The sequence below is a fragment of the Phascolarctos cinereus genome, unplaced genomic scaffold, assembly GCF_003287225.1.
Source record: "Phascolarctos cinereus isolate Bilbo 61053 unplaced genomic scaffold, phaCin_HiC Scaffold_726;HRSCAF=1367, whole genome shotgun sequence".
Classification (NCBI taxonomy): domain Eukaryota; kingdom Metazoa; phylum Chordata; class Mammalia; order Diprotodontia; family Phascolarctidae; genus Phascolarctos; species Phascolarctos cinereus.
This window is the reverse complement of record NW_027556098.1, coordinates 401,821,289-401,893,377: the sequence shown is the minus strand read 5'-3', so window position 1 is coordinate 401,893,377 and position 72,089 is coordinate 401,821,289. Positions and strand designations below refer to the sequence as shown.

The window sequence follows — 72,089 nt, the reverse complement described above, 5'->3', positions numbered from 1 at the left end:
GGCTAGGCAATGGGGTTCAGTGACTTGCCCACAGTCACATAGCTACTAAGTGTTATGTGTCTGAGGCCAGATTTGAGCTTAGGTCCTCCTGAATCCAGAGCCAGCGCTCTATCCACTCTGCCACCTAGCTGTCCCCCACTCCCAGCCATTTTAAAGTAGATGCCTTCTGATAGAGTGTGGGGCTTGAAGCAAGGCAAGATCCAAATTCAAATCCTGCCTCAGACACTTTACCAGCGGTGTGGCCCTTGGCAATTTACATAACCTGTCTCAGCCTCAGTTTTGTCTTCTGTAAAATGGGGATAACAGTAATGTACCTACTATAAACAAGTCACAGCCTCAGTTTCCTAATCTGTAAAATGGAGGTAATAACAGCACCTAACTCACAGGGTTGTGGTTGTGAGGAGCAAATAAGATAATATTTGTAAAGCACTTAGCACAGTGCCTGGCACATAGTAAAATGCTGTATAAAGTTTATTATTATTATTATTATTATTATTATTATTATTATTATTATTATTATTGTTATTACTACTACTACTACTATTATTATTTAGGGTTGTTATGAAGAGCAAACATTATATAAAGTGTTTTGTAAACCCTGAAGTGCTATGCAATGTTAGTTGTTGTTGTTATACAGGATTGATGTGAGAATCAAATAATATGTAATAATGTGTAAAGTGTTTTACAAACCCTGAAGTGCTATCTAGGGGCACTAGGTGGCACCATAGTGCGTAGAGCACTGGACCTGGAGTCAGGAAGACTCATCTTCCTGAGTTCAAATGTGACCTCAGATACTTACTAGCTGTGTGACCCTGGGCAAGTCACTTTACCCTGTTTGCCTCAGTTTCCTCATCTGGAAAATTTGTTGGAGAAGGAAATGGCAAACTGCTCTGGTATCTCTGCCAAGAAAACCCCAAATGGGCACACAAGTCGGACACAACTAAAAATGACTGAACAACAATAACAAAGGCTTTGTATTATTATTATTATTATTATTATTGTTATTATATAGGATTGAAGTATGAATCAAATAACACGCAAAATGTTTAGAACCTCTAAGTGCTGTGTAAATGTTAGCTATCATTATTAGCATACAACCACCATTGTCTCCTTCTATACCCTGCAAGCTCCTGGATGGGGTGGGGTAGTATTTCATTTGTCTTTGTATTTCTAACGCAGTGCCTGGCGCATAGCTGCTGCTTAGTCCTAGGAACGTAGATTAAAACTTGGAAGGAATCTTAGACCATTGAATCCACCGCTCTTATTTTACAGATCTCTGCATCTCAAAGGGGTTAAGTGCCTTGCCCGGGGTCACAAAGCCTATTGACTATCTAGGGCAGGACCTGAACCTAGGTTGTCCTGACTGCAAATTGTGTCATTTGCTAATTTAAAAAAAATTAGATATATGATTTTGAACAAGTAATTTTGCCTTTTGATCTTCAGTTAACTAGTAATATGGGGAAGGAACCACAGTATTTTATGTGTTCAGGGGTGAGGGCTAAATCAGGTAAAGTTAAACCAATGACTCTGACTTCAATTCCTTAGAAAATTCTAGAACAGATCATTAAAGAGGTCAAAGAACCTCTAGAAAAGGAAATGGTGATTACAAAGGGCCAGCCGGGCTTCATCAAGAACAGTCCACATCAGGTTTAATTGATTTCCTTCTTTGATTAGGGTTACTAACTAGTAGCTAAAGGAGAATGCCAGTACTGGCTACAATTTACCTAATTTTTAGCAAAGCTTTGGACAAAGTATAACATAATATTTTTGAGAAGACGATAGAGAGACGTGGAACAGAAGATAATATAATTTGACAGATTCAGAAGTGGTTTGATGAACAGACTCGGAGAAATTGTTGGTGATTCCATGTCAACTTGCCAGGGAGGTTCCAGTGGAGAACCAGTCTCCAGGGACCTGTGCTGTTTAATATTTTTATCACTGACTTAGATAAAGGCACAGATGGCAGCTTCATCAGATCTGCAGATGACACTGAACTGTCAGCTAACACACTGGACAATGGAGTCAAGATCCAAAAAGCGCTAGACACACTAAAGCATTGCGTTCTATCTAACAAGGTGAAATTCAGTAGGGATAAATGTTTACCCATTGGATACATGAAATAAACTTCACAACTACAAGATATGGAAGGTACGGTTAAACAGAATTTGGTCTGAAAAAGATCTGGGGGTCTTAGTGTCCATATAATCCCTAATAGAATGTAAGTTCCTTGAGGACAGGAAGTTTATTTTTATCTTTTGGACTTTTTTATATCCCCAGTGCCTGACACATAGGAAGCACTTAATAAATGCTTGTTAAATGTAGACTGAATTATGAGGCAATGTGGTCCACTGGAAAGAGCTTCAAATTCTGATTTTGTATGATGTTAGTCAAGTCACTTAACTGTTGGCCCTCAGTCTCCTCAGCTATAAGGGGCTAGATTACATGGCCACTAAGGTCCCTTCCAGTCTGACATCTATCATCTTATGAGCTTTAATACGTTGCTGGGGTCTCTGAGAACATAGAAGAGGCAAGGGCCTAGGGCCAGTACCTCAAAGAACAAAACCTCCCCAGGCTATCTTCACTGGCTCCAGGAGGCATCTGGTGAGACTGTCAATTACAGGAACCAAAGGCCCCTCCCAGAGTCCCCCATGCCTGGACTCGAGGCTGGTGTTTGCTCCAGCTGGGGGACATTTCCCACAAGTTGAGAACATTTCCCAAGACCCCCTCCAATTGGTCCCCACCACTCACGATATGTTTCACACACACCAGACACAGTTTACACTCCATCAGACTAACACAATCACTGCCCAGCTGGGCCTGGCCTGACTCAGGGGCTATGGCACCCTCTACATAAGCAAGCTGTGAAAGGGGCCGCCAGCCGGCCGGACTCCTCCAGCCTCTCGAGCTTTCAAAGCCAACAGAAGCAGCAGAAACTCACAGACGCTTGCCTCTCTCACTTTGCCCCTGGAAAAACATTTGGAGAGCATGGAAATAAGGGCCAGAAGGTTGTTTTCCTAATCGGATTCCCATCGCTGGGGCCTTTGGGTTCTGGACTGAGTTCAGAGCCTTGCTGCTCTCTGGAAGTCGTGGTGTTTATGGGAATATTATATCCTGCCCAGTCAAACCTGACAGTGTGAGTTGTTGATTCCATTACAGACAACAGGGATGCCATCGAGAGCGGACTTCCCCCTGCTGCCAGTGGAGATGGTGAAATCAGAGGCTGGCGCTGCCTTGAGTGGGGAGCTTTGGGTCCCAATTAGGGGAAGATCGGAATGGCTAAGGCTTTCAAAATTTGAGCTCATTAATCCACTGACTTTGGGGAAGCAGATTGGGAACTAGGAATTGAGCTTTGAACTTTTAGTTGTAGGCCCTGGGTCCAAATCCAGGATTTGCTACTTGCCTGTGGGACCAATCACTATGGCCCTAGTGTTTTCATCTGTAAAAGTGTTGAATCTTTGAAAAGATGGCCTTTAAGTTCCCTTTCACCTCTAGATATTAGACCCTATGACCTTTCTAGGCCTAGTTTCCTCATCTTTAAAATAATGATACCTAATATTTATATAGCTCCTACTCTGTGCTAGCTATTATGCTAAATGCTTTATTGATATCTCATTTGATCCTCACACGGACACAGTCATTATTCTTATCCCCATTTTATAGTTGGGAAAACTGAGGGGAAGCTACTTTCCTCGCACAGGTAGTAAATATCTGAGGCAGTATTTGAACTCGAGTCTTTCCTATTCCAGGGTCAGCACTATGCAACCTTAACTACCTCTAAATAAGGGGAAGTTGGTTGGACAAGATCAGCTTTCAGTATTTGTGGTTGACACCTACCTGGTCTTGAAGAAAACCAGCCTACCTCCTCACCCCCTTTCTCCCCGAAGCCAGACCACAATTTTTTTAAACATTAAGATTTATAATAATACTTTCCTCTCAAAGGGCCTGTGAGGTAGGGAGTACAAGTAGAATCTTAGATTTAGAACTGGAAAGTATTTTAGAAGGCACCTAGTTCAACTTTTTCATTTTACAGCTAAGGAAACTGAGTCCCAGGAAAGTGAAATGACTTGGAGGTAGAATCATAGGTCAAGGTCCATAGGTTGACAGCTGCAGATTTTGATTCCAAAGACCTGAGTTTGTATTCGATGACCTCTAGTGTCCCTCCCAGGTTTAAATCTACCAGCCTCCCTCTCCCTGGGACTCAGTTTCCTTTTCTGGAAAATGAGGGGGGCTGGACAAGATTGCCTTTTATAGTCCCTTCCAGTTCTGAATTTATGATCTTGGAGGCATTATCATTGTGACTTTGGGGGAGAAGGGAGTTTGCTGACAGGCCCGTGTGTTTCTCCAGTATGATTGTCCAAGAATCTCTCTAGCTGATGTAGGGGTGAGGGAGGCTGAGGGATTGGCCAGCAGGTCCAAGCTCGGTGCCAGCGAACAATCCTCAGTTCCTGGCCTGGAAGGTCTGACCAGTTAGCATGTGATTGCCTGAAATTTTACCACGACCCTGAGGGTATTTACCAAAAAGGGAACCTGGGAACAGTCAGAGAGCAAACAGCTGTCAGTGGACAAAGGGGCTTTGCAAGAAAGAACGGCCCAGCCTTCAGAGCAGAAGGCTGGAGTGAAAGACTTGGAAAACTCTGAATGGAAAAAAAGGGGGGGGGGATGAATTCAGTTTTCTTCTTATTGCCTTGAGGGTGAAGAGGAAGAAGGGAGGTTTTGTGCCTGGACTTCTTGTAGCTCTTTACACTTCCCCATCATCCCGTCCCCACCAGCAGAGAGCACCACCAACCCAGGTTTAGCTGGCTAAAGGGCGCTGACCTTGGTTGACCATGGATAGCTTTCTATTACAGAATGCTGAGAGGGGGTGGAGGCAGGGTTCTAGGAGGCGGGGGTTATGTACCTGCTTTGGCAGCAGCAGTGAGCAGAGGGGAGACAGAGGCAGAAGAGGGGAAGCCCAGATAGAGGAGCAGAAGAGGGAAAAACAGACTGGAAGGAAAAGGGGTGTGCTGGGGTGGCGGGGAGGAGGAGGTTGATAAAGGCCAGGAAGAAGGAGCTCTCTGAGCATTGAAAGGATGCTGTGCTTTTGAAGGGGTCCCCAGTGGGGATGTGGGTTAGGAGAGAAAGGCTAAGCCCTGGTGAGCATGTTATTGACACCTACTGTTCCACTTATATCTTTCCTTTGAGTTTAAAACACAATTACATGGTGATTTCAGGCTCCATTGTTCACCTGAAGACCCATTGGATCTGGTTTCCACACCTGTCTAAGACATTTGCCCATCCCCCCAGACTGGGCTCCAGCTGTTGGCTTCACTGGTGGTTGGTGGGTGGGGGTGGGGCTGATATTCATGAACCCATACACCCCTCCCCTCCATCTGCCCCCTTCTGCCCAGATAATGCTAAGGTGGCCTCTTTCTCTAGCCCCCTGAAATATCGTTCCTGGCCTATTATGGCTGGAATCTACTTAAGGTAAGCCTGTGGAGAACAGGGTCCAGTTTCCCTAGACTGGTGTGAGCCATTGTGTGAATGAATTCATGAGGTCCTAGAATTGAAACTGGAAAGGATTCATCCCTTGTTTTACAGAGGAGGAAACTGAGGCCTAGGAAGAGACAGTGGTTTGCAGTGGATAGAGCCTACCTACTAAGGTTGTTGTAAGGATCAAATAAGATAATATTTGTAAAATGCTTAGCATAGTGCCTGGTACACAGTAGGTGCTTTGTAAATGTTAGCTATTATTATTATTACCTGAAGTCATACAGTAATAAGTGATGGAGCTGGTACTTGAGCTCTGGTTCTCTGAGACAGCTAGGGGGTGCCCTATTGCATAAATTGTCGGTTCTGGAATCAGGAAGACACTTACTAGTTGGGTGACCCTGGGCAAGTCACTTAACCCTGTTTGCCTCAGTCTCCTCATCTGTAAAATGAACTGGACAAGGAAATGGTAAAGCATCCCAGTATTTCTGATAAGAAAACCCCAAATGGGATCATGAAGAATTGGGCACAATTGAAAACAACTGAAAACCTCTGACTGAATCAAGTGCTCTTTCCATGGCACCACTCTCCCGACATGTGTTAACTGCCCTCTGTGGACCAGGCATTGGGCTAGGCTTTAGAGATGTGATGATAAAAAAAGGAAATCATCTCTACCCTCAGGGAACTTACATCTAACTGGATTTACATGGACACAGATAAGTCAATACAAGACACATGTAAAGTCATTTCTAGTGGGGAAAGAATACTGGGAGAATCAGAAAAAGACTAGAGTGATGTAATGGGCAGGCTGATGTAATGGGAAGAATGGCTTCAGAGTCAGAGGATTTGCTACTTGCTATCTAAGTGACCTTGAACTAGTTACCTAAATTGTCTGTGCCTCAGTTTCCTCATCTGGAAAATAAGATAGGCTAGACCAGATGGCTTTGAAATTCCCTTCTGTTCTGTATCTGCAATCTCATGACTTGTACATGAGAAAGGATTTGAGCTGAGCCAGAAAGGGACTTCGAGATTCCAAGAGGCAGAGGAGAGATAGGAGAGCATCCCATGCTTGGGAGGACAGAGTGCACAAAGATAGGAAAGCAGGAGATAGAATGTAGCAGAGAAGAATCATTGAGTAAAACAGCTTGGACTGGTCTACAGAATGTGGACGGGGACATAACATGTAATCAGCCTGGAAAGATTGGTTGGAGCCAGAATGTGAAGGATTTAAAATAGGAAACAAGGAATATTTATATATGAGAGATATATATATATATATATACACACACACATATATATATGTATATGTATGTATGTATGTATGTATGTATGTATGTATGTATATAAAATTTATTTTTAGAAGTAATTGGGAACCACCAAAACTTCTTGAGGGAAGTGTCATGATCATACCTATGAATCCCATGTGTAATATTTCTTGGTCTCATTGATCTGTACTATTGAGAGCCAGGCAAGATCTGGAGATCAGTCAATCAATCCATAAGTATTGAGTAAGCACCTACTGAGCGCCAGGCACTGTGCTAAAGGGTGGAGAAGGTCCCTTCTCCTTCATGGAAAAAGGGCTGGTGAGATTCCACCTTGGCAAGCCCACCTGATTAAAGACTCCAACTCACCTAGAGGGGAGGGGGATGATGGAGAAATAGCTGTCAATCGACAGGCATTTACGAGGCACCTATTTTGTGGCAGGCCTTAAGGGCTAGAAACAAAAAGACAAAGTGAGATATTCAGGTTGTGAGGCAGCTAGGTGGTGCAGTGGATAGAGCACCAGCCCCGGCTTCAGGAGGACCTGAGCTCAACTCTGTTCTCAGGTCAGATACTTGACACTTACTAGCTGTGTGACCCTGGGCAAGTCACTTAACCCCATTGCCTAGCCCTCCCCAAAAAATATTCAGGTTGTACTACATCCACTTTGCCCAAATACCTGCTACATTCTGCCATGTTAAAACCAGGCAGTCTGAGTTCCACTCCTTTCACATCAGAAAGAGCAAACCTACCCTTTTCTGGGAGAAAAAATATTGCCTTTTAACAAATGGTGTCTATTATGAGAAAGAGGTGACTCTTAATAAAGGCTGCTGACTGGGCTTGTTGACTTGACTACAGTCCTCTACTACAACCTGACTCCCTCTGGAATTCTGTGTATTGTTGGAGACACCCCATTTTAGAGAAGACCCTGAGAATCAGGAGCACCCAGAGGGCTTAAAATATGTCTTACAGGAATTGGTTGGAGGAACATACAGCATAGGGAGAAGGCTCAGGAAGGATGTATTCGTGGTCTTTAAGAGAGTTTAAGTTTCGTAGACATGGCGTCAGCGGCCTAATCCCATGCCTGAAGCTTACAACTTATGAAAGTCACTAGGCTTTCTTGGGCCTCAGTTTCCTTATCTGTAAAATGAGAGTAGTTGGTCTAAACGGCCTTTGATGTCTCTTCCAGCTTTAGATATAGCTGTGCAAAGGATAGTCCGTTATTGTTTGTCTTTCATTTTTGAAGAGGACCACTGACATCACAGGGTGTTGTGTTGACTTGCACATGAATTGAATTGAAGTGAGACAGAGCTGCACAAAGCCATCGGTCTCACTCTCTCTTCCAGAGTCATTAAAGTCCAGTGGCAGGACAAAAGTCAAGACTGGTGATGGCCCAGGATACAGTGGGTGACCTTGGCATCTTTCCTGTCTACCCATGTATTGAGCACTCTGCAATGCCTGTTTCAGCCGCCCTCTTGGCTGTTGGAATAAGTTGTTCTCATCCACCCATTCCACCAGGGGAAGACTTCACATTCTTGGTGTAGACATCCTTCTAACTCACCGACAGGTTTGAGGCCTGTCAGTCACCCTCAATCTGGTTTAGCCCATCTGCCGAAACGATTTACCAGGGTACAGCCACTGCACATGCTACAGCTTCTTGGAGCCACCGGTAAAAGTTGGTTGCTGGTGGACACCACAGACTATGCTTGAATAGACAGCAAGCTGTCCATTGTCCAAACCATGAGACCCTCAGATTCTATCAAAGGTCTCCTTTCTGAAAGGGAAATCCCATTCAAAATAACCACAAAATGCCTAAGTCATTTGGGAGTATCCAACCAAAAAATACTCACCTCTTATGTAAATTAAATTGCAAAATGCTCCTTAATGAAATATCCACTAAGTTGGGCATGGTGGCCCAAGCCTTGATTCCCTGCTGCTGGGGGAGGCTGAGGCTGGTGGATTGCTGAAATTTTGAAGTTCTGAGCTGCAGTAGGGCTAAAGCTAACTGGGTGTCCTCATCACATCCGACACCAAGAGGATGAGCTCCCAGGAGTGGAGAGCCACCAGACTGTCTGTGGATAGGAGAAGCAGGCCAGGGAGGATAAACAGAGAGGTTTAAAATTTCTGTGCTACTCAGTATCATCATCAGACCCCTGAATAACCATGTGCATCTAGTCTGGGTGAGATATGGGAATCAAGACAGATAAGAGAAGGAAAAAAAGGAAATGAAAACATCATCATAAAAGAAGTAAAAATATCAAAAAGTAATAACAAAATTCATATAGCACCTACTATGTGCCAGGCTGTGTGCTAAGCACTTTACAAATATTACATGCACATATAATATTTATAAATATTATATAACATAATATTTACAAACGTTGTATGATACACATAATACTTACAAATGTATGATACATATAATATTTGCAAATGTTGTATGATACATATAATACCTACAAATGTTGTATGATACATGTAATATTTACAGATGTTGTATGATACATATAATACTTACAAATGTATGATACATATAATATTTACAAATGTATGATACATATAATACTTATAAATATTGTATGATACATATAATACTTATAAATGTTGTATGATACATATAATACCTACAAATGTATGATACATATAATACTTATAAATATTGTATGATACATATAATACTTATAAATGTTGTATGATACATATAATACCTACAAATGTATGATACATATAATACTTGCAAATGTATGATACATATAATACTTATAAATGTTGTATGATACATATTCTATAGTATAGATTGTATATTTTAATTATTATATATTACAAATATTTTGTCCTCAGCATAACCTTAGGAGGTAGGTGCTATTAGTATCTCCATTCTACAGGTGAGGAAACTGAGGTTAAATGACTGGTTCAGGATCATACAAATAGTATCTGAGCCATGATTTGAACTCATGTTTTCCTGACTCCAGGCCCAGGGCTCTAATTAATGTACCACTAGCTGCCCTATAGAAAAAAGAAAAGAAAGGAATGGAAAAGGAATGAAGAGAAGAGAAGAAATCAATAATCAACCAATAAGCATTTATTAAGTACCAGGCACTATGCTAAGTGCTGGAGATACAAAGAGAAGCAAAAGACAACCTCTGCCTCAAGGAGGTTACTACTTAATGGAGGGAGAGAACAACAGTATACAGAGCAAGCCATGTGACCCTATATGGGGCTTTCTTGGCAAAGGTTCTAGAAGGGTTGGCCATTCCCTTCTCCAGTGGATTAATGCAAACAGAGGTTAAGTGACTTTCCCAGGGTCACAAAGCTAGTGAGTATGTGAAGCTGGATTTGAATTCAGCTCTTCCTGATCCCAGACCCTTCATTTTATCCACTGAAACACCTAGCTGTTTCCATACAGGATAAATAGGAAATAATCAACAGAGGGAAGGCACTGGAATTAAGACGAGTTGGGGAAGTCTCCTTGTAGACGGTAAGATTGTAATTGGGACTCAAAGAAAGCCAGAGAAAGCAGTAGTCAGAGCAGAGGAGGAAATGTGGAAGACATGCAGAGAGAATGCCCAGAGCTGAGAGATGAAGGGTCTTAATCAGCAGATAGATCATAGAACAGCCAGATGACCAGAGTCATTGGATTGAAGAGTAAGTCAGGGACTGAGGGGTAAGAAGACTGGAAAGACAGAAGGGGCCAGGTTGTGAAGGGCTTGAATGCCAAACAGAGCATTTTGTACTTGCTCTTGGAGGTGATAGGGAGCCACTGGAGTTTACCAAGTAGGGGGTGACATGGTCAGATCTTCCCTTCAGGAAAACTACTTTGGTGGCCGAATGGAGGATGGATTGGAATGGAGAGAGACTTGAGGCAGGCAGAACCCCCAACAGCTATTTCAATAGTCTAGGTGTGAGGTGATGAAGGTCTGCACCAGAGTGGGGCAATGTCAGAGGACAGATGGGGGTGTATTTGAGAGATGCTGCAGAGACAAATAACAGGTTTGACAACAGCTTTTGCATGGGGGTGTGAGAAATAGGGAGGAGTCCAGGATGACTCCTGGGTTGTGAGCCTGAGGGACTGGGAGGATGGTGGTGCTTCTATAGTGACAGGGAAGGTGGAAGATGAGGAGGGTTTAGGGGAAAATACAACGAATTCTGTTCTGAATATATCAAGTTTCAGCTGTCCACTGGAGATCCAGTTTGAAATGTCTGAAAGGTGGTTAGAGATGTGAAAAAGAAGGTCGGCAGGGATTGGGGCAGAAAAGATAGATCTGAGAATCCTCAGCATAATGACAAATGGTAAATAAATCCATGTGAGCTGATGAGATCATCAAGTGAAGTAGTATAGAGGGAGAAGAAGAGAGACCCAGGACAGAGCCCTGAGGGACATCCTTCCTTAGAGGATGTGGTCTGGAAAAAGATCCAACAAACAAAAGGAAGAAGAGGAAAAGAAATTAAAAAAAATAGTTGGAAGAATATTCAGTGCTCATGGCTGGGCCATACCAATACAACCAAAGCTAATTTACGCTTTTAATGCTATAAGGGCTACATTATAGAGTCAGACAAAATAATAACAAAATTCATTTGGAAGAATGAAATATTCAGATTAGCAAGGAAAATAACAACAACAAAGACAGGAATGAAGGAGAGGGAAGATGGGACTTCCAGACGTCAAACTCTACTACAGAGCAGCAATTAGAAAAACCATTTGATATTGGTTCAAATGGGAAAATGTGTGATCTGTTTGTTCCTGAAGGGCACAACCAGGAGCAATGGCTAGCTGTTATACAGAGGCCACTTGAGGCTTAGTGTCATGAAAAGGCTGTCCCTTAGTGGAAAGGGCTGCCTGTGAAAGCAGTGGACCAATGGCCTTGAAGGTGTCCCAGCAGAAGCTGGATGACCCCTTTTTTGGGGATTCTTGCTCCTATCTGGTCTGGGCTAGGTGGCTTCTGGGTCCCTTCTGATTCAGAGATTCTGCAATTCTCTGAAAAGTTGCCATTTGGGCCAAAGGGAACAAAGCTGGTCCCCTGGACTCTGGTTTGGAACCCTGACCTTCATGCTTCAATCCCAAGGCTCTCCCCCTCCCTCCTTCATCTCCCACTGAGGAGTTGGTGGGGAGAAGAGGCATGAAAGGGGGGACCAGGGCCAGAGCATTGCATTGTGATGAAATTTATCCCATCAGATTCAGGCTCCTGAGAACCCTTCCTGTGCTCTCAACCCGTGATCTAACCTGACCTTAGACCTGGACTCTAAGACACTCCTTCTGTAGACCCAAGAGTTTTTGTTTGGCATTCTTGGGTTGGGTGAGAGAAGATGAGCTGTTAGAAGGAAGTTGGCCCCAAACAATCCCAGTGTCTGGCAGGGTGGGCTCTTTTTAAAAGCATCGTCGTCCAGGACTTTCATATCCTGATAGGGTTCAGAATTTTTTCTTTAAAAGCACACTGAACAATATGTACAGCTCCCATGATGTCCAAAGCTACCACAGGGATGTGCTGAGATCATTTGGTCTATGATTCAGCTATGCTTCCAGTGGTGGGGATCATCGAAGATGCAGACTGGATGGTTTATTTTATTTGATGTCTTCCCTACCCCCACTCAAACCCCTTTCAAGGAGTCTTCTAAGTAGCCTGCTATTCCTCTGCCTCCCTCATCTTTTTCTCCATTGGCCAAGATATCCCTGGGGCAAAGTCTACCCATGGGGAAAGCTACCCATTCAATCAACATGATAATCAAGAAATCTATATTGAGCACCTGATCTGCTATACCGTCCTCTGAGAGAGAAGCACCCTGGGGGAATGCAGAGATGGAGAAGGCATAGTTACAACACCCTCAGGAGTGGTCGGGTCTCAGAATGGGACACGGCCATAAAAAGATAATGAGCAATGATGAATGCCCATGGAGAGGCAGCTCATGGGTAAGTATCTTGGGAGTGTAGTGGTACCATTACAGCTCTGGTCAGAGGATCATAGAAAAAGATATGGAACTAGTATGGGGTAAAAAATATGTTGCCCCAAGGTGCTAACATCTGGGAGGGCACAATTCCCTCTTTCCCAATTCTCCTGAAATAACTTTAGCTAGGTGGCTCAGTGGATAGAGCACAAAGCCTGGGGTCAGGAAGACCTGAGTTCAAATCTAGCTGCAGGCACATACTAGTTGTATGACCCTGGGCAAGTCACTTCACCCAGTTGCCTCAGTTTCCTCATCTATAAAATGAGCTGCAGAAGGAAAAGGCAAACCACTCTGGCATACTTGCCAAGAAAACCCCGAATGGGGTCACAAGGAGTTGGATACAACTGAACGACAACAACAAAAAATCCAACCCTTGCATTTTATAGATGAGGAAAACTGAGGCCCACAGAAGTATGCTTTTGGAATTCAAACCCAGGTCTTCCATTTCTGAAGGCCATGGAAAGAGAAGACCTCACAAGAAAAGTTAGTCAGTTTCCCATCTACAAAATTTGAAGGTTGGTTAAGAAGACGTTCAATAAAATAATTTTCCACTCAGAAAAATTTCTGACTGATCAGTTAGGCACTGAGGTTTCTGGTAAGGGAGCCATGGGGAAGGATCCCTTTCACCTTCATCCCTGTGGTTTTTAGCCTGTGTTGTGACTCTCCAAGGTTTTCCTAGAAGCCTGGGACCCTTCAGACCTACCTCAGGGTTTGCTCTGGGCTGTCCTGTTCTGTTGAATCCGTGCTGTTCTTTCAGGGGCTGTCATGGGGTAGAGAGAAGACAGCTGGACTAAATCAGGAGAGCTTGGTATCCTGGTCTTATCTCTACCACTTCTAACTTCATCGCCTGGAGCCTCAGTTTCCTCATCTGTAAAATGAAGATAACCCTACTTGGGCGACCCTCTTAGCAGGAATTCTCTCATGGCACAAATAAACTAGGAGCACTTCAAGAGGTTTTCTCAGTCTCTGCACTTATAATCTCCCCCCAGGAAGGCTGTAATTTTATTTTGATGGGATAAAACAAAGGCTTTACTAATTGTATTGTATGCTTAGTGCCTATGTAGAATTTAGGGGCCCTGTTATTAACTTTTTGGGGGTAGACCCTAGATACATGCCATGCCTAAAATTTATCTTGGAGATTTTTCTAGATCTAGGTAGGGATGATGAGCCAAATAAGGAGAGACCCCTTCCCTTAGGGTAAACGTGTGTGTGTGTGTGTGTGTGTGTGTGTGTGTGTGTGTGTGTGTGTATACATCCAGAGTCCCTCTGCTGTGGTCCCTTGGACTATGGGATGCATCTTGGTATATACTGTAGAAAACTGAGCTTGATAAACCCCAACTTGTAAAAAAAAAAGTTCATGATAATAAAGTATTTTTTTAAGGAAGGGAGGAGAATGCAACAGAAATCTTAGAATAAATTACCATCAATCCCACATATTTATGTAAATTCCCAGGCTTCAGGCAAGGGAGCAGTGGGATAGGGTCCAGATCCCTTTCAGCTTTGTCCCAATAATTTTCAGCTTGTGTTGTGTATCCCAAAGTTTTTCACTGGAAAGGTGAAATCATTGGAAGGAAGAGTCGTGTACTGACTGGAATAGAAGGGCTGCTCTGGTGAGACCCTTTGCTGAAGGAATGGTCTTGGCCCTCCACTTCCTTCTATTTGAAGGTGGTGAGGATGGGGAAGAGGACTCTTCTCCTTCTGCTTTCTCCTGCCATACCTAACGGCTCCTCAACATGACCATTGGTTTCCCCCTTTTCTCAGGTCAGTCTGGGCAAGTCTCCCCAGGGTTTTCTAACCTTCTAATGGTGTCTGTCCAGTGTTAGATGAAGGCAAAGCAAAGACTTTGGAGTTAGAGAGTCACAGAATTTGGTAATGTGGGGGGAATCTCAGTGATCATCCAGTCCAACCTATAAGTCTTCTTCTGTGCCCCCACAAACTCTCCAAAGAACTTTTTTCTTCTTTTTTTCAATCTCTTCCAGGTCTCAACTTCACTTCTTACCAATTGCAACTCCTGGGCCAGACTAATTTACAATTTATTTTCTCCAGTTATACAAATGGGAGGTGCATGCATGCATGTATGTATGTATATATCTATATATGTGTGTGTATGTATCTATGAAGGCTTATATGTCTACATATATGCATGTATGTATATATGCATATATTATATATGAAATCACAGATAAAAATGATACACACATACATGTAAGCACATACATATGTGTGTGTATACACACACACACACACATATGCATGTGAGGGTATCCCAAAACTCAGTACACTTTTTAGCTATGAAAAGCTTAGAGATGCACTAAGACTTTTGGGATATCCCATAAATTTGTCTGGATCTGTGATTTCATCAATAGAGATTTCTCCCTAATGAAGAAAGCCCCATTCTCAATACTGGTGGGCACCTTCTTATCATCTTAGAGTTGGAGAGAATTTCTCAGTACCACTGAATCACTGACTGACCTGTACACAAGTGGTGTGTGTCCAAGGGCAAACCTGAGCCCAGCTCTTCCTGGTTTCAAGACCAACCCTCTGTTTATTCTCTCTCTCTCTCTCTCTCTCTCTCTCTCTTCTCTCTCTCTCTCTCTCTGTATGTATGTATGTATATATATAGTGGTGGCAATAATGGTGGTAGTAGTAGTGGTGGTGTGGTGGTGGTAGGATAATGATAATATTGCTGCTGCTGTTGCAGGTAGGTGCTATTGCTATCTTTATATTACAGATGACAAAACTGAGACGAGGCACTAATGCTCACATAGCTAGTAAGTGTCAAGGGTGGGGCTTGAACCTGGGTCTTCCTGGCTCCAAGACCAGATGCTGTGCTATCTCTCTGTTATATACATTTATTGTAGTTGTTTCAGTTGTTATTCCATTTGGGATTTTCTTGGCAAAGATGCTGGAGTGCTGCCATTTCCTTCTTCAGCCCATTTTACAGTTGAGGAAAATGAGGCACATAGTTAAGTGACTTTCCCAGGGTCATATACCTGGTATATGTTTGAGGCTGGATTTGAACTCAAGTCTTCCTGACTCTAGGCCTGGAGCTCTACCCACTGCACCATCCAGCTGCCCATTGTCTATACATTAATGCTGTATATTTTACATATATTATGTAAAAATGAGAGGCAGAATACAATAGTAAATTCAGAGTTGACTTTGTACTTAGGAAAAGCTGTATTCAAATCCTTCCTCTGACACATAGTGACTGTGTGACCTTGGACAAGTCACAGTCTCTCATTGCCCCAGGAAACCCTCTGACTATAAATGACAATGTAGTTGCCAATGTGTCCTCAGGAGGAAGCTCCTGACACTGATGGTATCACCAGTCTGATACTTGACTATGGTCTCCCCAGGCCTGGTTGCTTCGTTAGTAGGAAGAGGAGGAGGAAGAAAAACTGTGTATTCTATTAATGACATTGTTTACAATGATTCAGACCGGTGATACCATCAGTGTCAGAGAGAGAGAGAGAGAGAGAGAGAGAGAGAGAGAGACAGGAAAGCAGGGGCTGTTGATTGATTTATGTGCCTATAGCCTTAAACCCAAAGCTATATTTGTCATAAACTTGAGGACCTGGGAATTACAAAGCCAAGCCCCCAAGGTTCTTTCAGGGATGGGGAGGAAGCTTAAAATTGGAAAAGAAATGCATGATTGTCTGGGGAAGTAAATGGGCTGGAAGTGCTGGTTCTAGTTTGGTTCTCTGGTCTGTCTTCACACCCAGCTCTCAATTCCAAGCTTTGGGCCAAGACTTGGTTGGGATTGAAGTGGTTAGGTTAGCCCTGGATCTGAAGTCAGAAGATCTGTGTTTGAATCCTGACTGTTACTCACTTCCCTGTGTGACCATGAGCTATCACTCATGCCCAGGGGAATGCTTGGACTCATAACAGACCCTTAAGATTCCCTAAGGTCCCATCCAGATCTAGATCTAGAATCCTATGAAACTCACAATTCCACCCATCTTTAGCCCTTTGAAGATTGACCCATGTGATCTAATTTGGTCCCTGTGTGGTTGGTGCTATTTTGCATTTTACATTTTTACAGAGGAACTTTTACAGATTGAAATACAGATGAAATAGGGGCAGCTAGGTGGTGCAGTGGATACCCCTGGAGTCAGGAGGACTTGAATTCAAATATGAACTCAGACACTTACTTAGCTGTGTGACCCTGGGCATGTCACTTAACCCCAATTGCCAAAAGAAAAAAAAGAAAAAAAGAAAGAAAGAGAAAGAAAGAGAGAAGAAAGAAAGAAAGAAAGAAAGAAAGAAAGAAAGAAAGAAAGAAAGAAAGAAAGAAAGAAAGAAAGAAAGAAAGAAAGAAAGAAATACAGATGGATTAACCAGGGCTCGGTGACTCAGTTAAGTGACTTGAGGAGGGTCACATAGCCTAACAAAGGATTGAACCCAGGCTTTTCCCAACTCTAAGTCTAGTTCTCTAACAATTATACCTTGTTACCTCCAACCATTAGGTAAAAAAGAGTTATCCCTTCTTAGGATCATGGATCCCATGTGATCCCTTCATCAGACCCCAGAGGTCTGATAGATAGATAAAGGTATCTAGTTTTTGTTGTTGTTCAGTCATTCCTGACTCTCTGTGACTCCATTTGGGATTTTCTTGGCAAATATACTGGAGTTGTTTGCCATTCCCTTCTCCAGCTCATTTTACAGATGAAGAAACTGAGGAAAACAGGGTTAAATGACTTACCCAGCATCACTCAGCTAGTGTCTGAATTCAGATTTGAACTCAGGTCTTCTGGACTCCAGGCCCAAAGCTCTATCCACTGTACCACCTAGCAGCCCTTATTTAGTTTATCCTCCTCATTTTTCAGATAAGGAAAATGAGCCCCAGGAAGGTCTTAGGATCACAGCTTTAGAGTGCAGGGGTCAGTAAGTCTAACCCTTTCGCTTTACAAATGAGGAATCCGACACTGAAAGAGGTTAAGTCCCTGCCCAGGGTCACATGCGCTGGTGTATATTTGAGGAACCTTGAAATCACCTCTCATATAGAATTTTTTAAAAAGTAAATCATTTTGCTGCTATCTTTAGAACATCTCTCAGGAACATCCCCCTAGAACCACTCCACCAACTTGCTCCAGGCTCTCATCACTTTCCCCCTGGCTTACTGCAGTAGCCTTCTATTTCATCTCTCTGCCATAATTGCATGGTCTCTCCCCACTCCAATCTGTCCTCTATTTTATTTAGCTGTCACTGGGATTTTCCTAAGCTTCTGATCCCATTACTCCCCCAACTTAATAAAATCCAGTGACTTCCCAATACCTCCAGGATCAAATAGAAATATTTCTGTTTCTCGTTTAAAGCCCTTTATCATTTGGCCTCTTCCTATCTTTTCTTTCTTAAAAAAAAATATATATATATATATATATATATATATATATATATATATATATATATATATATATGATATATATATGTATATATGTATATATATAAAACATATATATGTGTATATACCTGTGTGTGTATACATATATGTGTATATATATGTGTGTATACGTGTGTGTGTGTGTGTGTGTGTGTGTGTGTGTGTGTGTGTGTGTTTCTGTACCCCCTTCCACTTACTCTGGGCTCCAGCTACATTGGCTTCATTGTTCTAACATATAATAATACTCTTGTCTCCTGACTTCATGCCTTTGCACTGGGTGTCTTCCATACCTTGTGTGTTCTCTTTGCTGCATTAGCTCCTCTGGCTTCCTCTAAGACTGAGCTATTTCCTTTGGAGGTTATTTTCCAGGTATTCTGTATATATCATTTGTGTGCCTATGCTGTTTCCTATATTATCTATGTTATTTCCTCCCACTCGTGTATGTCCACTGGTGGCCAATACTTGCCACTTATTTTGGGGGCAGCTAAGTGGTTAAAGATAAAATAATAAAGAGGTATGATGATAGAGTATTGGTCCTGGAGTCAGGAAGGCTCATCTTTCTGAGTTCAAATCCAGCCTCCCAGATACTTACTAGCTGTATGACCCTGAGCAAGTCACTTAACTTCTATTTGCCTCAGTTTCTTCATCTATAGAAGGGAAATTGTAATAGCACCCAACTTCCGGGGTTGTTATGAGGATTAAATGGCAAAATAATTGTAAAGTGTTTATGCACAATGCCTGGAACATAGTAAGTACCATATAAAAATTCTAGCTGTTGTTATTGTTAGAATGTAAACTCCTGGAGGGCAGGGACAGTATTTTGTATCCCCTTTCATTGTGCCCCCAGTGCTTAACAAAGTGCCTGGCACATAGCAAATGCTTAATTTAATAATAAACATAGTAATTTACTAATTAATTTAATACTAATACTACTATTTAGTAATATAGTAATTAATAGGAATAGTAATTTAGTAATTCAATAATTTAATAATAAACATAGTACATGCTTAATAAATGCATATAGATTAATTGATTCATTGAACCAGGTGCTGCTGGTTCCAAGTCCAGTGATCTATTCAATACGTTGATACAATGGAGAGAGTCTTGGATTAGGAGTTAAGAAGACCCACGTTCAAATCGTATTTCAGACTGATGTTTGTCCTTCATTCTTGAAGAAGACCATGCTATCAGGAAGGTGATTTCATGACTTGCAAGTGAATTGGATTTAAGTGATGGAGGGCTGTGCAAAGTGTCCCTAACAGAGCCCTCTGGGTCCAGTGGAAAAATGTAGATCAGGACCAGCGTGTCAGTTTGTCTGAGGCAACGCCTACTCAGGGATTAAGGTTAGGTAGGCTAAGTGAGACAAAGGATGGTCTCTTTTACCTAGTCAAAAAAAATCAGTCTGAGAGGGGAAGACACTCAGGGTTTCTGGCCAAAACTGAAACAATTGCTATTTACATTGACTCTGAACCATCCCAGCCCAAACAGTGACCAAATGAGGCCAAAAAATGAGAGTCAGAGTGATTTGGGTTTAAGGCATGATCTTTAAGAAAATAAAAAAGAAAAGATCTAGCCTGTAAACCCTAAGATATCTTGCAAGGTTTCAGTGATCAAAATTTATAGTCCTTTAGGCAGAGCACCAGAAGGTATGATTCCCCATGTGCGACTCAGGGCAACTCACCTTACTTACCTTTCTCAGCCTCAGTTTCCTCATCTGTAAAATGGGAGAATAAAAGTACCTACTTTTCCTGGATTCCTTGAAAATCAAATGAAATAACATTCTTAAAGTGCTTAAAAAACTGCATACAAATTCCAGCTATTATTATCATTATTACCCCAGTCTAGCTCCCTTATGCTTTAGACTCAGAAGGCAACTTAGAGAATTTCTAGTTACTAGACTTCTCAGCCCTTTTTTTTTTTAAATCTTGGACTCTTTTGGCAGTTTGTGGGTCACTTCTCAGAATCACATTTTTAAATGCATTAAATAAAATGCATAAGAGTGAAAAGAAACCAATTATGTAGAAATAAATATGTAATGTTTTTCTCATCCAAATTCATGGACCATCATTGGACATTTTTCGGGAGTCTGAGGATCCCAGGTTATGAACTTCTAGTCTGGTCTACCTCCTTTTTTTTTTTTAACAAATGTGGAAACTGAGTCTCAGAGAAGCGTGGCAGTATATAGCAGAGCAAGCCTCGGAGCCCAGGTCCTCAGCCACCAAATACAGCTTTTTTTCTTTTTTTTTAACCTCTGCGTTTTCCCTCCCATTGAGCCCAGGAGTAGGTAGGGAAGAGCACCCCAGCTCCAAGATCAGCAGAAGCTTGGCTCCCAGCCGGGCATCCCTAGTGGGTTCCCCAGCCTGTCCCCACTATCATGCCCTCTATCGCCTTTTTGCCAAATGTAATCCAGGAGGGGCTTTCATGGTAACCTTATCCATCGGCAGCCCGAGATAACATCTCGAGAAGCCCGCGACAGGCAGGAACTCTCAAGCATGGAGTTAATAAGGCAAACTTTCCAAAAATGAGGCTGGCAGAAGGAGCGGAGGAAAGGGAATCAAAGGACCCGGTGTGACGGTAATTGGGACCATGTGAGCTCCGTTAGAGTAGGATTAGGGGAAAGAGACAGGCCCTGCCCGCTAAGATTAGTTTCAATTAGACGGGCTGGAGGCGAAAGTCAGGACTTGGTGAAAGATTAAAACAAGCAGGGAGAAAGTTTCCGCTGTTCATGCTCCAGGGCTGCAGAGGAAGGCCCAGGACGATCATGCTAATTGAAGGCAAAGCCGGCATGGAAGTTAGGGAAAACGTGTGCTAATTGATTGGATGCCGGTTCCCCCCTACCCCCCTCGGCCATTCAGCTCCTTTCTCTGCTCCCCACCCCCCGCCCCTGGTCCTCTCCTGGCTCCCCGGCAGTGGATGCACCCCGGAGCATGACAGCCTCTGAAAAACAAGGCATAATAGACGGAAGGGGACGGGATAGGGGGCAGCAAAATACCCCCTCTCTAGCTTGCCGGCTTCTTTGTCCTCCTGGTCTCATCCACACTACTATCTGGGCCTTAGGATTGGAAGGGAGTGGCCGACGGTCAGCTGCCCTGGATGGGACTCTCTTGACCCACCTGTCCTGACATCCCGACACTCCCCCCCACCCCAAGGCTGAAGAATAACTTCCAAGCAGCTCTCAAAGGCAATTTACTGGTGGCCTGGGAACTTTGGGGGGACTTGTAGTCACCCCATCTCAGAGCTAGACAGGAAGACCTAGCTAGACAGAGCTAGACATCTCAGAGCTAGACAGGGTGCTTACTCTGGAGTCTGAGGATTGGAGTTCAAATGCTGCCTGTCACTTGTGTAACCTTGGGCCAGGCACTGAACCTCGATTTCCTCTTTTGTAAAACGAGGGGGTTGGAGTGAATGGTCCCTTCTAGCTTTAAATCCCTGCTTTCATGTAGACCAATTGAATGCTGACACCTCCTTCAAGAAATCTGTCTTGATTCTCCCATTTATTAGTGTCCTCCTCCCTGTAAATCACTTGGTTTTTGTTTTGTAAATACCTGCATTTACTTATTTGTAAACATATTGTATCTCCCTGGGAGAATATAAGCTGGCCAAGGGCAGGGATTTATATTTATATCTCTAGTGCCTAGCATGTAGTAGATACTTAATGCAGTGTCCAGCACTTAATAAATGTTTATTCATTGGTAGATAGTAGGAGCCTATTAAATGCTTGCCAATTGATTGACTAATTGATTTAGTCTACTCAGAAGTGAAAGAGAATCCCAACTTCTACACACCCCACAAGTGGTAAAGCAAAATGCTTCTGTCCTGGGCAGAAGTTAATGAACATTTGTTAAGTACCTATTAAATACTAGGCATGCAAAGGAAGGCAAAAACAACAAAAACAAAAAATAGTTCCTGCTCTCAAGGAGCTCCCAGTTTAATGGACTTAGCATCTTTTGCAATGATATTGAGTTTGGAACATTATTTAAAAGAATACTCGGGTCTGGCTAGTCTTTCCAGAGCCAGAGATTGTGTGTCCTGCTCTGGGGAAGACTACCTAAGTCCAAAGTTGCATCAATTCCCCCCCCCCCATTAGTACCTTGTAAGTAAACAGTGGAAGCAGCTCTGGGTAAGAGCATACCTTTTGGCACGAGGACTGGGGTATATTTGGGGATGGGGAAGTGCCTCTCAAAAAGTGCCTCTGCCTCATGCTCCCATCTAGGAGAACCCAGACAATTTTAATATGTAGCTTACTTTAGCTCCCTAAAGGGCTCTCCAATCCACTGCAATCACTCTAGCTGACAAAGTTATTAAATATAGATGAGGTTTTTATTTACTCAAGAAAAACCAACCCAACCTACAATCATGTCACTGAAAGGATTTGTGTCCATAAATAGTCAAGAATACTGTCTCCATCTTGTACAAATATGTATCCAGTCCTTCCAGTTTACAACCGTACCATCTAGGGCAAAGACTTGTTAGGAAGCTGAGTGTCCTACTCTTGGTCCTACCCAATCCAGATGACTCCTAGAGGCAGCAGGGGTAAAGGTCTACATTGGTGGGTCTGCACCTTTCCATGACTTTTGATTGTGGCACCTTCATGGCTCCATTCCTGTTCTTTTTTAGCTCTCTTCTATGCTGCCTCCAGGTCCTTTGGGCTTGGTGCCTTAGTCTACCACCTGCTGCTCCCTTCTGAGGGCCAGGTGGGTGCAGAGGCATCTCTCTGGGTCCACACGAGCTCAGCTCAGTGTCTTTTTTCTCTTCTCCATATCTGGCCTCCATCTCCTTTTCTTCTCCCTCTCACCTGGGATCTTTCCCTTGCCTCCTCCTTTTATCAAAATGCCAAATCCATTCCTTTTTGCACACTACCTGCTCCCTTTTGAATGGAAGCAGGTATTCTGTAAGTCCCTACAAACAAGGAGAAAAGGTTTGGGGCACAAGGGAGGGGAAGACCTACCTAACTTCTCTTGGCCTGTGCCCGTTGAAGCAGGAAATTAATTTGGGGGTTGAGAATAAAAATCCTTTCCAGTCTTTCGCTTGTTCCACTCATGATTTTGATGGGGGGAAAAAACCCAAAAGCACATAAAAAGACTAAACTGAAGCTAAAAGAGTTTTATATGACTTATTCAGGTTACACAGCTTGTAAGTGTCTGGAGCAGGATTGGAATTCATGTCTTCCTACTCCCCTACCCCCAAGTCCCACACTTTTTCTCCTCTACATGCTTTGCTTACTATGAGTGGATTAGAGATAGGAGTTGAGGGTAGTATGGTGAGGTCAAATGAGAAGATGATCTGAAGTCAAGTGGGATTTCATCTGAGTTGAAATCCCAGCTCTGCTTTCTGCATGACCTTAGGAAGTCATTGCCTTTGGGGACTTGGCTCCTTTCATCTAGAAAATGATAGGGTTGAATTGGGTGGCCTTCCAACTCTAAGTGCTGCCTCCTACCCCAACTCTGACCCTGACCCCCAATATGGTCTTTTTCTCCTTTAAACTCTCAGAGAAATGTGAGTATCTTTTATGGATTTGAAGCACACTGCCTTATATCTTAGTTATTTGTGTGGAGGTATCAGCCCCCTAATTAAATCGTGAATTCTTTGAGAGAAGGTGATGTTTTACTTATCACTCCATGCAATAGGGAAGCAGACAGTTAATAAACATTTATTAAGCACTTACTATGTGCCAGGAGCTGTGATCTGAGGCCCCTGGTCAGTTGGTTGTTGTCTTTAGTTTTTGAAGAGGACCAAAATTATATCACTATGTCGGGGTCAAGATACAATGTGTTTGCTTATGGCTGATCAAAACAATATGAGGTCAGAAGGCTCTACCACAGGTCGGGTACAAATAGTGCGCGTGAACTTTTGGAGTGGAGATGTCTCTAAATCTGTGCATCTCATGTTTCTTTTGAGCAACTGCAATTCTGTTTCGCTCATGGAGTATAGAGCTTTCTTTGATGCAGGCATGCCATACTGGACAGTCTTGTGCCAGTGTCTACCAGGTTTCACAATCTATTCCAAAGTTCTTCAGAGAGCCTTGAAAGTGTCTTTGTATCACTTCTTCTGACCCCCACGTGAGTGCCTGCCTTGTGTGAGTTCTCCATAAAATAGTCTTTTAGGCAAGTGTATGTTTGGCATCTGAACATTATGGCCAGCCCATCGGAATTGTGCTCTATAAGGTAGAGTTTGAATGCTGTCAGTTCAGCTCCAGAAAGGACTTCAGTGTCTGGTACCTTATCCTGCCAAGTGATCTTCAGAATCTTCCTAAGACAATTCCTATGGAAGTTATTCAGTTTTCTAGCATGGCACTGGTAGACTGTCCAAGTTTCACAAGCATACAACAATTAAGTCACACAATGGCTCTGTAGAACTTCAGTTTGGTAGGCAACTTAATACTCCTTCCCTCCTCCCTTTTCTTCAGAACCCCGAAAACACTGAGCTATCTCTGGCAATACGTGCGTCAACTTCATTATCAATGAAAACATACCTGGAAAGTATACTGCCAAGGTAAGTGAACATATTACAGCATTCAAAATTTCTCCATTTGCTATAACCAATTGTTCCATGTGTGTATGATTTAGTGAAAAGGAGCACCAGCAGCAGAGAATTGATCCATATTCTGTTGCATCTTGGCTTCAGAAGCTGCATTGAGTGCACAATCATCTGTGAACAAAAAGTTACGTACGTTCTCCTTCCACTTTAGTCTTGGCTTGTAGCCTTTTCAAGTTAAATAACTTACTGTTACTGTGGTACCTGACCTTGACTCCATTTTCATCCTTGTTGAAGATGTCTGACAACGTTGCTGAAAAGATCATGCTAAAAAGCATGGGAACAAGAACACAGCCTTGTTTTATTCTTTTGGTGATTGGCAAAGAGTGAGAACATCACCCACTATCCAGAACCTGAGCAAGCATGCCATCATGAAACTGGTGTACAATACTGATGAACTCTGGGCTGCCAAATCTTGCCATGATCTTCCACAAGCCCTCACCACGGACAGTATCAACAACATTTGTTAGCTCGATGAACATTGTGTATAGACCTCTGCTCTGCTCCTGGCATTTCTCCTGCAGTTGTCAGGCAGTAAACACCATATCGACCATTCCTTGACCCTTTCTGAAGCCATGCTGGCTCTCAGGTAGATGACCATCTTCCAGGTGAAGGGTCAGCCTATTAGGGAGGACTCTGGCAAGAATCTTGCCAGCAATGACTAAGAGAGAGAACCCCACCCCCTGTGATTGTCATAGGACAATTTATTTCCTTTTCTTGCTGAATAGATGAAGATGGAAAACACGAGGAGTGGGACAGTAGCAATTATGATGTCGTTATTGTTTGTTCTTCATTCTTGAAGAGACATGAGGGAGGTGATGCCATGATATGCAAGTGGATTGGATTTAAGGGAGGGAGGGCTGTGCAAAGTCAGAAGTCTCACTTTCTCCTCTGGAGCCATCTGGATCCAATGGTCAGATACAGGTCAGGATGACTACAGGTGGCCCCAATGCAGTGGGAGACCTTGGCCTTTTTAAGCTAAGGTCTTTAACAGGTCTCAGTTTGGTTGAGGCAACACCCATTCAGTGATTAAGGCTAGGTAAGAAATGAAGCAATGTGGTGAAGTGGGAAGTGTCTTATTTTTGTAGGCTTGAGGACCTCAGTTCAAATCCTGATTCTGACACTACTAACTACACCCTTGGGCACAGCCTCAGTTTCCTCATTTGTAAAATGAAGCTGGACTGGATGGTCTCTAAAATTCCTTCCTGATCTAATGTTAGCATCCTAAATCCAGAGGAAATAGTTTGCAAACGTGAAAAGCTCCCTGTTCATGTCAGTTATTATTAGCACAGTGCCTTCCACACAGGAAATAAGGACTAGATTTGTTATTTCATTGGTATGGGACCTCCCAGAGAATCCCCCTATCTAAAATGCATGTTAGCCCCTTTATGTCCTGAGAGAGCTACCGAGAGCACAGCAAACTTGTGTAAGGTCGTATGGCCAATATGTGTCAGTGGTAGATCTTGAACTCAAGTCTTCCTGGCTTTGAGGCTCCATCTCTATAAACTATGCCCCTCTGCCTCCATGCAGTAGGAGCTCTAAGAAATGCTCCTTGAATTGAATTTGGATTGAAGCAGAAAATCAAGCAGCTTAGGCTAATGAACATTTCTCCCTCTAGACCTGGAGTCATGAAGACCTGGGCTCAAATTTCCACTTTTTACACTTTCTAGCTATGTGACAAGGCACTTAGAAATAGCTTCTGTTGGGTGTTCAAAGTACTCCATAACCTGGCCTCTGCCCAGGGTTCTCAGCCTTTGCCCACCCTCCTCACCCCTGGGGACTCTGTGGTTCAGTGACTCTAGTCTCTTTGTTGTTCTCTGAACAAGGGAGGGGAAGGAACAGGATAGATGAAGGAGCCTTTATGCTAAGCACTTTTACCGCATTTGATAAGATAATGATAAGATACTCCATCTCTTGATTCTGAAGCATTTTCACTGGCTTCCACTCCCTCCTGGAATTCTCTCCTTCTCATTGCTGCCTCCTGATTTCAAGTCTGAGCTAAAACCCTGACTTCCACAAGAAGTCCTTTTCTGCTCTCCTTTGATACAAATTCTTTTCCTCTGTCGATCATCTCCAATTTAGCTTCTGTTGATCTTATTGGCATATTGTCTCTCCCATTAATTAGACTGAGTTCCTTGACAGGAAGGGGCTACTTCTTTTTTGCATTTATTTGTATCTCTCATGCTTTGCACAATGCCTGGCACATAGTAGGCTCTAAATAAATATTTGGACTTTAATTTGACTCATCTGAGACTTTTCTTCTCTGTAAAATGGAGGAAGTAATAGCACCAATCTCAAAGGTCTGTTGCAAGTATCAAATGAGATAATGTACATAAAATATTTCCCAAATTTTAAAGCACTATGAAAATGACAGCTGATATTTTATCTTAGGTTTTTCATCTGAATTTTATCATTTTCTAAAATGAGGTTGAGATAGAAAAATAATCCTGAGACAACCCACTATTGTGTTATTATTCTTTTATGTTTAAAGTTCTGGGGGCTATTGAAGAGAATTATGGAAGCTTTTTTGTAATTGCAGAAAAGCATTGAGGTAAATGTTCATCTTTTATAAACTCATTGCAAGCATCTTTAGGACCACTCCTGCAGCAGACAGAACAATAGGGACAACCTTAGTCCATCCCCCTTCTACCCAGTTTCTATATTTCGGGAGAATGCTATTCCACATAATGAATATTCAGAATAGTGACGTCTTTATCATCATCATCATCACATCATCAACTGCTAGCATTTCTATACCGCTTTAAAGGGTTTTGTATAATTTGATCCTCACAGCAAACCCAGGATATAGGTGCCATTATTATTCCCATTTTACAGATGAGGTAACTGAAGCTCACAGAGTTAAACTATTTGCCCAGGGTCAGGCAGCTGAGAAGTGTCTGAAACAAGATTTGAGCCCATGTCTTTCCGACCTGAAGTCTTTGATCCACAGGGCCACCCCGCTGACATCAGCTGAAAATCTTACTTACTTTCCCCAGTGATTGTGTACATTTTTTTTATCTCTGACATTGGTTTCTTCTTCTTCTTCTTCTTCTTCTTCTTCTTCTTCTTCTTCTTCTTCTTCTTCTTTTCTTCTTCTTCTTCTTCTTCTTCTTCTTCTTCTTTCTCCTCCTCCTCCTCTCCTCCTCCTCCTCCTCCTCCTCCTCCCCTCCTCCTCTCCTCCTCCTCCTCCTCCTCCTCCTCCTCCTCCTCCTCCTCCTCCTCCTCCTCCTCCTCCTTCTTCTCCAGGTCAAGACTATCTATTTTGTCAGGCCTACGTGGGCCCCCAAACTATCCCTATGTATGTTATATGTGTGTATATGAATATGTGTGTGTGTGTGTGTGTGTGTGTGTGTGTGTGTGTAGGGGAAAGTGCTGGTGTATTTTATAAATCCTTTTCATTGTAATGACAGGTAAATTATGGAAAATGCCTTTTCACAGCTGGTGAGGAAAAAAAACCATTAGCATTAATCAATCCCCAGGCTCTTTGGGGATTCACAAACAGAGTTTTGTTTTATAAAGTTATGTATGAGCTAAACAGCCATTAGTCTGATTTGTTTAAAATAGGAATCATCATTCATTTTCAAATTAGGCTTGGGAAGCTGCCTTGGTTGGGCTGCTGGTCTCCCCAGTCATTCTGGATTCCCAGAAGCAGCAGCAGTATTCACATTCAGGATGCAGGGCTGCTAACACGGAACTTAGAAGCAGTGTGTAGGGGGTTGGACAAATGCAGCCTCCCATCTGGAGTTCCCTTCTGCTGCGTGCTAGGAGGTGGCACTCCCTGCCCCTTCTGTCCTTTCAGAGATGCTATGGGGTCTGAGTGTGACATTGTAATTTCACCTAGCCCAAATTGAAGATTTGGGATTTTACCATTCCAAATACCTTTCAGTGTCCTGTGCAAGTATGGAGAGAGGCTAGTTTCATCTGTGTGACCTTGAACAAAGTTCCTTTCCTCTCCTCTCCTCTCCTCTCCTCTCCTCTCCTCTCCTCTCTCCTCTCCTCCCTCTCCTCTCCTCTCCTCTCCTCTCCTCTCCTCTCCTCTCCTCTCCTCTCCTCTCCTCTCCTCTCTCTCCTCTCCTCTCCTCTCCTCTCCTCTCCTCTCCTCTCCTCTCCTCTCCTCTCCTCTCCTCTCCTCTCCTCTCCTCTCCTCTCCTCTCCTCTCCTCTCCTCTCCTCTCCTCTCCTCTCCTCTCCTCTCCTCTCCTCTCCTCTCCTCCTCTCCTCTCCTCTCCTCTCCTCTCCTCTCCTCTCCTCTCCTCTCCTCTCCTCTCTCCTCTCCTCTCCTCTCCTCTCCTCTCCTCTCCTCTCCTCTCCTCTCCTCTCCTCTCCTCTCCTCTCCTCTCCTCTCCTCTCTCTCTCTCCTCTCCTCTCCTCTCCTCTCCTCTCCTCTCCTCTCCTCTCCTCTCCTCTCCCTCCTCCCTCTCCTCTCCTCTCTCTCCTCTCCTCTCCTCTCCTCTCCTCTCCTCTCCTCTCCTCTCCCTTCTCCTCTCTTCCTTCTTTCCAGACGTGTGGGGCCCCAGACACTGAAGCCACTCAGGCTGTGGGGCCACAGAACCATGAAGGGGCACTAGGAGCCCCATGAGGAGAGGGGGAGGTCCACTTATTAATTGAGAAATGTATGTATACATGTATACATATACATACATACATATACATACACACATACATATACATATATACATACACATATATTTGTCCTGTAAGTGGTACATATATCTTGATATCTATCTTTGCAATATTTATTTGTATATTATACCTATCCACATATCTATCCATCCATCCTCTATCATCTATCTATCCATCTCTATCTATCCTCACCCTTTCTCTTTCTATCCTTTTCTTACAATCATCTGTCTTATCTCTCTCTATATCTGTCTATTACCTCTTTCTGTCTATTTATCCATCTATCCCTATATCTCTTTATCTATCATCTCTCTATTATCTCTATTTCTATCTACCTATCTACCCATCCCAATCTCTCTCTTTCTCTGTATTATCTTTCTATCTATCCTTCCATCCCTATCTCTATTTATCTATCTATCTATCTATCATCTATCTATTATTTCTCTTTCTATCTATCCATCTGTCTCTATTTCTCTCTTTCTATCTACATAATCTTGTTGTAGCTGGTTGTTTGCATGCTATCTCTCCCATTAGACTGTGACCTCTTTGATCAAGGTCTTTCTTTCGCCCTTCCTTGTCGCTTGACCCACAATAGGCACTTAATAAATACCAGCTGACCTAATTTGACTTGAATAATCTCTCAAGGGTGGGTAGCACAGTGCTGGGACATAGTAAGTACCATATGAATGTTAGCTATTATTATTATTATTAATAACAAGAATACTTTATTAATAATGACCTCACAGAGGAGCATTGTGGTGTAGTGGCCAGGGATCTGGCCCTGGTGTCAGGAAGATTTGGGTTAAAGTCCTGTCTCTGTCACACACTGGCCAGGTAACTTTGGGCATATCCTCTCCAGCAGTGACCTGCGAAAGCCTCTAAGACTGTATAAGTAGCAGAATAGTCTTTGATTTGCCTTGGTAAAGGGAATTTCCTGAAGCAAAGTTCCCTAAACCAAGGAAGCCACAGCTCTGGATGCCATACTCCTAACCCGCAGAGTGGTTGTGACGCTCAAATGCGGTGATGGATGTCAAGTATTTTGCAGATCCTAAGGTTGTCTGCAAAAGTAAATGATGATGATGATGATGATGATGATGATTCACTGAGCCTCAGTTTGCCATTGTATAAAGTGAAGAGGCTTAGCTGGATGGCTGCTGTGGCTGCTTCCACCTCTAACAATCTGTTAGGTGATGGGTAAAGGTGAAGTATGGGAAAGATCACTGTGTAACCTTGAGGAAAGGTCAATTTATCTCTCTGGGCCTCAATTCCCTCTCCTAGAAAATGAAAGGGTCAGATCAGGTGATCTCTAAGGTATCTTTCAGCCTTCTACCTTGTAGTCTTTTGATTCTTTGTGGAGTTGTGTTGGGTAAGATTTAAACTGAAGGTAAAATTAAATCTTAGTGGTTCTCATGTGCTTTGAGATCTTGGAAAAACAGCAGGGAATTTATTCTCTAAGTTGACGGGGAATTTATTCTCATTTTCATTTGTGGGAATCTCTTGCTTCCCCAGTTAAGGAAAACCAGATCTTTTGAGTTCTTGGGAACCCTTTACTGCCCTGGAATCAATCGATTCTACTTCCTTGTTCTGTGACTGGGTAATTCTCTCCACTTAATTTCTTCATCAAAAATAAGGGAGTTTATTTGGAGCTATTCATTCATTCAACAAATATATATTAAATGTCTAATGAATACAATGCCAGCCTTAGGCCCTGAGGAAGAAAGAAATTTAGATAAGATGTGATTCCTGAACTCAGGGAGTTCATCACCTCAGAGATGATTTCTAAGGTTCTTTTCTGCTTGGAGATTCTAAAATACATTAACGCATATTTCTGTCTTGCTTTACGGTCTAGATGTTACTTTCTTTACCAAATAAATAGAGTACAGCAGGGTTAAATAGAAACAAAACTTAAAGTAGTTTCCTATTTTTGTCAGTTATTCTTGCCCCCAAAATGTTGTTGTTGTTTGTTTCTGACTCTTTGTGACCTGATTTGGAGTTTTCTTGGCAGAGATACTGGAGTGGTTTGCCTTTTCCTTCTCCAGCTCATTTTACAGATGAGGAAACTGAGGCAAACAGGGTGAAGTGACTTGCCCAGGATCGCACATCCAGTAAGCATCTAAGACTGGATTGGAACTCATGAAGATGAGCCTTCTTGATTCCAAACCCAGTGCTCTATCCACTACACCATTTAATTGCTTGGGAAAAAAATGCAGTTAAGCTCTTTTCATTTGTTTTCACACTTAATTTTTATCTTATTTTCGATGGCCTGGATTTTGTTGATTCTGCTAGTTGGTAAAGCCAGTCAGCCCCCACGTGACTGATCTTGAGCAATTGATCCCCTTTCTGGGTCCCAGTTTTTCATCTGTAAAATGAAGGGATTGGCTTCATCTCCAGCACCTTCCATTATACTTGGCTCATAGTAGGGTATTAATAAATGCTCATAGATTCAGTGAACTCTAAGATCTCTTCCTTCTCTGAAGTTCCCTGAATATAATTTAATTAAATTCAGTTCAACAAGCATTTTAAAATCTCTTACTCTGTACCAGACATTATGCCAGATGGTCAGGATATAAGTATAACAAATGCAAGTTCCTCCTACCAAGGAGCTTGTGACCTATGGAGGAAAAGAAGGATATGCATGCGTATATATAATATACTATAGATTATGTACATGTTTACATGTGCACATACACATATATGCGCAAGAATTGAGAAGCTATGGTTGGTTTCCATAGTTTACATGTGTGTACACACATATGTATGTATATATGTGTATATAAATACATCCATTCATACATGTATACATACCTTTATACATGTGCATATACCTGTATGCAGCCATACAGGTGAATTTCTAGATATGTGAGTTTCTAGATATGTGTCTATATATACATACACCTCTCTCTCTCTCTCTCTCTCTCTCTCTCTCTCTCTCTCTCTCTCTCTCTCTCAATTCTATGTCCCTCACCAGCCATGATGTTGCAGTACTTGGAAAAAATATTGTACTCTGGACCAACTGAGTTCACTTGACAAACACATGCACAGAGGAAATGCTAGAATTCTATTTGAGGGGGCTGCTATCCTGGAACTTCTCTGTAGCCCCTCTGTTCTCCTTTACTTCATCAAAGACCAAATACCAATGAGAAACGACATCCTTACTGAATCCAAACTGGACATATCGCCCCACACTCGACTATGGGTGGGGGCAGGAAACCAAGCTTCCAGGCCACTCATCCCCATCTGGAACTGGCTCCCTTTGCCTGCCCGTCCCCCTCCCTTCCTCCTCCCCAACTCCTTTCAACTTCCGATGCAGCAGGGAGGAACGAGTCTGTTTGATCTGCGAACTTCCACTCAATGGAAGGAGCTGAACACATCCAGAGTGAGGAGGCTTTGGTCAGAAAGATTGTATTTCCCCTGCTGAAATCTTCCTGGCTTGGGAAAGTAGGTGATCAAAATCAGAGAAGTGAGGGCTGAGAGAGGAAAGTGGATTTGGCAAGGATGCCGCCTCTCCCCTCTAGGGGCCGCTGTCAGTGCGCCCAGGGTTCTGGAACCCCTGAGAGCTGGCCTATTGAATCCAGACTCCTTCATATGCATTAAAAAGAAATGAAAGGTAAGATGGTACATTTCAGAGTCCAATGTCCTGGATTCAAGTCTTAGTGCTACCTATTACCACCTGTGTGATTTTAGGAATGTCACTTAAATTTTCTGAGCCTCAGTTTCCTCATCTGTCAAATGAGAATGGGTAGGAAATATCCAGTTTCCTTCCCTAAATCTATGATCCAATGGTGGGACACATTTTCTAGGGAAACAAATAGCTACCATATATCTACATCTATCTGTGTATGTGTATATACATATATATATATCTTCCACATACAAGTGCATATATGTATATACACACACATGTATGCGTACATATGTGTATATATACATATGCATACACATGCCCAACATAAATGCAACACTACACATGTATGTATATATGCCCATATGCCTATGATACACAAGTATATACGTGTGTGTGTGTGTGTGTGTATATGTATGTATGTATATGTACACATTAAACACATCATCTTCCTTATTGCTAGCATTTTTATAACACCTACTATGTGTCAGGCACTGTGCTAAGTGCTTTGCAAGTATGATCTCATTTAATCCCCACAACAACCCTGGGAGGTAGATGCCATTATTATCATCTTTATTTTACAGCTGAGGAAACTGAGATAAATAGAGGTGAAGTGACTTGCCCAAGGTCCTACAGCTGATAAGTGTTTGAGACTAGATTTGTACTCAGGTCTTCTTGACTCAAGGTCTGACACTGTGTCCACTGTGCCACTTACTTGTCTTAAACATATGATAATTATATGATAAATATGTGATAAAGTATATATGACTGCATCATATGATTGATAGGTGACAAATATATGATAATTAAGGGAGCTTTAATTATATATTTAAGTATATATTTATATATTAAATATATATTTATAATACATTAAGCATTTAATTAATTAATTATAGTTAATTAAATATAATATATTTGATTACATATTTAAATATATAACTATATCCACACATACCTCAATGTGAGAGAGACACTTTGGCATGGTGGATAGCAAACCAAGTTTTGAGTCAAGAAGTGAGTTCAAGTACTGTGTGTGGTACCTACTGTATGTGACCCTAAGTGAGTTATTTAACCTCTCTGTGCCTCTGTCACTTAGCCTCAAAGCTACGGAGAAGGTGCTGACAGGAGCAGGCAGACAGAATTGCCACATCTGGGAATGCCTTCTAAGAGTGAACCAACATGTCCAGTCCCTATCCAGAGTATTCAGATTCATCTTTCAACATGATGGTCATGAAATCCCGAGAAATGCTGAAATGTAGACGATTCTCGGTTTCTCTCTGTCTCTCGCCCTCCCCCTTCCTCTTCATGCCCCTTCTTCCCTCATTTCTTTCCTCCCCCCTTCCAGGATCACAGAATCTCCAAGCTACAAGGTCATCTATTCAAACTTGAACCTGAACCGGAGACCTCTCTAGACCGTACCCCACACATACGTATGTAGGTAATCCAGCCGTTCCTTGAAGACCTCCAATATGGGAGAGCTCCAAACCGCATGGGGCAACTCTCTGATTCTCTAATATACCCATTAGTTAATATACCTGTGACCATGAGTGAGCTACTTAGTTTTTCTGAGCCTTGGTTTCTTCATTTTTAAAATAAGGACAGTAATACCTCTGGTATCTTCCTCATAGGGTGTTACAAGCTCGAATGAGAGGATGCCCTGCCAACCCCTGTGCCAACTTTCAGTGACTATATGAATGCCAGTTATTATGACAAGGCTTATAAAATGTTTTGCCCACATATCTCATTTGATCTTGATCTCATTTGATTAATGGATGTCTTCATAGTTTGTTGGATGTTTAAGTAGGTAGTTCAGATAGAGAAGCCTATAGATGACAGATAAATAGATAAAAAACATAAATAAATAGAGAGAGAGATATTTGGATAGATTATATACAGTAGATAGAACTCCAGCCAAGGGAGTCAGGAGGACCTGTGTTCAAATTTGATTTCAGACGCTTGCTAGCTATGTGACCCTAGGCAAGTCACTTCACCCTGTTTGCCTGTTTCCTCCTCTGTAAAATGAGCTGGAGAAGGAAATGGCAAATCACTCCAGTATCTTTGCCAAGAAAACCCCAAATGGGGTCGTGGAGAGTTGGACATGACTGAAAAACATTTGAACTACAATAGCAACAAATCTATCTCTATCTATCATCCACCTTTCATCTATCATCTATTTGTCTATCTATCTATCTATCTATCTACCTATCTGTCCATCTATTTATTTATGTTTATTATCTATTTATCTATCATCTATATGCCTCTCTATCTCAACTATCTATTTATACATCTATCTATCTATCTATCTATCTATCTATCTATCTATCTATCTATCTATCTATCTATCTATCTATCTACCTATCTGTCCATCTATTTATTTATGTTTATTATCTATTTATCTATCATCTATATGCCTCTCTATCTCAACTATCTATTTATACATCTATCTATCTATCTATCTATCTATCTATCTATCTATCTATCTATCTATCTATCTATCTATCTACCTATCTGTCCATCTATTTATTTATGTTTATTATCTATTTATCTATCATCTATATGCCTCTCTATCTCAACTATCTATTTATACATCTATCTATCTATCTATCTATCTATCATCTATTTGTCTATCAATCAATCTATCTATCCACCCATCTGTCTATCTATCTATCTATCTATCTATCTATCTATCTATCTATCTGTCTGTCTATCCATCTATTTTCTCTCTCTCTCTCTCTCTCTCTCTCTCTCTCACGCACACACACACACACACACACACACACACACGCACACAAAACCATGTGTATATCCGGCTCACTGGAAAGAGAGTTGGCTTTGGAGTTTGAGTGATGCCATGGTATAGTGTATACTGCACTGGACTTGAAGTTGATAGGACCTGGATTCAAATCCTGCCTTGGGCACTTTTCTAGCTATGTGAAACTGGGCAAGTCATTTCACTTCTCTGTGACTCAGTTTCCTCACATATAAAATGAGGGAAGGCATAGACTTGATAACATCCATGATCTTTTTCAGCTGTAAATTGATGACCTGCTTTCCAATCCTACTTCTATTGCTTATCATCTGTGTGATCTCAAGCAAGCCACCTAATATCTCTGGGCCTCAGTTTCCTTGTCTATAAAATGAGGGAGTGGTGGCAGAAGATCTTTACAATCCTTTCTAACTCTCTGGCCCTATAATCTTTGTTGGCTTCAACAGAGGATTACAGAATATATATGCACACATTACACACACACACACACACACACACACACACACACACACACACACACATTTTCCTCCAATTATTACTCTCAGTGTGAAGTTTAAGGCATATTTCATCAAGGCCTTTAAAAGATCTGCTCCTTAGAGACCAGTAACTCCAGTGTATTTAGCTTTGATCTGAATGCTTTTAAAAGTAAATACAGGTAATGATCAATTTGTCTGGCCATAACCTGCAATAAATATCTTATTACACCCATCTGGCTCTGTGGACATTGAAAGCTGTTTATGTTCACTAATTGTCTATTGATTATTAACTGGCCCAGCCTCCTGGTTCTACCAGGTTAAGCACACCTGGCTGCTATGCTCCTGGGCTCACTGAATAGTGCTACCATGGAGCCAAATAATCTCTGAGTTCGAAGGGAGCTCAGTGGCCATTGAATCCAATGGGCACTTGAACAGGAATCTGTGTGGCAGCATCTCTGAGCTGTGGTGGTCCAGCCTTGGTTTGAAGACCTCCTGCAAAGAGGAATCCAGCACCTCTGGAGGCAGCCCGTTCCACTCTGGGGCATCTCAAATGGCTAGCAAAGGGTTCCTCATCCCAATCCTTTCTGTCCAGTTTCAGGGATAGAAGTGCTTTGGTCCTATGCCAGTCAGAGCTGGTCCTAGATGATGAGCATAAACTTATGTGTGTGTGTGTGTGTGTGTGTGTGTGCGTGTGTGTGTGTGTGTACACATATGTGGGAGATCACAGATTTGGAGTGTGCCTCTGAACATTTCAGTGCCATTGCATTTGAGTTATAGAGTCATGGTATCCCAAGGCTGTCTGGGACCTCAGGCACCACCTAGTTCAAATCTTGCCGGAACAAGAAATCTCACTGCAGCATACTTAACTAGAGGTATTCCAAGGAAGACAAAACCATTACCTCCCAAGGCAAACCATTTCCTTTTGGGAAAGCTTTACTTGTTAGGCAAATTTCTCCTCACACTAAGCCTGAATTGTGTCCATTGTTTTGAGTTCTTTCTAGGGCCAAGAGGAGCAAGTCTTTGATATAATGATCCTTCTTTTGCTTGAAATCAACTGTCATGTCCCCCCTACCGGTAAGTCTTTTCTAAGCTAGACACTCCCAGTCTCCTCCACTGTTCCCCCTGCCGCATGGATCCAAGACATTTCATCATCTTAGACCTCTTCTCCGCACGCCCCCCAACAGGTCAATGTTTTTTTCTGTAAGCCAAAGCTGGAAGGGAGTGTAACACTACAGATGTGGTCTGACCAGGGCAGATCACCTGAAAAAGGACACCTCTTATTCTACATTTTAATGTAGTTAACAATCGTGGGATGAATTAGGAAAGGCTCTCTGTGTGGACTCAATCACATAACCTCCCAAGCTTTCAATTTCCCCAATCAGTTGGAGAAAGTGTGCTGCAATTAAAAGTTGTCTCAATTTGGATTCAGAAAACTGGGGTTCAAATCACCATTCTGTTGTCCCCCTCCAGGCCTTTCCTTAGCCAAGTGGGCTCAACTACCAGTTTTATTACTTCTTACATGTGTGGTCTTGTTTGTTATTAGCCTCCCCGGATCTCAGTTTCTCCAGCTGTCAAATGGTACTAGAATAATCATCTCTGCCCTTTCCTTCTCTGCCCCTACCTCAGTCTATTAGCCAAGTCCTAAGGATGGTGTGGCAATAAATGAGATAATATCTGTGAAATGCTCAGGACCTCTTTGGAAGGAAGCTGCTATTATAAACTGAAGATCTTATTATTCAGTGTTGACATGTTGGGAGAGAGAGGGAAATTTTTCCAAGGCTCTTTATGGATTTACTCTTTTTACACAGACGTTTCTGAGCTCAGATTTCAATAGCGATACAGAGGATGGACATTTTCTTACATCTGCCTCCAAAGCAAACTCCAGGTCTAAGGAGGGTCATCTCATCTTACGAGGCTGTATTTGGAGGGGGAGAAAATTGGGAATGTGGGGAGGAGAGAAAGGGTTTCTCAGAGTGTCTGGGGGAGAGGGCAGAAGAGGCTCAGCCTGGCAAATAAGAAACTCAGATTAGAGGTGGGTCTGACCCAAGAGGGGCTGGAGCAGGCTCAAGCCACTGGAGAGTCAACTGGTGAATTTTCAGTATAAAGATTTTTACCCTGGAAATCATTGAATGATTTCAGGATTAGATTCAAGTTTTGTTGGTTGACTAGGCTTAACAAAGTGATGGGGAAAATGTTAATACCGCGTAATAATCTTAAAAGTGTGTCATATGGATATTTCCCTCCCAAAGACCAATTATTAAATGTTTGCCAGTTACACTCCTGGTCTGATCTCTTTCTATTCAGAGCCTCACCTTCTCCTTTTGAAATCCTCACCTCCTTTCAAGGTCTACCTCAGGTTTCTGTTGTTTCTGTTGCTGTTCATCCTTCATATTGGAAGAGGAGCAATGACATAATGATGTTGAGGTATGGGCGATGTCTTGAATTGCATGTAAATAGTATCACTTCTTGGAGGAAGCCTTTCTTGGTCACCCTATTTATTAAAACAAGTCAACAATCATTTATTAAACATTTAATATGTGCCAGTGACTGTGCTAAGTGCAGAGGATACAAAGAAAGGTAAAAACAGGACTTTCCCTCAAGGAGCTTACAGTGAAATGTATTATGAGCTCTCTGAGGGCAAAGACTGGTGGTGCTTTCTCCCTACTCAAACAATCATTTGTCTACTTTTCTACTGATATTTTGCATCATCCCAATAGACAGTGAGTGACTGGGGAGTAAGGATTGCTTTTCATTTTATCTCTGTATCTCCTGTACCCAATACGAAGTTATGCTCATAATAGAGGCTTAATAAATTCTTGATTGAATTTAGATTGAATTTAGACCTGGAGATCATCTAGTCCATCTCAACCCTATTTTATGGTTGTTTAAACTGAGGCTCAGAGAGCCTAAATAACTTGCTAAAAGCCACACAAGGTATGCTTGGAGATCTATATTTTGCTTTCTTTTTCAGACCATCAAAGTCTCCTGGGTCCTGGTATTATTGAGGGGGGGAGGATTATAGCATGTTCAGGGAGGACTGACACCTCTGGTGTGAGGGCTTGCAAACCCATTTCGGGGCTTTGGTGTTCACTTTTATTCAATTATCATCTATGGTTTCAAAGAAAATATATCATGCATAGTGACCACACCCTAGTAAAACTGTCTCAGTGGATGGACTAAACTAGGTTAAAGATGATCGATAGGCTTCAAAGCTGTTGGTGAGTTAGAGCGGAATCTACCCCAATCACATGAAGACTCCCCATGGAAGCATGGGCAGATGAGAATATCCAACAGCCACAGAGCAAGCTGAAGCAGGTGCTGTGGAATGCTGAGAGCTTGGTCAGGTATTGAAGTTGCCAAGGTCATCCACAGTATCCTGGGCCATCTCCAGTCATTTTGACTCTTGTCTGGCCACTGGACTTTGATGACTTTGGAAGAGAGAGGCTGAAGACTTTGTGCAGCTCTACCTCACTTCAATCCAATTCACGCACAAGTCAAGACATCACCTGTGATATCACTGGTCCTCTTCACAAATGAAGGATGAACAATGACATTGTTGAGGGTGAGAATGACAGTAGTGGACAGAGAACTAACCTTCAAATTAGAAAGATCTGTGTTCAAGTTCAGTCTCTGACAAATTATAGTTCGAGTCCCGATCCAAAGCCTCTCAAAGCTCTTGAGTTCTATTTACTGAGGCAGGGAAAAAAAAAAAACAAATGACAATGAAGAATAGCTTGGATTTATATAATATTTAAACTTTAGAAAGTATTTGATAGAAATGATTCCATTTGATTCTCATAGCTTTGTGAGGTAGGTACTATTATTATCCCCATTTCACAGAGGAAGAAATTGAAGCAGACAGAGATTAAATTATTTACTTGGGCATATACAGCAAGCATGTATCTGAGGCTGGATTGGAGCCCAGTTCACCCTGACTCCAGAGCCAATGTGCTGTCTACCTGTTCCACCATACTGGCTCCATAATGCTAGGGGTCCATTAGCCTTTTTAGTTATACTGTTTAAGAGAGATGCAGCACATTGTGGTAAAAACCCTAACCCCAGCTCAACTTTTCAGAACGGAAGCTTCTTGAGGGCAGGGACTATCTTCTCTTTCTGCTTGTATTATATTCCTGGAACTTAGCACAGTGACTGGCACACAGTAGGCACTTAATAAATGCTTATTGATTGATTTCCTCTGACACACAGGTCTCTGTGACTGTTAATCTTTCATTTCCCAGGCAACAATCTACATTGGCAGCAACCTGTATGAGAAGAGTGAGTTTCCTCATTCAGCAGTTTCCTTTAACCAATGAAATAATAGGTTCAAGCCCCTTATCTCTAATAAAAGCAGCTAAAATTTAAATAGCACTATATAAATACATATATACACACATAACATATTATTATATATTAAATATTGTTATATATGCTTTATCATGCTATATATCACATGTTTATTTCATAATATGTTTATATATTCCATTGTTACATATTATATAATAATTTATTATATATTACATGATATTTTCTACAATATTCTAATATGTATTATTATATAATATATTATGCTTATATGTATACAAAATCTCATTTGCCAACATTCACAGTCTTTGATAGATTGAAAAGAGCAAAACAAAACAAAACAGATTTTTAACCCTGCCCCAGCCCATTTGCCATAATTGGAACTGATTTTAAAGACATTTGAAAAGAAAGAAGCATTTCATCCCAGCCTGAAGAAAGCTTTGGGCAGTGTATTCAAAGGTACAAACCTTTTGTTTTTTCTTCCAATGTCATCTTTTGACTTTTCAGAAGCAAAAATGACCAGGGGAACCCTGAAGTGCTTAGACATTTTTTCTCCCTTTAATTTTTTGGGGGATTTTATCCATTTGGGAACCCATTCTAGAATCCTTTTGTGGAAACCAATTTTTGCTCCCCTACCAGTCCTATTCATCTGAGCTTTGGACAGCTAAGTATACCTTTTCCATCCTCCCTCCCAACTTTTCTTTGAGGCTTTAAAGCTAGAGAGACTTGGGGGTTGCTTACCCCAGATGATTTCCATTGAATTAAGAGGAGCTGAAGTTACTTCAAATGAGGAAATCGATGTCAACAAACCACTGCGGTGGTGATCAGATGGCTTTCTCCCATGCCTGGTATATAATTTCATCTCTTTCTTTCCCTCTTTGCATCCCACCCCCTTCCTTCATCCCACCCCTACTTCCTCCACCAGCCCAGACTTAAATTAGAGGTGGCAAGTGCTGCAGGAGGCCTGAATACCTCTTGGCTTCCAGGGGAAAACACGAAGAAACTCGTTGACAGTCCCCACTTGGCCATTTCAAATACCATAACAGTCAACAGGTTCAAGGGATGGAGGAATAAAAAGTGACCCAGCTAGTTCACGGTGATGGAATGCTGCCGTGAGCAGCTGCCAGTTTCACACTGTACTTAATTCAAGCCCAATTCCATAAGGGACCTGTAAAAAAAAAAAGAATCTTTCCATAGGAAATACTCAGAGAAGTTGGTCTTTAATTTTGAGACAGGATGGTCCTTGTTAGACTTGGCATTAGCATCACATGACATCTCTTTCTGAACTAGCTTAATCTTGGCCCTATAAAAACCAATTTAGTGAAGGGATACAAATTGGGGAGCTTAGCCCAAGAATTCCTCCTTCCAGAACTAAGTGACTTGGGTTATTCTTCTGAAAGCCAGTTTCCTGGATGCTTACTACCTTTCAGGCAGCCAAGTATTGCTGGGCCATTGGACGTCTCTATCAAAACACTCTTGCAAAGACCTATTTCAAAAGGGTGGGGGGCTTATAAAAATATCATGACATCCACTTCAGCTGTAAACCTTTCCTAATAGTTCTTCAGAAAATACATCCACTGTGAAGGATTCCCCTAGAGACAGGTCGGCCTTTCTCTCCTAGCAAAAATATGGCAGCCGATGGGTGTTCCACTAGGATCCAGTGGTGAGGGACAAAGCTCTCTGAGAACATGGAAAATGTGAAACATTTGCTCTTTCTTTCCCAAGCAATCAATCAGGAAAGAATGAACCTGAATCTTAGTTATTTCCATCCCCCTCTGATTTTGCATTATTTCTTTTTGCACACTTTCTATTGCTCTCTCACTGGTCTGATACTTGTGCCTTATGTGTAGCATTCTATATTCTGCCTCCTTCACTTTCTTCAAGTAGACCTCCATGCTTACAATTCACACTTCTCATTTCTGCCCCATAGAACCTATAGGTTCCTTCAAAATGCTGTTTGGGCACCACTCCCTATATGAGAGTGTCCTGGAATCCCTCAGATATTAGCATAATCTTTCTCTGGAAATATTGTATATATTTTACTTTTTTAAAATGCATGCATATGTATCTATATCTATATAGATCTCTCTCTTTCTCTGTCTCTGTCTCTGTCTCTCTCTATCTGTCTCTGTTGCTGTCTCTCTCCCTCCCTTTCTACTTTATTGCACCATGCCCCAAGTAGAATATAAGCACCTTTAGGGTAGTTTTAAGTAATATGTGAATTACTTGTAACAAGCAATAGTTTCGATATTGTTTCACACAAAAAAGAAAAAAAATTACATTGTTCATGTATGTAGTGGGTAGACTCAGAATGTCTAACCTTGACCAGATGAAATTAGATTGAGCTGATTTCCCCCACTTAGTTCTTCGTTAGTAACCTATAAGATGAGTGTTGAGTTTTGTGTCATACCCACATGCTTCATTGCCCTTTTTTGTTGTTGTGCTTTTAATTCTTTCACTTTTAAGGATGTATATTACTTAAAAAGAAGTGTGTAAAAGTTGCAGCTTTTAAAGAGCACACTTCAATGGCTGTTAGAGATATTGCAGAGACCATTGGTGTAATCAAGTGTTTTGAGGATCATTCAAGTCTACTCTGGAACAGGATCAGTTGCACTGAAGAAGAAAGGAAAATGTCTTTCAAAATGAGTAGAACCCCAAACTGACAAGTCATTGCTACAGAACACTACTTCGGTCCTCAGAAATCAAGCACAGACTTTGAGAAAGACTGGCATCTGGAAGGTTGTTACTAATTCCTCTACACTGTGGCATAAGCTTGTCAAAGTTGAAGGAACAGAAAGAATGGTGAAAAAAAAATAGCTCCTAATTGCTACTATGAAGGAAAAAAAAACACTAGTCATGGGCAAGATGGTACACAGACTAGAGCACTGAAGATTGGGAAAATTTAATTTTTACTGATGAAACTCATGGTTTTTTTTTTCATTCAAGGCTACACCAATACCACTGTCAGAAAAAGTCTAGGTGAGCCTGTAAGATGTGGTTATCATCCTCAGTCTGTAAAACTACACCCTCTAAAAAGTTTTTTTTGTTTTCGTTTTTTACTTCCAGTGGGTCTGGACATCTTGTCTACATTGAGGAAATGATGAATTCTAATAAATTTATTGCTTATTGAGAAGCAAGATCATTCTAAATGCTACAATATCACCTTGTACCATGAGACAAATCCTAGAAGGTTAAGAAATTTGTCCAAAAGATGGAAATAAACAAACTTCAGTCACCTGAAAACTCATCTGATTCAAATCCCATCAAAAACTTATGGCCATAATCAAGGTTAGACTTGGAAAAATTGACTGTTTGTCCAATATTCACTTAATATGCAATAGGATGTGTGGTTTCATGATAAAGAATTAAAGGAAATATGTCAGAATCTGATGCATTCAATCATATACAACAAGTGAGTACAGCAAAATGACATATTGTATATTAAAAATATTTTTGAAGTTGCAAAAAATAATAAAGTTTGTTGCATGCGGTAAGTGTAATTATTTTACTTTGTCCCAGGTACACACGAATAGATCACAGTGCTAAGAGCAGAGTAGGAGGAATTTAACAAATGTTTGTTGAATTTAATTAAATTGAATGTTTAGAGGTCAGCTTTGATCAAGTAACTAGGTGAGCAATGATAATAATAATAATAATAATAATAATAAGGATAGTGATTTATATTTGTAGAGGGCTTTCAGGTTTGCTAATAAGTATATGTATATATTTCATTTGAAACTCACAATAGCACCATGAGGTAGGTACTCTGGATACCCATCTTATAGATGAGGAAAGTGAGGCTCATGTGAAGTAACTTGCCTATGCGCGTGCCAGGCAGAATAAGAACCCAGGTCTTGTTTAATTATACCATGTGGCCAAATAAGCCAGTTGTCCCAACAATACCCATATCCCTCATCCCAAATGCATTCTTTTCCTTGCCTTGGAGGGATCTTCTAGGCAGCACTAAAGGGAAAAAGTTAGTGAATAAAATCGTTCTGTTGGATGACCCTATTAAGTGTAACAGATCCACGCTTGTGCCACTGGAGGGGGATGATTGATACTAAGGAGCTGAGTCGATCTTACACACACACACACACACACACACACACACACACACACAAAACAAAGACACTCTTCATTCTGGGACTGCTCCTCTCCTCCCAGTCTGGGCTCCAGACTCCTCACGCACACGTGTTTATGTTGGCAAAGTTGAGCCCCTTACTCGCGGTTTCCCTAAGTCTATTTATTTATGTGATTCTTAATATATTGTAATATGGTCTCCTCCCCAGGTGATCTGTGTTCTGAATAGGACCTTTACTCAAGGCCTCAGGATTCAAATAAAATCTAAGAAGGTTGCCGATATGCCCAAGAGTGTCTTGGGTTACTGCCCTGGCTTCTAAGGTACCATGACTGTGAGCATCTCCTCTCTTCTCTCCTCTCTTTTAATGGTCTCATTTTCCTCAAGGAAGTCACTTCTCCCTTTTATGTTTCCATTCCTTCATTTATAAAATGAAAAGAGTTAAGATAAATAGACAGTCAGGTAGAAAGATAGGTAGATAGATGATAGCTAAACAGAGCACTTACTAAGTACTCAAGATACAAATACAAGCGATGAGAGACAGCACATACAAGGATGTTAAGAGAAAGGGGAGGAAGATTGTCCAAATAGGGGCAATATGGTAGGTGAGAAAAGGAGAGAGTAAAATAGATAGGTAGAGAGAAAAAGAGAAAGATGAGAGAGAATTGAGGAGAGAATGAAACACATATGAGAGAGAGACAGACAGAGACAGAGAGAGGATAAATAGCTATACAGAGCACTTACTAAGTACTTATAATATGCCAGCCACTTTGCTAAGTGCTAATAATACAAATATGAGAAATACAATGTATACAAATGATACAAATATAAGAAAACACGAGGATGTTGAGAAGAGGGGAAGGAAGGGTATTTGAATGGGTCCTATGTGGCAGGTAAGGAACAGGATGTAGAGTATGTTGAGGAGAGAGCAAAATACTTCCACAGCTTTTTAAAGAGATAGATGATAGATTAGACAGACAGACAGAGAGATTGATCAATGGATGGATGAATGGATGGGTGGATGGATAGGTAGATAGATAGATAGATAGATGATAGATAGATAGATAGACAAGATAGATAGATGATAGATAGGTAGACAGATGCATGGATGGAGAGATGGAGAGATAGATGACAAATAGATAGAAAGTAGACAAATAGATACATGATAGGCAGATAGAGCACTTACTAAGTGCTTATTATATGCCAGGCACTTTGCTAAGTGCTAGTGATACACATACAAGCAATGGGAGAAAACACATATACAGATGTTGAGGGAAGGGGAAGGAAGGGTATCTGAATGGAGGTGATATGGCATATGAGGAAAAGGATGTGGAGTCCAGAGTAAAGTGATGAAAGAGTGAGGTGAGGCACTGCTGGACTTCTTCCCAAAATGATGATCGGGGACAGGGAGTCACTGATAGAGAGAGGAGAGCCTCAGGCTTGAGGTGTCCCAGGAGAACAGTATGGTACATGATCACCTTCTAGGTCTGTGACATTCCAAGGAAAGGGCCCCTACGTACAGGTCTCTATTCCAGGAACTCGGTGAAATTGAGAAGCCATGTATGCTTGTAGTGTACAGGAGAGATCCTTGAGTGAAGATCATTTCCCACAATGATTGGGTCCAAAAGAGCCTTTTTGTCAATTGTGGGGAAATATCTGGACTACCACTTGCAGGAGACTGTGTGTGATTTTGCCATTAAGTGACATAACCCACCTTGTACTCTGAATGAGGAAGCTTTGCCTTATAAGAGGCTTTTAAGAGTACAAGACTTTCACAAAGAGGTGAAGATGGTGGCAGTGAGGACACACACAGACACTCATACACATACACACAGAGACATGGACAGTACAGACATGGATGTTGGTGTTGTTTGTCCTTCATTCTCAAAGAGGACCATGACATCAGGAAGGTGATGCCATGACTTGCAGGTGAATTGGATTTAAGTGGGGCAGGGCTGTGCAAAGTCACCAGCCTCACTTTCTCCTCCAGAGCCATCTTTGTCCTGTGGTCAGACATACAGCAGGACAACTAGAGATGGCCCCAGACAGATGGGGCCATAGCAAAGTCTTGAATCTCTAGCATCCCATCTGGATGTATCAAACATTCAGTGAAGCATTTACAAGCTGCGTACTACGTGTCCAATACCATGGTGAGTGTCAGGGATGCAAAGAAAGAGTAAAACCAGTCTCTTCCTTCAAGAAGCTTACATTCTAATGGAAGAGACTTGTTTTTCAGCCATGTCTGACTCTTCCTGACCCCATGGGACCATACTGTCCATGGGTTATTCTTGGCAAAGATACTGGAGTGGTTTGCCATTTCCCTCTCCAGTAGATTAAGGCAAACAGAGCTTAAGTGACTTGCCCAGGGTCACACAGCTAGTGAGTGTCTAAGGACAACTTTGAACTCAGGTCTTCCCGAGTTCAGGTTCAGAGCTCTATCCACTGTGTGCCATCTAGCTGCCTCTGATAGGGGAGATTACATGTAAATAATTAGTTAAATACAGGATTCATGTACAGTAGATGGAAAGTGGTCTTTGAAGGGAAGGATCTAGCACTTGGGAGGACTGCGGAAATCCTCCAGGGGGAGGTGGCCCGTGAACCAGGGATTCTAAGAGGTGGGAGGAAGAACATTACAGGCCTGGGGACAGCCAGGACAAAGGCACAGAAACGGGACTTGGGGTGTAATCACAGGCACGGTTAGGATCACAGAATGCATAGAGAAGGGAAGTAAGACTAGAGAGACAGGTCAGGCCAGGTTATAAAGATCCAGCTACAGCAAGAGGCTTAGGGGATTACCCAGCCCCCACAAAGCCAGGCCTCTCAAGGCCGCCATGCCAAGATAAGGCAGCACCCTCCAACCACTGCCCCAGAAGAAGTCAGGGCTCACTGGATGGCCGTGCCAAGATTAGAAGGGAAGTCATTAGGCCGAACTTGGCTTTGGACTCTAATCTTCTACACCTGGCTTGTGAGCAATCTGACTCTATTCCTCTCCTGCTGTGTTGGAAGAATTCAGGGATTCATTGCAAGGAGTGCTCCCCTGGAGATATTTGGAGGTGGCAAACTTTTTGGTATGAGTACAGAGAATATTTATTATTTGTTTCAATTCCTTATTTACTTTGCTAACCAGTTTAATTAAAATGCCTTTTTCTCTGAATTTGTGTGTCATCTGGCATGGCTGGGGATGGAGACCCATGCTGGTGTCAGCAGGTGGATAATGAAATGCCTTCTATTGGTTTCAATGGAGACAGCCAGGTGGTAGAGGGCAGTGGTGTCAAACTGAAACTAAACCAATAACCATCCCTGCTGGCCATATTTTTACTGAGAAAACCACATACTAACATTATCTATGTTCTATTTTACTTTTAATTATCTTGTTAAATATTTCCCAGTTTCCTTTTTAGTTTCCCATTGCATTTAGCCTGCTTCAGACAGCGTTAAGGAATGTTGCCAGCAATAGCATGTCCTGCTTTTGACACCTCTGGTAGAGAGGGGATAGCATGGATTCAAATCTTTTCTCAGATGTTAATTGTCATTGTGACCCTGAGCAACTCATTTAATCTCTTTCTTCATCAGTTTCTTCATCTGTAAAATGGGTATAATAATAATAACAATAATAATACCTACCTTAGAGGGCTGTTGTGACTCAAGTAAAATATGCTATGCTATATTGAAAAATTATTGACTATTTATTATTTAAAACTCTGTGATTTTATCAGTGGAGGTGTTCCCTCTATCCATATAGCCCACAGACCCTCTCCTTCCCACACATCTTACAGATATTCTTTGTAAGGTGCTGTAGCTAATAACAAAGCAAAACAATCTACTACATGGTGGTCAATGTGCAGAGCTGATGGGACATTCTTCAGGGGCCGGTCAAATGTTCTGTCACTAGTCTGGCACTCAAAGCTTTTCCACATAGACAGGACTTGCCTGATCTCATGCTCTGGGGACACAGAGTTTAAGAACCCAGGATTCTTAAAGAATAAACTCCATGGCATGATGGCAGATACACATTAGAGTGTCTAGAGCACCAGGCCTCTCTTCAGGAAGACCTGAATTTAAATCTGGTTTCAGACACTTCCTAGCTGTGAGACCCTGGGCAAGTCACTTCACCGTATTTGCCTGTTTCCTCACCTGTGAAAATGAATGAATGAATAACATTTAATAAGCACTTAATACGTGCCCAGTGCCCTGAGAATAGTACCTACCTCATAGAGTTGTGAAGATCAAATAAAATAACATATGTAAAGTTCTTTGTAAACTTTTAAAAACACTATATAAATGTTGTGATGATGATGATGGTGATGGCATGCTACTCTATTGGGTTCTTCTAATAGATCATGGAATCTGTAGAACAAGCATTTTGATTTTGGGCAGGAATCCTTAGAATCCTGGAATCAGAGATTGTCAGAGTTGAAAGAGGCACCAGGAGCCATCTAGTTCATTTTGTTCCTTACCCAGAATCCCTTCGACAGCATGAAGTTTCACGGTACAGAGGAAAAAAAGCAAAAATGGAAACAGTAACAGCAACAACAAAACTGTGCCTCTGATCTCAGAAGATCTGAGTTCCAATTCTGACTCTTCTTTCTACTCACTATATGGGAGATTTTGCAAGTTACTCAATCTCCCTCCCTTTCCCCTTCCTCCCTCCCCTCTGACATGAGGAAGTTGGGTTAAATTGTTTCCGAGGTCCTTCCAACTCTAAATTTGGGGTTTTATAATATCCAGCCTAAGCTTAAAGACATCCAAGGAACCCACTTGAGGAAGCCTGTTCCACTCTGGGACAGTTCTTGTTAGGAAGATTTCTCTGACATTCAGCCAAAATTGGCATCTTGCTTCTGGTTGGTTCTCCCCCTCACCCCCCTCTGAGTAAGTCTAATTCTAGGGCAGCTAGATGGTGCAGTGGATAGAGTGCGAGGCCCAGAATCAGGAAAACCTGAGTTCAAATGCAGCCTCAGACACTTATTAGCTGTGTGACCCCGGGCAAGTCACTTAACTCTGTTTGTCTCGGTTTCCTCATCTGTAAAAAGAGCTGGAGAAGGAAATGGCAACTATCATCTTCTCCTCCTTCTCCCATCCTTTTCTATACGCCATGACCAAGTTTCTACTCCAGGAAAAAAATGTCCAGTTCCTTCAACCGGTCCTCACATGGCATGAACTTGAGACCCTTCTGGGTTGCCTTTCTTTGGACATTCTCTTATCAGTGAATTTCCTGACTTCCAGAGCCAAATACAGTATTTGTGATATGTGTTCTGACCAGGGTAGGGCATAGACAAATTAAAACCTCCTTCCTTCTGGATGCAATGACTCCTTTCTTGGGTGTCACAAAGAAGCAGCTGCCTTATCCAGGAATAATCTCCCTGTAGCAGAGAAGGACACATGCTTACTGCTCCCTGTTCCACTTTGCTGCAGACTCAACAGCCCTCCTGCCCCCCAAAAAAACATAAAAGACAGGACAACCCCAAAAAAGAAATCAGAGAACTGACAAAGATCTGTGAGGGGCTGATTGCAAAGCTGGGAAAGATTGACTGCTTTGTCAGTTCTCTGATTTCTTGGTTCTTCTGCTGAAGGGCTCTTTCTAGAGACTCCACTTTCATCTGTTCTTTTCTGAGGCCAGCATGGAGAGCTGCACTCTCAGCTTTGGCTTTTGTCCGAACCTGAGCAATCTCTTCATTGGCTTTGTCTCATTTTTCTTCTGCATGGAGTTTCAGGGCTTGATACTGCTGCTCTTCTTGTTTGACTCGAGTTAAGTAGTCTTGAGCACATTTTTTCAAAGCCTCTTCATTCTTCTTAAACCCTTCAAGAACTCCCTTGAGGTTCTCATATCTCCGGAATAGATCAGACAGAGCTCTCTCCACAGAGTTCAGGTCTGCCAAGGCCTGCTCCTTCTCCATGGTCAGCTGCTGGAAGCTCTTCTGAGAGGCCATATTTGTCCTCTGCTCATCCTCAATCATTTGGGCAATGGTTTTTTCGTATTCAGCCATAATTTTCCTCATTTCCAAAACTCCTTGTCAGTTCTCTTCATATTTTTTCTTCCATTCATTTGCTTCAATTTCTTTAGTGATTTTCTCTTCTCTTATTAAGGTCAGGACTGCAGTCTTATCTGATTCACTGAGACAGATGCTATCCAGGGGACTTTCATCTCCACATGCCACAGACACAGGGGCTTTCTTGGGTAAGCAAAGGTCAAACACCCCCGGAACACTGGATCCATCCTTCCCCATCTTCTGACAGGTATCCTTTTCTAAGCCTTTCACCTCGGACTCAGATGGTTTCTGGCTGGATGATGTAGAAGCCAATTTCTCTTCATCAGTGGCATGGCCATCCCTATTTGAAATGTCTGGTATCTGGGAGATAATTGCTCCTTTACCCTGAGAACACACATCCAAAGTAAGTGATCGAGCTTCATACTTCTTTCCTTTACAGTCACTCCTGAAACTCAAAGACTTGGTCTCGGCTTGGGAATCATCTTCCTCGGTTCTCCCCTCTGGCCCCTGTCCTATCCATAAGCAGCACCTCCACCGTGTACGTCTGACCAGGTCCACTTGGCCCACTGCACCGGGGACAGGATCTGCCGCGGGCTGAAGGCCATGAGCACGGCTATCCCCGTCCCGGCCCCCCAAGAGGGCAAAGCTGGGGTTGGGGGGGATGCAATCCTTTTTTTTTTTTTAATCCCCTGTTTCTTTCAAAATGTAGGGAAACTGTGACAGCCTCCTGTGGCTGCTTCTGGCCGGGCAGCACGGATGTGGTTAGACGTAGACCGTCGGCTCGCCGCCCTCTTCTCTCCCGGAGCTTCCTCCCCAGCCCCGGGCTCCGCTTCTCCTCTCCGCGATCCAATCAGCGCGGAGCTCGGGCTACAGAACCGTGGCTCCCGCTTCTCAGGGATGCCAGCCCGGGCTGCGGGAGGAAGCCGCCCCCTCACTCATCCTCATCCCTCCCTCCCCCCGCCCTCCAGCCCCCGCTCCTCTCCGGCTCTCCCCAGGCAGAACTATGCTATGCCTCCTTTCAAGGAGCTAAGGATAACACTCCCTCTTTTTGTCTGCCATGTCACACTGGTAGCTCATATCAAGCTCGAGCCCACTATGACCCTAAGATCTTTTTCAAATAAACTGTTATCTAGCCTTATCTCCACCATACTATATTTGTGAAATTGATTTTTTGAACCCAAGTATAGAACTTTCCATTTGTTTCTATTTAATTTACCTTATTTGATTAGGTCTATTTTTTTAGCCCATCAGAATCATCTTGGTTCTGGACTGAGATATCTACTCTTTACCTGCCAACCACCAATATCAGAGAGGGCTAGCAGTCCTTCCAAGCCTTCTGTCATGTTCAGCGTGTGAACAGTCAATACATTTTTGTTAAGTATGTGCTATGTACCAAGTACAGTGCCAAGTACTGGGGCTACAAGGCAAAAGACAGGTCTTGCCTTCAAGGAGCTCCTAGTCTAATGGGAAAGACAACATGCATGCATATGTACAAACAAGTTATAGAGTGGATACATTTAAAATAATCTATATTAAGAAGGATTGGGAAAGATATCCTGTAGAAGGTGGGATTTTATCTGGAAACCAGGGAAGCTAGTGGATATAGGTAGGCATAGTGAACAAGCATGCCACCCTGGGCATTTATAAAAATGTTGACTCAATCAACTAATTAGCAAGTATTTACAAGGATAAACCCAAATCCAATCCCTACATTCAAGAGGCTTACATTATATATGAGAGAAGAACAAAACATGTACGCCTATTAAATAAATATATAAAATTTGTGAGACTAACATTAGAGCCAAAGACACATTTCTAGACACTTTCCTACAAGAGGACACTGGGCCACTGTCACTAAGGCTCTAGCTTTGTATGTGTTTGCATATGTTTGGTTAATTAATTGCCCAAGAGCTCTGCTCATCTTTTCTTCTCATTTGATGGGACATCTCCTAAGCCTGGAGATTGAGGCTAGTTAGAAGGTTGTTGCAACAGTTTAGGAGAGACTCAATGAGGGCTAGCATTGGAGCAAGGCAATGAGAGTGGAAAGAAGAGGGATGGATATAGGTGACATTGTGGACCTGGGACTTGTCACCAGTTGCATGTGGAGAGGGAGGAGTGACAGACTGAAGATGGTGGTGCCACTGACACAAATAGGGTAGTCAAGAGAAAGAATGAATCAAAGAATGTGAAAACTGGAAGGAATCCCAGTGGTTATCTGGTCCAACCTACACCTAAAAGGAATCTCCAACATAACTTCCCCTAGAAGTGGTCATCTTTTTTTGAAAGGGGGAACCCTCCTTGGAAACCAACCTTTTCACTTTTGGACAGCTCTGGTTGGGCAGCTAGGTGGCACAGTGGATAGAGCTCTGGTCCTGGAGTCAGGAGGACCTGAGTTCAAATCTGACCTCAGACACTTACTAGCTGTGTGACCTTGGGCAAGTCACTTAACCCCGTTTGCCATCTATAAAACGAGCTGGAGAAGAAAATGGCAAGCAACTCCAGTATCTCTGCCATGTAAACCCCAAATAGGGTCATGGAGAGTTGAACATGACTAAAACAACTCAACAATAACAAGATTTATCTCCCCCAAATCCTAAATTTCCTTTTGTGCAGCTTCTGTTCACGGTCCCTGGTTCTGCTTTCTAGGGCCAAAAAAAGGAGTTGAATTTCTCCTCCACTTGACAGTCCTTCATATATCACAGACTTAGAACCGGAAGGGACTCAGAAGTCATTCAGTACAGCCTCTTCTTTTTACAGATAAGGAAACTGAGACCTAGAAAAATGAAGTGATTTTCCCAAGGTAACACAGGTAGTGTGTGACAGAACCAGGATTCAAACCCAAGTCCCCTAACTCCAGATTCCATTATACCATGCTGCCTCCCAAACACTAGAACATGGCTACCATATCACCTACTTTCAGCCTTCTCTCCTCATTCCTAGCCCTTTTAAATTCATCCTCATATGACATGGACTCAAGATCCTTCACTACCCCATTTGTTCTCCATTAAACACTCTCTAGCTTATGATCGTCTTTCCTAAACTGTGATGCCATGATCTGAACATAATACTCCCAGAAGTGGTCAGGGCAGGACAGAGTGAAAAGAAAGTATACATGTCCTTATTTCTCAAAGTTTTCCATCACTTATGGCACCCAATATCACATCTGCTTTTGTTACCTGCCCGATCACATTTTGAGCTTATAGCCCACTAAAACCTCCAGATCTTTGTCAGACATTTTTTTTCTAATCTTGTACTTGTCAAATTGATTTCTTGAGCCCAAGTATAAGATTTGACATTTTTTCCCATTGAATTTCATCTCATTGGATTCAGCCTTTGAGCCTCAGGATGATCTGCATTTGACTAAGGTTTAGCCTTAGTCACCAGATTTGCAGGAGGGATAAGGAGAATTGGAAAGACAAATAGAAAGGATTCCAGTTTTATTTTACCCTGACCCAAAAGACTTAGCAGGAGGTGCTAACTGTGTGGGCATTAGTAAAAGACAGAATTATTAAGAAGTGTGTTACTGGAAAGAATTTCCTGAAGATTTAACCCAATCTGCCTGCCAAGAGTAGATGTATTAGGAACTCCATTTAACACAGGTTAAATTTTGTGGGGGTTCATTCACCCATTCAAGGCTTCCCCTGAGACCATCAGAATTTGACTCATTTTACCTGTTCCCTGAGGGTATTCAATTCCTTAGTAAGAAACTGTAACCACCAAGACCAGCTAGAACTATTGAAACTCAGGTTCTTATTACACTTTGAGTTGCTATGGGCCTCAGAGGGTCACCTACTCTGATTCGTAGCTGTTGGACTGACTCAAATGTAATTAGAACTAGTTGCCCCAAATCTTGATATAACATTCAACCCAGATAGAAAAAGCTATGTCCCATGCTTGCTACCACTGGTACCAACCACATATGCAGTACAATCTCACAGTCACATATGGCCCAATTGAAGGAGTTGTCTCTTAGAAACCTTGACTCTTTCAAATTTTAGTGCACAGACCACCTCCTACAAGAAGCCTCTCTGATTTTCATAGCTATCAATATTTTTTCCTTTCTCAAATTGTAATATATACTTACTATTTCATAGGGTATCTTCCCTCCCCCCCCTTCCCCATGATAAAACCTTTGTATTATGTGCTAATACTGGGCACACAGTAGGTCTTTAATAAATGCTTATTGGATTGAAGTAGCCAGAAGTGGTATGGCAAGAATGTTGCTGTATTTATGAATTCATCTTTGTTGGTTTCACAAGAAATTAAATAGCATATGGAAAAAGAAAAGAATGTGGAAATTGGAGAACTGGCCACTTGAGGAACAGATAAAGATTTCTAGTTAGAGATGGGATCTGTCATCCATGTCTCAGGTATAGCTATTGTAGCTTACTGACTTGCTGAGGCTCTTTATCTAACCCAAGATTTATCAAAAGCAGCTAGATATACACATGTCCTCCTTCCCTGGATGTTTTCAATAATACAGACTGGTCCCAGAATACCTTCTGCCTGTCTTCTATCCAGGAAACAGAGGAAACAGAGAGGCAAGACAGTCTGATTTGTCTTGGACAAGATATTTCTGGTCTAATCCAATTCAACAGGCATGAATTTTTTAATGTTATTGTTTGATTTCATTTTTACATCATCATTTCAAGGTATGTACCCACCCACCCCCAGCTAGGTGGCATAGGGCAGCTAGGTGATGCAGTAGATAGAGCACTGAGCATGTAATCAGGAAGACTCACCTTTTATGAGTTCAAATACAGACTCAGACAATTACTAGCTTGTAGGACCCTAAGCAAGTCACTTAACCTTGTTTGACTCAGTTTCCTCATCTGTAAAATGAGCTGGAGAAGGAAATGGCAGATCACCCAGTATCTTTACCAAGAAGACCCCAGATTGGGTCATGAAGAATTGCGCATGACTGAAAAGTGACTCAACAACATCTCCAAGCATCAACCCTGCAACAAAGAACTTTTAAAAAGAGATATAAAACAGTTCTTAAAAAAACACACACACACCTTTTGATTGACAGTGTTGGAAACTTGTATCTTCCCTCCTCTCCCCTCCCCTCCCCCACCTTTTTGAAGAAGAGAGGGAAGAACATGTTTGTTTGTTTTTTTCATCTCTTTTTCTGGGCTAAGTTCCAACAAACATAAATTAAGCACCTACTCTGTGCAAGGCATGACTCAACATGGGTTAGTGGCTAAAAGGCTAGGTTCAGAGTCAGGAAGACCTGGTTTCAGGTTCTTCCTCAGATATTCAGTGGCTGCTGTGAGACCCTGGGAAAGTCACTAAGCTTTCAGTGTCCCAGGCAGCCAGGCAGCTCTCTCAGACTATATGTAGAAAAGATTTCTTTCCCTTCTTCCCTTCAATTATCAACTTCCCCTCCTTGTTTGTACACCCCACCCCATTCATGTATGTAATACACTGCACTAACCAACTTCCCATATATTCAAAGAATTTACATTTGAGGGTGGTGAGAAAGTAAAGTAATAATTACCTGCCCCATCAGGAAAGAGATAATTATTGGTGGAAGGAGCAATAACTCGAAAGGCTTTTGGTATCTTTATCAATTATTAAGGACAATGTCTGTATATATTGAATGATTCTGGAATAGCTTCTAATTATCCATAAGTCTAAATTTCCTTCTTTCTAAAATGAGGCAATTGGAGTAGATGGCCTAACCAGCAATACCAGTCTCTTAAAAGTATCTAGGTGGTACAGTGGTTAGAGCAATGGACCTGGAGTCAGGAAGACCTGAGTTCAAATTCAGCCTGAGACACTTACTAATTGTGTGACCCTGGACAAGTCACTTCACCTCTATCCACTTCAATTTTCTCATCTGCAAAATGGGGATAATTATGGCACCTAACCTCCTAGGATTGTTATGAGGATCAAACGAGATATATGTAAAGTGCTTTGCAAACATGATGATGATGATGATGATGATGATGATGATGAAGGTACCAAGGATTGGCTCAGATCTATACTAAACCAGAGCATTCCCTGGAAGGCGCCTATGTTAGAAATTTTCACCACCATCTTATGGCCTTCCTTATCATTTCTCTTTTTCATAAAAGAAAAATGTAGATGCCCAATACAGTGTGTTGTTAAGGGGAAACACTCAGCATGGGGGCATTCGGTTTCCTTGAGTTCTGCACAGTTATTAAATTACAATTCTATTTTAGGGCTGGAGGAAAACTTGTAGATTCTACCATGCTTATTTGGCAGATAAGGAAACCAAGTCAGTGAGTCATTCATACAATAAGCATTTATTAAGGGCTTACTGTGTCAGGCACTGTGCTTTGGGCTGGGGATACAAAGGAAGACAAAAACAAAAAGCCACATCAACAAAACCCTCCATCCTTACTTTCAAGGAGTATGCATTCTAATTGGAGAGACAATGTGAAAATATCAAGGTAGACACAAGATAGTTATCGAGTAGATGGAATGTTGTTTGAAAAGGCCAGGCATTATTTAGTTCCTGAAACCTATGACTGTTAAGAGTTTTGAGGGCTACAACACCATTTACAACCACTATCTCGTTTGGGCCTCATGAGAATTCTGGGGCATCACTGGTGCCAGTATCTCGTGTGTGTGTGTGTGTGTGTGTGTGTGTGTGTGTGTGTGTGTGTGTTGTGTACATGAATGTGTATACATACACTCATACATACACATGCATATATACATGCGCACGCGCACACACACACACACATATGTATATGGCTGTGAGGGATTTTTGAGATGATCTAATCCCACCTTCTAATTTTTCAGATAAGGAACCTGAAGCCCAGAGGTGAGTGACACTAGACAGTAAATAGAAGAGCTAGGATTTGAAACTCCAATTCAGTGCCCTTTCCATTAGGATTAAACTTGGTTTCATGATGTGCATCATGTCTAAGTGACTTGCCCAAGGGCACAGAGAGGAGATTCTAACTCAGCCCTTCCTTATCTGTACTTCTGCGTGTGGAGTCTGAGTGCCTGGCACACGAGGCATCCAATGCCAAGTGTTTGACGATCAATGACTTGGTTATCTGTCTCATGTTTTGTCTACTACACTTCTGATGGCTTTCTCCAGTTAGTAGCAAATGGATAATAACTCTATTAAATTGGGACTTTAATGAACCCAGTATTCCCAGGAAAATGGAACAAAATATCTGCAAATTCCATGTTCCCACAATTTCTTTAAGCATAAGTCTCCTCCTCCAAGCTGCAGGTTGATCGAGTTGTTGACTTCTCTCCCATTCTAGATGGTGCTCTCCCAGCTTCTCCCTTCCCCCACTCCAGCCCAGTGTCCTTGCTCAGGGAGAGATGCTGAGCTCTGTTTATTTAGACTTCTCCAAAAGCTGACAGTTTGAATCAAGCTAAATGGCCTGAAGTATACCAACCATCCCGTTATTTATTTTACAATATTTTACCGGCGTAACCCAATACACCCCATCTCCATCCCTTGTTTACGGGGGAGCCCCAGTGACCGCATCTGTCTCCCATGTCGAGAATTCTACACCCCCTCCCCTTCTTCCCCAACATCAAGGGCATCCTGAATGGTTTCCAAACGTGGCCATTCACACAGGGAGACAGGGAGGCTCGGAAGTCCCTGTACAAACAACAGAGGGGGTAAGAGTAGAGAAATAAACAGTCAGAGGTGGTTACACATGTCTGTGTTTGATATGTGGCATGAGACAGCTCTCGAAGGTGGGCTGAGGCTCCAACTGCAGGATGCCAAAGTAACCAAGTGGAAAGGGAAACATTTAATCAACTGGTAATTCATCAGCATAGGATTTAGAGCTAGAATGGACTTCGGAGGTCACCTAGTCTAAACCCCTCATTTTCCAGATGAGGAAACTGAGGTCCAGAAAAATTAGGTGATTTGCCTCATGGTCATACAAGTCACGTAATACCATAGACTTTGGCCTCAAAAGGGCTTTATAGATCATTTAGCCCAACACATTCATTTTACAGGTGGGGAAACTAAGGCTCAGAAAGGTAATATTACTTACTCATGGTCATAAAGGTCATAGGATCTTAGATTTAAATCTAGCTTAGCCTGAAGAAGAGATAAGAGAAGATATCTCCCCCTGTTTTTTTGTGCAGATTGGGAGCCATGGTTGTGGATCACTGACTATGTCAGATATTTTGGATATGTTGGTTAGTTTTAGTGACCTTTTTCCTTTTCCTTTTTTTTTGGGGGGTGTGAGGCATCGGGGTTAAGTGACTTGCCCTAGGTCACACAGCTCATAAGTGTAAAGTGTCTGATGCCGGATTTGAACTCAGGTCCTCCTGACTCCAAGGCCAGAGCTCTATCTATTGCACCACCTCGCTGCCCCTTTCTCCTTGTTTTTTAAAGCTCTTTAAAAATGGTAATTCTCTGGGGATGAGGAAGAAAAGTAGTGAGAAAAGTAGGTGACATAAAAGTAAAAAAAATCAATAGAATTAAAAAAGAATCAGTTCCAAATAAGAGCTATCATTTAGTCTAACTCCTAATTTTACCTCTGTGTAAACTGAGGCCCTTTGAAGGGCTGCCCTTTCTCTCTTGATCAGAGCACAATTGGAGTGCTGAATTAATTTCTGGATGCCACATTTTAAAAGAGATATTGCCAAGCTGCAAATGTCCAGAGGAGGATGACCAGGATTGTAAGAGGTCTTGGAATCATGGTCTATGAAGATCTGTTGAAGGAATTGGGAATGTTTCACTCAGAGAAGAAGAGACTCAGGGGGAATAAGATTCCTATCTTGAAGTATTTGAAGTATTTGTCATGGGATAGAAATCAGTATTGTTCTGCTTGGTTCCAGAGGGCAGAAGCCATGGATTAGAAGTGGCAGAGGGGAAGAATTAGGATTGATGTCAGGAAGTACTTAGCCAACGGTAAGAGCTATCCTAATGGAGTATGGATTCCCTTTGGAGGTAGGGGATTCCTGCTTGCTGTAAGTCTTCAATCAAAGCCAGTGTGACCATTTATTAGGTAGATTTTATAGGGGATTGTTGTAGAGTCATGGGCTTAACAGAATGGCCTCTGAAATATCTTCTAATATTGGGATTTGGGGACTTGCCCAGATGAGCACTTTGCCTGATGTCACCTGAGCTGGGCTTCACAAATCATTACGGATTCTGAGGAGAATGGAGACCTGAGGTTGGTTTTGAGATTCTAGCCTGCACCCAAAAGCCCAAGATCATTGGTTACTCAAGATCATGGACCTAGTGCCATTTGGATCTGGAGGGGACACAACAGCCTTGCCCTATGATAAATGTTTTTCAGTAAAAGGAACAATCAATGGTTTAGGAATCAGAGTACTTGGTTTCAGTGCCACCTCTGATGCTCTTACTACTTCTGTGACCTCAGGTTAGTCACTTCCGCTCTTTCAGCATCAGTTTCCTTAAATGTAAAATGGGGAGGCTGTTAGTTTCTGAAGTTAGTTTCTGAAGCCCTCTTCAGTTCTCAGTACAGCATTTCATGATCCTATGGCCATGCCAACAGATCACTGATTAGAGAGTTCAGAAATGTCAGCAACCACCTCAATCTCTTTAGCTTGGAAATGGCAGAACAAATATGGTTCATAAAGAATTGTTAAATCACAAAAGGAGGAGGTGGTAAGAGAGCTGTTCTTAGTGGTCCAAGTTATCTGACAACTCAGGTTCCTGAAATAACTGGCAGATGTAATCCCTGAGCTGTGCTCAGTGATACTTAAAAGACTTTAACAAATGGGAGAGGTACTATAGGATTGGAAAAGGGCAAACATTCTCTTAACATTACAAAGAGGGAAATGGGTAGACTCTGTGAACTAAAATGTCAATGAGTTTGACTTCAGTTCCTAGGAAAATTCTCAAGGGAGGGTCAATGGATATTTAGAAAAGGAAGCAGTGGTCAAAAAAAGTTAGCACAGCTTCATCAAGTATGGGTCAAGCCATATAATAATATTATAATATTATAGTCATAGTATAATTTGTTGTTTTTTTCTCATTTTATTTTGTATCAGTTTATACAAGTCTTAAGATTCTCTTAATTGGACTTTTTCATCATTTCTTTTGGTACAATCATATTCTGTTACCTTCAATTATCAAAATGTATTCAACCATTCCCCAGTTGATGGAATCCCCCTTTGTTTTCTATACTTTGTTATACCATAAGGTGCTGCTACAAATATTTTTGTATTTCTAGATTTTTTTCCTTTTTAAAAAAATCTTTTTGGTCTATAAGTCTAGTGATAGTATCTCTGGGTCAAAAAATTTGTACGGTTTCATGAATTTTGGGGGTATTATTCCAAATTACTTTTCAGAATGTCTGAATTAAGTCACAGCTTCATCAAGAATTGATTAATGTATCTGTGTTCCCACAACCCTCTTCCCCCTGTCAATTATCAGTTTTCCTTTTTTGTCATGATAGCCACTTTGATAGGCATGATATAGAAGAATTGTTTTAAGGAACATTTCTCTAATTGTTAGTAATTTGGAGCATTTTTCACATGATTATTGATAGCTTGTGCTTCTGAGAATTTCCCATTTATATCCTTTGATCTATAAAACAATTACTCATTCTTATATTTCTATCATCAGCCCTTTACATATCTTATATATTGGAATTTTATCAGAAAGATTTGCTGCAAAGATCCCCCTCCTCAGTAACTGTTTCTCTTCTAATTCTGATTTCATTGATATGATTTGTGCAAAAAAGTTCCAATTTGATATAACCAAAATTGTTTGTTTTTTTTTTTATCCCTTATCTGCTCAAGAACTCTTCCTCTCTCTATGGTTGTGAAAAGTATCTCCTTCAAAGAAAGTAGCTCCTTCTTTGCTCCTCTAATTTGGTTATAATATAACCTTTCCTATCTAGGTCTTGTATAGTTTTGGAATTTATTGTGGTATATGGTATAACATGTTAGTCTAAACTTAATTTCACCCCAACCATTTTCCAATTTTTTCCAGGAGTTTTATCAATTAGTGACTGCTTTCCCCGGTAGCTAACATCCTTGGGTATGTCAAATAGTATGCTATTATACTGAATTTCATATATGTCTTACGTATTTACTCTGTTCCACTCATCATCATTTCTACTTTTTAACCAATGCAAAATTGTGTTAACAATTATTGTTTTGCCTGGAAATATATAAACTGATGCAAAGTGAAGTGAGCAGAACCAAAACCTTGTACACAGTAACAACAATATTGTGCTATGGTCAACTGTGAATACCTTAGCTATTCTCAGCAATACAATGATCCAACATAATTCTGAAGGACTTGTGATGAGAAATGCTATCCCCCTCTAGAGAAAGAAATGATAGAGCCTAAAAACTGATCAAAGCATACTTTTTTACTTTCTTTATTTTTCTTGGGATTTGGGGCAGGGGTCTGTGTGTTCTTTTGCCACATGGCTAATATGGAAATATGTTTTGCATGACTGCACATGTATAATCTATGTCAAATTGCTTGCCTTCTCAAGGAGGGGGGAGGGGAAAGAGAATTGGGAACTCAAAATTAAAAAAAAAGCATGTAAAAATTGTTTTTACATGTATTTGGAAAAAATATATAAAATTTAAAAATAAAAAAATGTTGGTTTTGTCATATAGTTTAAAATCTGGCCCTGCTACACCCTCTTCCTTCCCATTTAAAAATATTATTTCCCTAGAGATTCTTGACATTTGCTCCTCTAGGGCAGGAATTTTTAATCTTCTTTACCTTCTGGACCCCTTTGGCAGTCTGGTGAAGCTTATGGACCTCTTTTCAAGATAATGGTTTTAAATCCATAAAGGAAAATGCATAAGGTTATAAATATAACCAATTATATCGAAATTCTATTCTCTCTACATATTTACAGATGTACATCTATGTATATACATATGTATTTGCACACTTTCATGACACCCAGGTTAAGAAACATTTATTTAGGTGAATTTTGCTATGAATTTGTCTGGTTCTATAAAATAATCCTACAACAAGGGTGGCAGAGAAGGGAGGGAATTAAAAACCTCCCATTCACTTATATTATCAAATTTTGACCAATCTTTTCCTGGGACTTCCAGACCCAACCTCTCCTTGACCGAGCAAAGAAGAGTTCCTCTTATTTATCCCACTAATAATAATGTTGATTTATGAATGGGGAATGAGATTGTTTCCCTTAGAGTCTTAATTCATTTCTTCCTCCTTTTTGTTTTCTGATTCTTTCTCATTTTATCTTCTATACTTTAGATTCCTTAGTCCACTAATTTTCCCTTTGTCTCTTCAATGTCTCTGAGAGAACATTTTGCCGTTTACCTCTACTATTTCCGGCATTTTTTTTCTGTACAATTTCTTAAAATACAGTGTTCATATTTCCTTTTCCATGATTTTTAAAAGATTCCTTAAGGACTTATAATCCTTAGATTTTTTTTCTTTTGCAGCCTATCATAACATTTAGTATTCTTATTTTCTAGATCTCTCATGTGTTCCTAAAATTCCTGTGGTCTTCTGATTTTTTTTTCAATTAATTGTTTCCACCTCTGCGTTTTCTCCAATTTCCCCCCTTTTTAGAGAATCTACAATTTTTCAAATGGTTTCCATCTTTTGTCCCACTTTCCTGCTCTTCAGTTAGACTTACTGATTCCTTCCTTAAGAGTTCCAAATTTCTGTCCTCATCCCTTTGATATTTTTACTAAATTCTTTGATCTTTGCCCCCATTTTGGAACATCTTGTAGTTGTCCCATTGTCGTTTCAGGGGCTTTTGCAGAGATGCTGAAGTAGCTTCACCTTCCTAAGGGAGCTTACGAATCATTTTCCTTTATTGTTGTTGTTCAGTGGTTTCAATCATGTCTGACTCTTTGTAACTCCATTTGGAGTTTTCTTGGCAAAGACAACAGAGTGTTTGCCATTTCCCTCTCTAGCTCATTTTATAGATGAGGAAACTGAAGCAAATAGAGTTAAGTGACTTGCCCAGGATCACACAGCTAGTAAGTATCTGAGGTCAGATTTGAACTCAGGTCTTTCTGACTTCAGATGAGGCACTCTATTTACTGCATTACCTAGCTGCCTTTTTCCTCTGTTGCACAGTACTTATTCATTTTAAGTCTTCTTTTCTTTGAACATTTGTATGTTCCTCTTCTTTAGTTGGCTTTTACTAACCTTCATCTCTGCTATGTTTTTCTACTGTGTCTTTGCTGCAAGCTTGCTTTTTCCTGCTCAGCCTTTTCCTTCTGTCCACCCAGAGTTCTTTCCTCTGCCCTTGTTGTGAATTTGTTGTTCTCTCAGACAACCAGAGTTGAATGAGATCTGTGACTCTTGAATTGGGAGAGTGAAGTGTAGGGAGATGCCCAAGAGGCCATGCAATTGGTTCTTCTCTCCACTCCTCTCTTGGCTCCATCTTTCTTTCTGAGACTGAGTGCTCTAAGTCTGTTCACTAGAGACGGCAAACAAAATGGTCTGTGGGTCATGTCTGGCTTGCCTTACTGTTTGTTTTGGTCCATTTTGTGAGCTAAGAATGCTTTTTACATATTGAAATAGTTGGAAAAAATTATAACAAGAATAACATTTCATGATGCATGGAAATCATATGAATTTCAAATTTCAGCATCCATAGGTAATGTTTTTACTAGACCCCAACCTATTAATTTCTGTATTGTATATGGCTACATTTGTGCTATAACTGCAGAGTTGAGGAGTTGAGAATGAGAACATATGTGGTACTTTCATAGCTTTGCACTGCTCCTTGGGGCACTGCAAATCACGAGACACTTAAAACTCAACAGTGTTTCAAGTGTCATGTATGTTGCTGTATTAACATATTTCACTTAATTTCATTTATTTTCTTTATTTTATTTTATTTTTTATCAATGGATGGCTATCATGTCAAAACAAGAAGAGAAAAAAAATGCACTTTTTTGAGTTCAGAGTCCAGATTGACATTTTTCTGAGTGAAAAGAATCCCCTTTAACAGCTATTATTGAACACTGAGTGGCTTTAAAAATTAAATTTTGCTGAAGACTTGATTATGTTTCTTAATGAATTCTATGAGAACACTAGGACTTATATGCCAAACTTATACCACAGTAAAGTCATTTCAATAACAAGAATGTTGTAATACCAAAGTGATTTATATACTCCCTGTGCTGTCTCAGGTTAAAACATAAAACAATATCTCCATTCCCATACAAATTTGCAAGAGACATATTTTCCGAGCTCAAACTACAGTTCCATTAGCATTTTTTTGGACCTTGAAGTAAGTGCAAAAGAAATATCCATATTTCAACATCTATTTATCTAACTGTGAAATTGAGACATTTCTACCTTACCTTCAGTTAGAAGTGACTGTTCTGTAACACGACGTGTTAAAAGGTAAATATCCAGAGAAAATCTGACAGAATTCTACAGCATTTTGTTGTTCAGTTATTTCAGTTGGGTTCCACTCTTTGTGACCCCACTTGGAGTTGTTGGGGTTTTTTTATTTTTATTTTTTTGCTTTTTGATGAGGCAATTGGGATTAAGTGACTTGCCCAGGGGCACACAGCTAGTAAGTGTGAAGTATCTGAGGCTGGATTTGAACTCAGGTCCTCCTGACTCCAAGGCTAGAGCTCTATTCGCTGTGCCACCTAGCTACCCCCCATTTGGAATTTTCTTGGCAAAGATACTGGAGTGATTTGTCTTGTCCTTCTCCAGCTCATTTTACAGGTGAGGAAACTGAGGCAAACAGGATTAAGTGACCTGCTCAGGGTCACTCCAACTCAGGAAGATGAGTCTTCCTGACTTCAGGTCCAGCGTTCTATCTACTGTACCGCCTACCTGCCCAAATCGCCATTAACAGATGAATGTTTGCAACTGATTTTGAGGATAGACAACACTATTATCCAGAAGTAAGAGAAATATTAACGTCCCCCCCCACAAAGGATTCCATTCTCCTCATAGTAGACTTGTATTACAAAAAATTATTTATTATTATATTTTGAATTTGTGAATCAATAAAAATTTGTGAAAATTTGTTTTCTCTCTTGTTATATATGTACCTACATAATATCTTTGATTTTGTCTCTTGGCTCTCCAGGTCTTGAATATTTACTGTACGGCCATTTCCAGAAAAAAAAAGTTTGCTCAACACTGTGCAATGACCAACTCTAATAGACTTAGCTCTTCTCAGCAATACAATGATCTAACATAACTCCAAAAGACTCAAGATGGAAAATGTTCTCCACATCCAGAGAAAGAACTATGGAGTCTGAATGCAGATGGAAGCATGCTGTTTTCTTTTTTTTTTCTTTCTTGTGGTTTTCCCCTTTTGTTCTGATTCTTCTTTCACAACATGACTAATGTGGAAATAGATTTAATATGATTGTACATGTGTAGCCTATTTCAGATTGCATTCCATCTTGGAGAAGAAGAGGAGGGAGGGACAAAAAAATTTGGAACTCAAAATCTTATAAAAGTGAATGTTGGAAATAAAAAAAAGAAAATTAAAAAAGAAAAGAGAAAGTTTGCTGATCTCTGTTCTATATTGACATTTTGAAGGGAATTACAGCTGGGCTTCTCAGCTAGGTGGCTTAGTGGATAGAGTGTTGAATCTGGAGTCAGGAAGATCTGAGTTCAAATCCTCCTCAGATATTTGCCAATTATGTGAACATCAGACAAATTACTTAAAATCTTGAGTATTCATTTCCTCATCTATAAAATTGGGATAATTATAGCATTTATTTCACAAGGGTTATTTTAAAGACCAAATAAAATGACATTTAAAGTGATTTGCAAAATTTTTAAATGATATGTAAATGCTAATGATTAATAACAATGGTGATGATGATAAGGAGAACAATGATGATGATGAAGGGAGAGTCCAAGCAACTCTTACAATTAGGTCTCTTCCCCATTGTCTACTCATTCCTTCTGCGGTTGCTTTGTCCGCCTGGGTAGGATGAAATATTTTTAACTAGCACTGTACTCCTGGACCTCTCGGTTATACCCAGTTTTTTTGAGGCTACAAACTTGCCTATAGCTTTTCTCTTTCTTTCTTAAATCTCAGCACTAGTCTTATTCACAACGCTCTGACTTCCCTGTAATTGGGTTCCTCCCTGGGACACTGACAAGAAATTAAATCTGAAAGCTGATGTTTAAAGCCATTGGTACTTCCAATGATTCAGGACCACCCCAGGCAGCCTGGTTGAAGGCTTTCAGTGGCATGGTACCAGGCTAGAGCACCCTTGACAACGGGCTAGTTATTGTATTTGGTTATTGTTTTTCTGTAGGAATTGCCTTTCCTGATCCTCTTTCGTGATAATACCTTTCCTCTATTGGTTATTTCCAGTGCATCCTGCCTCAGTCTGTCTTGTTCATTGATGTTTTCATGCTGTCTCCCCCATGAGTTCCTTATCTTTATTTCTATCTCTAGCACTTAGCTCATCACCTAGCACCAAATAGGTAGGTAGTTAATAAATATTTGTTGACTGGCTTTCAATTGCCCTCTTCTTGTCTTTGTATTTGCTTCATTTGGGGACATTTTTTTCTGGTTTATTCTGAGTGTTGAAGGGGGAACTATATCTCAGATTACCTCTCACTCTACCTATTTTCCCCAAGAATTCCTGTAGTTACTATTTTTAGAAAATTTACAAATGACATGAATCTGAGGGGGCAGAGGAGTATTGCTAACACACCAGAAGATAGCCTCAGGATGCATGAAGTACAGGAAGCATTTCTCCAATTATTTCTTACTTATCCTGTATATAGCTCACTTTGTACATATTGTTTGCATGTTGTTTCCCTCATTAGATTACAAACTCCTTGAGGGCAGGGACTATCCCCCAACACATAGTTGCTGCTTACTTTTAAAATTTATTGAATTGATTATTGGGCTGATCTATTGAGTTGAAATTTAATGGGGATGAATACAAAGTCTTGCACTTGAGTTTGAAAAAAAAACAACATTCAGAGGGGAGCAGAACCAAGATGGCAGAGTGAAAGCAGTGACTTACCTGAGCTCTCCCCCAAACCCCTCTAAATACCTATAAAAAATGGTTGTAGACAAATTCTAAAGCAGCAGGACCCAAAAAAGACAGAGTGAAGCAAATTTCCAGCCCAAGGCAATCTGGATGATTGATCAGAAAGGTATATCTTGCCAGGTGGGGAGAGGAGCACAGTGCGGTGTGGAGGCGCAGGCTACAGCGAACCTGAAGCAGGCCTCAGAGGACTGAATCACGGGCAGCTGTGGTGGTTTCCAAACTTCTCAACCCACGAAAGCCAAAGACAACTTAGAAGGTCAGTGGGAAAAGTCTGTTTCTGCAGTGAGAGAGGAGCTAGGTCTCAGAACCAGTTTCAGAGTGCAGAGCGTGGGTGCTGGGGTGGTGGCTGCCTCCTGAGCTTCAGGCCCAAAGACTGAGGGGGGTACCTGGTGGCTGATCAGAGGGCAATGGCAGGGATCTCTTTGCCAGTGCTTGGATCTGGGTCACAGTTCTGGGTGGCAGTCCTGGGGTGAAGAGGAGCCTGGCACGGTGGGGCTTGTAGTAGTAGCTGTGGACAGGAAACCTTCCTCACAGTTCCAGGACAGAAAAGAGTGCTTGTGGTCACTAATAGACCAGACAACCGGACAGGAAAGGAGTAAACACCTCGCCCCTTATCATACCACCTTGCAAGAACTGAAAATTTACAGGTCCCTACAAGTGTCTCTGAAAACCACTGTATAAACCCCCAAAGCTTGAGACAGTACATTCTCCACACTGGAAGGAGACTCTTACCTTAACAAAGGGTTTAAAACTCAAGTAATTGGCCAGGATCATGAGCAGCACAAAAAGATGTCAGACTATATTATCTTACTTTGGTGACAAGGAAGATCAAAACATACAACCAGAAGAAGACAAAAAAGTCAAAGCTCCTACATCCAAAGAAAAATATGAATCAGTCCCAGGCCTTGGAAGAGCTCAAAAGGGATTTTGAGAAGCAAGTAAGAGAAGTAGAGGAAAAACTGGGAAGAGAAATGAGAGTAATGCAAGAAAATAATGAAAAACAAATCAACAGCTTGCTAAAGGAGACCCAAAAAAATGCTGAAGAAAATAACACCTTGAAAAATAGCCTAACCCAAATGGCAAAAGAGGTCCAAAAAGCCAATGAGGAGAAGAATGCCCCCAAAAAACCATTGGCCAAATGGAAAAGGAAGTCCAAAAGATTACTGAAGAAAATACTTCCTTAAAAATTAGAACAGAGCAATTGGAAGCTAGTGACTTTATGAGAAATCAAGGCACTGTAAAACAAATCCAAAAGAATGAAAAATAGAAAAATGTGAAATATCTCATTGGAAAAACAACTGACCTGGAAAATAGATCCAGGAGAGAGAATTTAAAAGACCATTGGACTATCTGAAAGCCATGATCAAAAAAAAGCCTAGACATCATCTTTCAAGAAATTATCAAGGAAAACTGCCCTGATATTTTAGAACCAGAGGGCAAAATAGAAATTGAAAGAATCCACCGATCTCCTCCTGAAAGAGACTCCCAAAGGAATACAATAGGAATATTGTAACCAAATTACAGAGTTCCCAGGTCAAGGAGAAAATATTACAAGCTGCCAGAAAGAAACAATTCAAGTATTGTGGAAACACAATCAGGATAACACAAGATTTAGCAGCTTCTACATTAAAGGACCACAGGGCATGGAATATAATATTCTGGAGGGCAAAGGAGATAGGATTACAACCAAGAATCACCTACCCAGCAAAACTGAGTATAATCCTTCAGGGGAAAAAATGGTCATTCAGTGAAATAGAGGACTTTCAAGCATTCTTGATGAAAAGACCAGAGCTGAATAGAAAATTTGACTTTCAAATACAAGACTCAAGTGGAACATGAAGAGGTAAAGAAGAAAGAGAAATCATAAGAGACTTATTAAGGTTGAACTGTTTACATTCCTGAATGGAAATATGATATTTATAACTCATGAGACCTTTGTCAGTATTAGGGTAGTTGGAGGGAAAAATTATATGTATGTATGTATATATATATATATAGTATATAATATATATATATAGATAGAGAGAGAGAGAGAGAGAGAGAGAGAGAGAGAGAGAGAGAGAGAGAGAGAGAGAGAGAGGGCACAGGGTGAGTTGAAGATTAAGGGGAGAATAAAATTAAGGGATGAGAGAGGATTGTACTAGGAGAAGAAGAAAGGGAGAGGTAGAATGGAGTAAATTATCTCACAAAAAAAAAAAGAAAAGAAAGGCTCTTACAGTGGAGGGGAAAGGGGAAGGTGAGAGGAATGAGTGAATCTTATTCTCATAGGATTTGGCTTAAGGAGGGAATAACATACACATTCGATTGGGTATGGAAATCTGTCTTATCCTGCAGGAAAATAGTGGGGGAAAGGGGACAACAGAGCAGGGGAATGATAGAGAGGAGGGCAGATTGGGAAAGGGGGTAATCAGAAGCAAATACTTCTGAGGAGGGACAGGGTCAAAAGAAAGAATAGAATAAATGGGGGGCAGGATAGGATTAAGGGAAATAGAGTTAGTTTTTCACAACATGTCTACTATGGAAGTGTTTTGCATAACTGCACATGTATAACTTATATTGAGTTGCTTGCCTTTTAAATGAGGGTTGGTGGGGAGGGAGGAAGGGAGAAAATTTGGAACCCAAAGTTTTAAAAACACACATTTAAAAAAATGTTTTCACATGCAAGAAAATGGGGTACAGAAGTCTTTCCTGCCCTACAGGAAAATAGAAGGGAAAGGGGATAAGAGAAGGGGGGGGAGAGATAGAAGAGAGGGCAGACTAGGGGAAGGGGTATTCAGAATGCATGTCATCTTGGGGTGGGGGGAGGGGTGAGGTGGGGTGAAAATTTGGAACTCAAAATCTTGTGGAAGTAAATGTTGAAAACTAAATATATATATACATACACACACACACACATATATATATATATATATATATATATGTATATGTATAAAACAAGTTCACAAGCATGATGGGAGAAGGAGGTTTAGACATCTGTTTATCTGAAAAAAAAACCGGGAGTTTTAGTGGATTGAAATCCCAACATGAATCACTGCTGTGATAAGGCAGTCATAAAAACAATGCAGTCTTGGGGAGCAGTAAGACAAATGCACCAATGGTACAGGACTAGGGAGGTGATGATCTTACTGTGCTGTGCCCTGATTGGGCAATATTGAGAACATTGGATTCAGTTTTGGGAAACCTGGTTTTTAGAAGCATGACGATTGCCTGGGGAGCTTCCAGAAGAGGGCAATCCAATTGGTACAAGGACTGGAGGCTATGCCATCCATGGATTTATTGAAGGATCTTAGTGTATTTAGTACAGAAAAGAGAAAGCTCATGGGGCTGGGGCAGGATAGAAGAGGTAGCTGTCTTCCAGTCTTTGAAAGGCAGTCAAGTGAAAGAGGGATTTGCTTTCTTCTGATTGACCTTCTAGTGTGAAAACTAAGAGAAATAGGCGAGATCACCAAGAGGCAAGTTTAAGCTTAATGGAAGGAGATATGTTCTGAAAATTAGAACCGTCCCAAAGTGGAATGGGCTGTCTGGGGAGAAGGAAATGCATTAGAATATAATAGGGAACCAAGGTGATTGGAATGGAGTCTAAGAAACGTCAAAGATCATTTCATCACGTTGTTGTAGTTCAGTCATGTCTGACTCTCTGTGACCCCATTTGGGGTTTTCTTGGCAGAGGTACTGGAGTAGTTTGCCATTTCCTTCTCCAGCTCATTTTACAGATGAGGAAACTGAGGCAATAGGGGTTAAGCGACTTGCCCATTGCCACACAGCTAGTAAGTGTCTAAGGCCAGATTTGAACTTAGGAAGTTGGGTCTTCCTGCTTCCAGGCCTGGTGCTCTAACCATTGCACCACATCCCTGCTCCTCATGTTATCATACTATGTCTTAGAGCTAGGGACGGAAGGAGAGTTGGATGTCATAGGATTATCAAATCCCAAGATCATTGGCTTAGAGCTGTGAAGGGCTATTAGTGACTGCTTAGTCAAATCCCCTCATTCTGTAGGTGAAGAAACCAGGACCCAGAGAAGATAAATCATGTAACCAAGACCACGAGGTAACTAACACACACAGGTCAGAGGCCTCTGATCCGAGCCCTCCTTTGGCACTCGATGACCAGAAGTTCACCCAGGTATTCGATTGTCAAGCCTGAAATCAGCCCCAATTCTTCCACCTCCAAGCCCTGTGCTCTATCTAAAACATCTCGATTTATTTTGACTCCATTTCATTTTAAATCAGTTCAATTCGATCCAACCTTTAATCCTTCTTTTGGTAAGTATTTAGCAAACATATGCTCCGCGCAGAACACCGGGCTTCCGATCCGCTCTTACCCCGAGTGACAGCGGTGCTGATGGCGGCTCTCTCCGCTCCTCTTGCTGCTCCATTACAAAGAAGCGTTTCTGAATCCCTCTCCCCTTCCCCCTGCCTTCAACTTGGGGAGAGGTGAAGCATGAAGCGCCCCTCCCTCGGGAGAGGCAGCCCTGACGTCCACCTGATTAAGATTCTCCCTTCTGCCTGGGCGGCAGGCGAGAGCCCGAGCCATTCCTGACAGTGAGAAATTGCTGCCGGCTTTTGGAGACCTGTTAGTGCAAACCTTTCTCCCTGGCCCCTTTTGTGTTTATAAACCCATTTAATTCTTTTTAATTGCACCCTGAACAAGTAGCAGTGGAGAAGCCAATTTGGTTACGGGAGTGACACGTATGAGGGAGCCCGAGACTGAC

General features: G+C 41.5%; 1 pseudogene; it reads right to left on the bottom strand.

Moving 5' to 3' along the window:
* Positions 1 to 46,995: 46,995 nt before the first annotated feature.
* Positions 46,996 to 51,039, bottom strand: LOC110197748 (transforming acidic coiled-coil-containing protein 1 pseudogene; annotated as a pseudogene).
* Between the last annotated feature and the right edge of the window lie 21,050 nt (positions 51,040 to 72,089).